The following is a 72089-nucleotide window of genomic DNA, read 5'->3' as shown; positions in this document are numbered from 1 at the left end:
ATTTTTTCATTTTGGATTTTTAGTTGAAAATCTCATCTGATTTTTTAAGTGAATGTTTTCTAAGGATATAATTAGTGGATTTTTGAGTAATTTAATCATGGAAAATGGATGCCATAAAACTAGATGATCATATAGTCATTAATATATCAATGTCAAGCATATGATTTATCACCAGGATCAGTACAGCTTTCTTTTTTTAAAGAAAGAATCTACTTTACAATGAATTATGCTATAAGGTGTCTGCACTATATCCTTATTTATCTAAGGAGTCATCTAAAAACACATTTTATTACTGAGTTTCTGACTAAGGAATCATAGAACTGAAAGAGCACTAAATGCTAGTTTGCAGGTAAACTGTAGGTCTTACTTAGTATTGTTAGGTCTCAGTACTTTTAGGTTTGGATAGATATGTTTGGAGGGAGACCACTCTAAGTAAGAACTCCGTGAGAGAATTCAAGGAGCATGCAGGAAGTGTGATGCGGTACCAGGGAGTAGAAGGCATGGGTCTGTGTTCTCAAGGCCTGTGTTGAGGATTAGGTTCACTGAGTAGAAATTCACTCAAAGAAATCTCAGATATTGGGCAGCAGAGAGAATGAATGCAGGTTCACTAGCAGGGCAATCTCACAATGAAAGTCATATTTAGAATGAGTGTGTTGGTAAGTTTACAAGAATCTGCAAGGTAGGCACTGTACTTTGAATGCATCAATAAAATGGGAGCCAAAAATCAATGGATTATTGCAGAAATTTAAGTGGGTAACAATAAAGATTTGGATTTTGGTATTAATACTTGAATTATTTGGACTTTAAGGAAAATATAAAACCATTTTTAAAAGATTTTATCATTTCAAAGTATTACTGGATGTCTTAAAATATGTCATAGTTGCTTACCCTTTAAATATATATCAAATAGAAAAGGAATTTTATCTTTACTAAAATCTGAAAAGCAAACAAGTATCAGTGATATTGGCGCAACTCTATCAGTTGGTATCATGTCTCGTAGCATTTCCCCTGTACTATTATAGTGGCTATTATAAAACTAACGTGGAATATTTAGAGGCCCTTGCATATTTTATGTTCATCGTTGAATAAATTAACCCTAAAGAACAGATTTCTAAAATATGTCTAAGTGCACTGTAGCTGGGTGTGGGATTGAAAGTGAAATTAGCTTGATCAGATGTCCCACACAGAGATTGAAAAGATGTTCAGTTCAATAGGTTAGCCAATATAAAAAAACAAACATAATCTTAACTTTCACTGAGGTAACCTTTTTTAAAAGTGTCGTATATGTGTGAGTCAAGTGATAAAGTTGATAAAATTATATTTATATTATTCCAAATGTGCTTCCAAGTGACAAACAACTAAATGTCTAGTAAACATCATATTTCTTAGGTGATTTTGAATATCCTGGGAGGAAAAATAAACATTGCTTCAGCTTTTTTTTGTGTGTGTGTTTTGCTGACTTAATCTCTTATCTTTGGGAATAAGCTTCACAAATGCCCTGGCTTGTCGTGGAAATTAGTTGTTTTCATGTAAGATCCTCATTTGTAACTAAAAAGAAGAGATGCATCATCGAATAAGCATAAAGTGTTAAAAACAGAAGATCTTTAATTCTAGTTAACTTCATTCACTTAGAGCATCTGGAAGGCTTGCTCAGTGGGAGTCACAGTGTAGATTCTGACAGGATAGAAGAGTTCTTAGTCAGATCCTTCACTATGATGTCAATCTGTGTCAGAATCACATGCACTGCTACCAGAAGCATTAGGAATCCTGAAGTCTCCACTATATCTCTAAGTAACACATATGTTTAACAAAAAAAAATGGCTGTGCAGATCTTTGGTGCATCATAGGAATCCAAGAGTTAAAGAGAGAGAAAGAAGATACTTTACCCATACCTCTTTACTCACTAATTTACCTAAAATGAAATATTTTATTAAATCTTTGGTCTTCAAAGAGCACTTAATCAGAAAAAATATAATTTTTAAAGGAAATCTGATGAAAGAAAGCTGCATTAAATACATAGTCCTCATAGCCCTAGATAACACCAAATTGTCCAATTAGCAATGAGGGATGTTTGTAAACAACCTAACATTGTCATTTTTCTATTCCTAAGAAACATATACTTATGACCATGAAATTACTCAAATATTCAAAAATGTATCTTCATTTCTTGTTTCTTATAAAAGTTAAAATTTAAAATGATCATCGAGATATTTATTCATATTTTCAGTTTTTATGCATGCCATTATGATCGCTCCTATTTTATAAAAACCTCTCCTCCATGGATAACACATATTTTGAACCAATGTTATGAAGAATCAAATCTAGATTACAGGACAGGTACTAAGGAAACACTGAAAATGTGTCAAAAGCCAAGGAGCTGGACAGAGAAACATTTCATCTGCTTTTACTATTGTTATGCCATGGAATTGCATTATCTGGAAACCTTACTCAATGTAGCAAAAAAGCTGAGATCTTTTCATTGGCATCTATTCCATGCCACATGTTTTATAGGTTTTATTTTAATTTTCTACTATTAGAACCACAAATAGCTAAACATACATTGACAAATTGATAAAAATAGGACTTAAGGAATACATTCACTTGTGCCATAAAAATACCTCTAAGAATATTTTTAAAGAACAAAAGCTTATCTGTAATGCTACTTGTTAGAAAAACAAAGAATTCCTTAATTATTATTCTCTTCTCTTTTTATTTACAGTGTTTGCCAGTCTTCTTTTCAAAATGTTTTTCCTGATTTCGGTGTTGTATAACTCAGTTGTTACTGTTCTAGTCTGAGCTCTTTTTCAATGAGCTTCCTCACTGTCCTTGCCTATGACAATCGTGCTTCTCCACTTGCTACATATGCAACTGAGTACTTGAGTCCATGTTACTAGTGCTTCCAGATTTATTTTCATGTAACTACTTAAAAGTCACAATCTGTATTATCTTCTCTCATAGAAATACTACCTAACAAACAAACATAGAGATTATTAACTTAGAGACCTCAGCCAGAAATCTGCCCAGCTGTGCAAGTATGCAGGCCCTGGCCAGGGCTCCTGCCCACACATCAGAGGCTTGGGCTCACAGGCCCCGGCCAGGGGCCTACCCAGAAGCCATTCGTAAGCGTGTGCAGATCCCAGCCAGAAGCCCATCGGGATGGCAGCAGTGCATTGTCAGGCCCCAGCCAGGGCCCCACAAAGACACCAGCAGCTTGGATGCACAGGTCCCAGCCAGAAGCCCGCCCAGATACACCATTGGTAAGTACACACAGATCCCAGGCAGTGTCCACCTAGACACCAGCAGCTGGACAGAGCAGACCCCAGCCAAAGGCCTGCCTGGAAAACAGCAGCAAAGGCATGTATCCCAGACAGAGGTCCACCAGGATACCATCAGAATTGGAACGATGGTGAGCAGCAGAGAGAAGGCCTCTCTGAGGCTTGTTGAAAATTGAAGCCCACTGGGAGAACAGAGTTACCTCAGTAACGGTGCAGCAGACTACACTGGTTGAAATGAGAAGATACCTAAAAAAGTCTCAAAACCAGACTTCCAGATCACCAAAGGCAATCCCAATGGCCAACAAGATGAAGTAATCTGAAACTTAATCAGCTGGTATTCCTAAACTGGCAATGAAAGAGGATCTGGAAAAAATAAAACCAGAAATATTTTAAGAGTTAACAACAGAGATTGTGTCCATATGAAAAACATAATTAATAACTCTAGAGAAGACACAGATTAAAAAAATGAGAAGCTGAGGGACATGATAGAATCCCAGAATAGGAAACTAATGAAATCCATAAAACAGATGCAAATAGATACCCAGGAGATTAAAAACTCAATTGAAAATTTGTACAGAACTACTGTTTAAACTCTTCAAAGAAATGCAGTCACTGTAGAAATCAGTATAGAGATACTTCAAAACACTAGGATTAGAGATCCTATTTGACCCAGCTATTCCCCTTTTGGGTATCTTCCCTAAGGAATTAAAAGAATTATACCACAGTGATATATGCTCACTCATGTTTGTAGCACGCATTTTCGAATAGCTAAAACTTAGAAACAGCCCAATTGCCCATCACCTGGAGACTGGATAAAAAAGTTTTTTATTTTTTTAAATAAAAATGAAGTACTACTCAGCCATAAAGAATGAGAAACATTTATAGCTAAATGGATGCACATTGAGGCCATAGTCTTAAGTTCAATAAATAGGACACACATGTGTAAATAATGAATAGTTTATCTAGTGTGAGAAACTGAAAGTGTAAATAAGGATGAAAATGTATAATAGATAATGTGAAATAGAAGAAAATATCTAAGGTGAAGGGGAAGTGGGAGGCATAGGGGAAAGGAAAGAAGGGAAAGGAAAAAAATATGAGAAAAGGAAAAAGCAGAACCAAAGTCTTTGTGTACAGGAAGGGGTAGAGGAGTTGAAGGGAGGGCAGGGGAATGGGGGAAAAATAAGAACCAAGAGGGGCAAGGGACTTAGCTCAGTGGTTCTGCCACCTGCCTCTCCAGGGCCCAAGTTCCATCCCCAGTACCAAAAAATAAGAACCAAGATATATAATGTAAAGGTACAAATTCCCAATGATGAATGTCATCATATTGCATACCTAAAATGTACCAATAAACTCAATGAATACCGAATTATTAATTTAGATATTAAGTATCTTTTTTTGTTCATCATTTATGGGTTAAGAAGTAGATTTTTTTTCCAGGCTGGACTAGACTAGACCAATCTTGCTTGGGGACAGTGATGGATCCATAGACTAATGGATTCCTAGTGAAGAGCTATCAAAAGTGGCCTTATTTCTGATGGATTTCCTTCACATGATCTCTCATCTTCCAGCGTGTTAGGACATCAAACTACTGTTTTGTTAAGTTGAAGACATTCTATTGGTCAAAGCAAGTCATAGGCCAGAAGATATCCAGGGAAAAGTCTATTTCCTCATTGCCAGGAAATGCACATTCTAATGTGTGTGATTATAGGAAGGAGTGAAAAATTATGATAATGTTTGGTTTCTACTATTATCTCTGTCAACTTCTTGCTCAAATCCTTGTATTTATTATTGTAAACAAGTATTAACTCTATTTACATGATTCTAAATCCAAAAACTGCTTGCATGTCGTTTCACCTTTTTATGTGTGATCAAAACTACTTTTCCTCGGTGTGATTCCTCTTCCTCAGCCAGATTACCTGCTCATTCTGACAAGAATATGCTTCACATTTTTATTCATTTGTGCTTATGCCATTACCCCTATCTTCTACCTTATGTGCTTTTTTCTTTTTCATGCTTATTCAAATTATATTTTTATTAACTTTGGTTATACTCTTGTTTTTGTCTCTGATGTTTTCTGATCATTTCAGTGCACTTTGCTATTTTTATTTTGAACCCCTATAGTATAAACATAAGCTCTACAAAGTTCCTATCCTAAATTGCATAGATTTTTTTATCATATACTGTCTTTAATGAATGTGAGTTTGGTCTACCCAACTAGAGTAAAAATGAGTAACCCTTATAGCCTGTTAAATTATTTCACAAGTATACGATAGGTTAAATTCCAGGTGTGACTTCATTTGGAGAGAGAGCCCTTGCAGAGAGGCCATCAAATTGATTTATTTGTTTATTTGTTTGTTCATGTATATATTTATTTATTTTAGGCCATCAAATTCAATGATGACATAATAATGGATCCTGACCAAATATAATTGAAGTCATAAAAGTGAAAGTTTAAATGAAGTGACCAACGCATAGAGTAGACAAAGTGATGATGTACAGAATGAAGACAGGAATCCATAAGCTGAAAAGAGCGGTAAAAAGCAAGTCTCACCTTGTTCTCAAAAGCAACCAACCCTGTGAAAATCTCCTTGCTGAACTTCAGACCTCTAGAAGTACGAGATTGTCGTTTCTGTCGTTTAAGTCCCTCAGCTTGTGTTTCATACTTAAAGCAGCCCCAGCAAATAAACATGGGGTATTAAATAAATATTTATTATTATTTGATTTGCTGACGGGATGAAAGAATCATTATTATTAATCAGAAAGTATATTTTTAGAGAAATAAATTTCACTGAATTGCTAGAAATTTACAATTCAAGGATTATTTCAAATTCTTGGTATGTAAAATAAGAAGCATTTTTCCAGTGTTGACCACGCCAAGTGGCAACAGTGACGAGTAAACAAATTGTATTCCTGATTTCATACGTTTTCTATGAGGAAGGCGGTGAAATGACTGCTGCAGGAAAGAGGAAAGGTGATTTGGAAAGACAGTAAGTACTGAACTTGGACAGCAAAACGAGCTATTTTTCTCTGTGACGCTATAACACAGTGTTTGGCAGAAAGGTACTGAGTGCAAATGAACTATATAAAATTAAAAATCCAATGTGAATAAGGGTATATGCCATTGAAAGAGGTTCAGGTGAGACAGACATGCGTTCGTTTCTTCTTCTGAGCATACAGTGCTGCAGGAGGAAACCATAATATCTTATTTCTGAAACTTTAAATAGAGATGAGATATTAACAAAACAAAATAAAAGCACAAAAAAGATAGCGTCATTAACAGTGATAATGGAGAAGAATAATGAATCGTATTGTGAGCAATATATAAAGACCTGAGATCATCCATAACAAGTGTCGTAACCTTAATTAGAAATGCAATAAAGCATCTGTAAGTAAGTGTTATGTAGTCTGAGGCACAAAACTGTGTAGGGATGTTCCATCTCAATGGGGGTGGGAGTACAGAGAACGAAAGAAAGAGAAAATAATAATTATTTCATGACTCTGAGAGAAAAAAATCTTGGCAGATAAAGAGACTGAGTGGTATTTTCTTTCTTTGTAACTATGGCCAAAAAGGCATCTTGTGAACCTTTCTTTCTCTTCTCACACCAGAAAGTTCTCTGGCATTGTTTTGAAATTTTCTGTGAAACAGGTGGAAATTTGTGCAAGCTGCTTCCCATCCTGGACTGACACGTTAGAAACAAGGAATGAAAGAGGAAACCATGCCTCGGAGACTTGCTTAAACTTCTGCACTGAAGAGAAACACAGGTCTGACTGCTGAAATTCAAAGTCCAAAGTGGTACTTCACAGATAAAAAAGATACCAGAAATAGAATCAACCAATCATCAAGAGAACAATTTAAGGCACCTGCTGATGATGTAGGCTCACAATCCAACTCAGGCAGAAGAAAATTCAATATTGTCCAATGGAGTAAATATAGTATTGAGGGAAATAAAATCCCAGTGCCCAAGATAACAATAATATGGATGTCTGCAGATCCTGCATGACGGATGCACTCAGCTGCCACTGCAGAGGCAGCTGCACAGCAATATACCAGCTTGTGGCATAATAAACAGCTCAATATAGACAGACGCATCCTGAGGACGGTAATATTGGGGCAGATATCCTGCATCCTTCTTCTTGGTGGAGTTTGCCCTACGGCCAGCAGTCAGCTGTTCAACGATTCTTTGAGTCAAAGGGAATTGTTTGCCAGATGGAGCTGAAAAAGGCATGAGACATGATTCTCCCATGAGTGGGCCTTCAGTTGGCTTGATCTCCAGAGCCACCCACGGGATATTAATAAGAGGGGAGGACTATTTGTATGATGACCTCTAACACCCCTTGGGGGACTCTTTTAAAATTTATATTTGAAATTCTTAACTGGGGGCCAAAGAACCAAATCTGGCTCTCATATCTATGTTATTTGGCTTGAATTACATTGGCGTTGTATATTCTTTATATGTTGATTTTTAAAATTAGTTGCTAACCTCTACAAAACTAAAATTTCTCTCTTTTTTTAGAAATTGGGAGTTTCTGACAAAATGATGCATGCACTGCCACTTTTAGATGTGGCACTAATCTGCTGTGTCCCCCAGCATTACCTGTGCTTTTGCTTTCATCTGACTTGTGTCATGTTGCTTACCCCTTCCACTTGAGTCCTAAGAAAAGGGCTGAAATCCTGGCCAAAAAAGGAAGAAAGTGCATTGAAGTCAAGAAAGGATTGATTAAAGAGGAAACCAGCTATTCAGAAAAAAAGCAGGAATCTGTGAGAAATAAAAGTTCCATTGAATTTTGGCAGATCAGCCAGTTACTGAGGGAAGGGAGTTAAATCTCCCCAAAGAGGGAAAAGTTAAACAAGGAGATAAAGCAGTTTATATTGTGGGATACCTTGAATTGTTAACAAGAATAGAAAAGTCAGCCAAGAACCCAAAAAGGTCTTACCATAGTAAAAAAAATCTCCATTTATTTAAATTATTTTCTTTCTGGATTGATTCGGGGGACAATAACGTTAAAAACTGTATTTTGCAAATGAAGTGATCATTGACTTGAAGCTGGGTTATCCTTAGTTAGACCAGTTCTACATCAAATGCCTGAGAAAGAAGGGGAGAAGTGTTCGCACTCCAGAGAAAGAGCGACAACACAGAGAATAAAGAAATGACTTAAATGTGTAAAGAGTAATCCGAGGGACTACGTTATGATGGTGTTGAAGAAGTGTTATTTTTTCAGGCTCTGATAAAATCAGTGTAAGTTTTAAAATCATTGATGATTATAAAAAGAACTCAGTAATCTGCAAGGTAGACCTGGAATAAAGGTGAGATATTCACTCTCCTTGTTTCTCTAAAGTTTGGAGTGATCTAGAGACAGCTGCCTAGACTTCGTTCTCTCTGACTTTTCCATCATCTTCACAGGATACCCTTAGAAACAAACTTGCTTGAACGAGGATTATGCCCTGTACTGGAATCCATACTCCATTCTGCTACCTGTATTGAATACATAGAAGTGATGTGATATTTAGGCTACTACATTTTTTATTTTACTATTTATTTTTAATAAGTCTCCTTTATAGGGTTCTGAACATATTGAAAGAGAACTTAAAAGAGAAGACTTCTAAAAATCTTCTTAAAATTAATTTTGCCTAACTTCTGCTACAAGACAGATGGAGTAAATGTACTTTCCCCATTCCTCCCACTTGGTACAACCAAAAAGCCCTGTACTTAATAACAAAATAAAACAACAAAAAACAAACAAATAACATGAAGATTCTAAGTGTAAAAAAAAAAGATGGCATATTCATTGGGTTATAGGGATAAGGGTGAGCTCAACTCTACCACAGCCTCCGCTGATGGGTACTTTCTTTAGAAATGGCTCACTAATCAAAAGTATTCTAGCCTGGCGTAGTTGCGCATGCCTATAATCCCAGCACTCAGGAGGCTGAGGCAGGGGGATTGCTGTGAGTTTGAGACCAACCTGGGCTACATAGTGAGTTCCATTCAGCCTCAATTACATAGTTGAGACCCTGTCTCAACCCCCCTCCAAGTATTCTAGATCCTTCTTGCCTCAAAGAATTGAATGAAACAAACCAGAAATGGTGCCAACAGATTATTTGAAATGTACAGTGTGAATGGATATGGAAGAAACCAGCTCTGCAGAGCAAACTTGGGCTTAAGGAAGAGAAAAACAGGATAAAAGCATAAATAAAAATGTTGCATTTGAGAAATTCAGAGCAGGACATGGTAATAACTCATCATAGCAGCTTCCGGTGGTACCTGTTCTTCCTGTGTGTCCTACACAGCTCATGGGAGCTCACGAGAAAGTCTACATATGGCATCCTAGAATTGCCCTGGGGTCTTGTAACTGACAGTCAAGCTCATTTCCCTAGGCAGCTTTCCAAGCCCTGTCTCTTATATCACAATCACATGGGGTGTGGTGAATTAATTACTGCTGGGCAAGCATGAAATCTTTAACTTCTTACTAGGGCCTCAGACATCACTCCAGTGGAGAGGGGTGGGTGTCATACTACTCCCCAGCAAATGAGAGTAGGAGCTGAAGTTCCTCATTGGTTTCCATGATACTAATCCTTCTCAGATCATACACCAACAGAGACACTGGTCCTATGATTATGCTTCATGGGGTAGAAGTTTATGTTCCTCACTGACTTTCCAGTGTTTGGTGGGGTCAGTGAAGTAAGGAAGTAAGGGCATTCATTTTCAGTTGGAGAACATTAGGTATTGTCTAAGAGTTTTCTGTTTTGCCAGACTTCTTTTTTCTTGGCTCTTTTGATAAATAGAAGCTGGGGGGGGGTATTTTTTATGATTGTTGGCATTTCTGAATTGTCAGCTTCTTCAATTCCAAGTCTGTGTTTTATGTGGCAGAAAGAAAATTCAGGTTGAATAGTGTATCCTCAGAAATCAAGTTCACTTGGACAACAGAATATATTGTTATTTGAAAATAGTCTTTGTGGAATGTAATTAATTTAAAGTGAGTTCATATGAATTAAGGTTGACCCTAATCCAGTGGAAACACATAGATACAGAGAAGCAGATGTTGAAAAGAAATAAAACTTTACAGACAAGATGATTATAAAAATTACAATGTCATCATCAACATCAACAATAAAAAATCCTTGAACTAATAAGTACCATTAGCAAGATTGAGGAAAACAAAATTAATGCATAGAAAGTACCTCTATTGCTTTATACTAGTAATAAATACATATATATACTAGAAGTAAAAGTACAATACTACTTAAAACTGTTAATATACAAAACAAAATAATTGAACAACATATGCACAGGACTTATAAGATGAAAATAACATAAATGGGTGAAAGAATCCACAGATCTATGAAAATGAAGAAAAATATTTTGTTCATGGATTGGAGTTTGAACACAATAATGCTTTCCAATTTTCTCAGAGATTATTTATAGGTTTAGTTTAATTCATATTAAAATTCAAGCAAAATTTCCTTTACAAATGCACATTATTCCAAAATTGAAACCTAAATATCTAGAGGAGTTAAACAAATTTTAAAAATAATAAAGTTGAAAAGTTGTTCTACTTCATGCCAGGGATTTAGCTTAGTGGCACTGTGCCTGACTCACAAGCACAAGGTCCCAAGTTCGATCTCCAGTACCATAAAAGAAAAAAATAAAGAATTTTTCTATCTGATTACAAGTCTTACTATAGATAATCAACATTGCGTAGTAATAACAGAAGAACAGACAAAAAGATGAATGGAAAAAATGGAGAATTTAAAAATAGACAAAAACATGTTCAATGGATTACTGACAAAGCTGTAAATGTAATCCTTTGGAGGGAAGATCATTTAAAGAAATTCTGAAGCACATGAATGCTCATAGGAAAACAAAAATGATTCTATACAAAATTAGTTCAACATGGATCATTAACTCAAGTATAAATAAAAAGAAAGGATACAGCTAATCTTTGAGATCCAGGGCTATATATCAGGTTCTTCAACACGATACAAAAAAGCAAGAGGATGTAGAAAACAAGCATACAAAATGGAAAACTGGATCTCATAAATAAAGTGCTTTGCTTTTTGAAAGACCCTAGGAAGATGAAAAGACAAACTATAAAGTGGAAGAAATAATATTTCAAGCCATATATTTAACAAAGAGCTAGGATCTAGATTATATACAGTGCTTGCAAAAGCCAACAAGTATAAAATAAAAAATTAATTTAAAATTGGACAAGGGCTGGGGATTTAGCTCAGTGGTCCTGCCACCTGCCTCACAAGCTCAAGATACAGATTTCAATCCCCAGTGGCAAATTTTTTTTAAATGGATTTTCATTAGAGAAGGAGGAAGAAAGAACAAGTAACTGAAATCTGTTCAAAATCATAATCTCTTTGGAAGGCTGAGGAAGGAAGATCACGAGTTCAAGACCAGCCTAGACAAATTAGCAAAAACTTGTCTCAAAACTTCAATAAAAAGTACTTGGGATGCCAGGGCTCTGAGTACATTCTCCAGTACTACCCCTAAAAAGGAAGCATATGACAAAGGAGGATTATGAAATAAAGCATAAACGAAAAAGTGCATGGAATTGATTTTTCTTAGACTTAATTGTTCTAAAACAACACCAAAGCCAAAATTAGTGATGTAAAATTTACCTACAATGGATATAAATACAAATAATATACACTTAAAATATGTTAAAATGTGTGACCACAATAGCACGATGGGTGGGAGAAAATAATTAATATGTTTAATTGTGTGAGTAGTTTACTCAACACATCAAAAAGTATACTCTAATTTGTAATTGGATTAAAACTATAATTTTAAACCTTAGGAACACTAGTAAATTTGTACAAATTTATGGACAGTGAATCGGTAGTGGAGATAAATCAGAAATTTTTAGTTTCAATTAACTCAGGAGAGGATATTCATTCTCTATTATTTTTCTTTATCTCCTCTTTTCATGTTACAAGAACAAGTGTTGGCCATCTCATATTTATAAATGCTATTCTCCCTGAATCATAAAATCCATAAGATCTGAGAACTCTTTATACCTGATCGTATCTCAACAGTCTAAACTCTATGATGGGCTCAATGAATATTTGTAGAATAAATAAAATCTCTCTACTTTTGAGACCAATTCTTTCTGTCCTAAGTTCTCTCACTTGCTTTCACTGCCTGGAAATGAGTTCCTGAGCTTCTGAGACACTCTTTACTGTATCTATTATTTCCTTAACTTTCCATTCATACAATACCTTTACACAGTATATTGTTTGTTTGTCTTATGAATACAAGATACCATGCACGGACAGTGATAAAAGCAGAAATTTATTTTCTCACAGCTCTGAGGTTGGAATCAAGGTGTGAGTCTTTTTCTTTTGTTTTATTTTGTGTTTTTCCTGAGCCCTCCTTTCTTGGCTTGCAGATGGTTACCATCTCTCTGTATCCTCACGTACTCTTTCCTCCATTCAAGAGTATCACTGGTATCTCTTATTGGATTTCTTCTTTTAATATGAACAGCAGATAGTTGGGATTAGGTCACACTCACCTCTCTAAATAACTGCCTTTGAAGATATCCACAGTGATTTCCTCGGGATGAAGTCTCCAGTACATGGGTTTTGGGAGAATATGGTTCAATCCAGAGCAATTCTTTCCATCAAAATCTAACAAAGAAGTGGTGAGGAAGGGGTGGTCCAAATATGAGCAAGAAATGATTCCTGACTTAAGGAACACAACCCAGTGTGTTAAGATGATGAATCAGTAATTTGATATTTATAGTGCAACAAAAATTTTGTAAGTAAAGTTAAAGGTGATTTGGAAGACAATTATTTTATTTCACTTTTCAGATGGTTAAGCAATCATAAATAGAAATTCCACTAAGTGGAAGCATATCACTTGATGTTTTCATTTCACTGAGATGTGTTGCTTAGTTTTAGAAAAAATGTGTTAAGTGGCATTTGTAAAATTAAGTTCATAATAAGTTTTTCATGTGCTCATTTGGCGTATTTGTCGTAATTTGTAATTACTGTGTATGGAAGTGTACTACGTAGAAGCAGCTGAGCTTTGGTCTAATTACATATTAGCCATGATTATTATGATAAAATTAGCTACAAAGAGAGTCTTAGAGGTGTAAGACTTTTGCATATAATCATAAACTAAGGACTAAAGCACAGGTATGACATTAACATTATATTACACATTTTGAAACATTTTACAGGGATATTCATTTGAATGTTGGGAAGAATAACACTACACACATCCTTGGATCATTGAGGAAAAAAGATATCTTTCTACTAACCCACTTTAAATTTTCTGGGTCAGGCCTGGAGGTGCACACCTATAATCCCAGCACTTTAGAGGCTGAGACAGGAGTTCTTCTGAGAGTCTGAGGCTAGCCTTGGCTATGTAGTGAATTCAAGGTCAGCCTGGACCACATAGCGAGACCCTCTAAAAATAAAAAAAATGTGTGAGTACTGAAGATAATAGACAGTGATATATGGACTTCTAGATTGGTAATGTGTCTAGAAGAACTAGAAATTCTCTTTACAAGGCCTCTCAAAGAAACACCAAAGAGCGGGGCATGGTGGTGCACGGATGTAATCCTAGAATTTAGGAGGCTGAAGCAGGAAAATCACTGTGAGTTTGAATTCAGTGTGGGCTACATAGTGAGTTCTAGGTCAGTCTCAACTACATAGTGAGACCCTGTCTCAAAACACCCCCCCAAAAAAGAACACCAAGAAAATCAATGTACGCCTCATGTCCGTTTTTTTTTTTTTTTTAATTTCTTTCCCAGACTGATCTCAAACTCTTGGTTTCAAGTGATCCTTTTTTCCTTCTCAGCTTCCTCAGCAGTTGGGACACAGGTATAAGAGATTACATCCAGCAGCTCTGATCTTCAGTTTCTTACTAGCACAAGATGTAGGATTCAGTTACTCCATGTGTTTTCCAATATTCAACTCTACTAACCCATCCCTTGTTGTTTCCTTTAGATTTACTCCTTTCTACCAAGTATATACCTATATTTGCATATGCGTAAAAGGATCCAAAGTATAAAGGATCTTAACCATAAAGAATGTTAAGGTGCTGATTAAATACTTTAACTAAAAAGTAATTATTTACCTGAACATGTTTTTGAGAAAATTAAATAAAATTCTTTCCCTATTAATATTTCAAGACCACTCACTAGCTTGTAAATTCTATCCTGGCCTCAGAAACCATACCCACAAGATGTCAAAGGAAAATACACACACATACAGTAACAACTGCGTTGGAGCTTCAAATGGAGCCATGCTCAAAGGAATTCTTGTTAGGTTTTTTTCACCTGACAGCTAACAAAGATAAACAAAAACAAACTAAAAAACACAGCTAAAAAGGTGTTTCTGAATGTACAGTAGTCTTCCTTTTAAACTTTTTGCAATTTCAGCTATCTCCATTCAACAGTGGTCTAAAACTATTATATAGAAAATTCCAGCAATAAACAATTCCCAGGTGTCGGTAGTACATAGTTCTGAGTAGTGTCATAAAGTTTTGTGTTGTCCTTCCCTGTCCCACCTGAGATGTGGATGTCCCTTTGTTCAGCATATCTGTACTATAGAAGTTGTGGACCTGTTAGTCACTTAGTAGCCATCTTGGTTATCAGATTTACCACATGTTGCAGGGATTTTAGGTAACACTTATATAGTGGCCTAAGAATCTCTCACAATGTTTGTGTAACTTATCATGCTTGACTTCTTCACATAAACATTGTGCAATCTTACATCATCATGAGAAGAATAAGTACAATAAAATATTTTAAGAAAGAGACCATTTTCTCACATTTTATTAGGGTATACTATTACAATTATTCTCTTTTGCTATTAGGTATTATTAATCTCCTACTATATTTATTTTATATATTAAGTTTTACCATGGGTACCTATGTGTAGAAAAAAACAGTAGTGTAGGTTTCAGCAGTGTGTGTGTGCAGTTTCAGACCGTACTGAAGTGGGTCTTTGGACATATTCATTGTAGATAAATAGGAATAACAGTATCAGGAAATTAAAGCTGTTTATTCAACGGAAAAATAAAAATCTTTTCTAGTCAACTATAAATCCAAGAGAATATACCAACAAATTTCAGGTACAGTATTTCAATTTGAATTTGCATTCATTGTTTTAGTTTTGTCTTAATATTTAGAATTCATTAGTGAATAGTTATCTTTTCTGAAATTTTATATTTATTTCCTTTAATAAATCTATTTAGATTTTGATTGTTGTATATGAATTTTGGGTGGATAATTTATTAAGAAAATTTTAATTGAATTTTGAGTCATTTTAGCTTGACTACTTCATAGTATCTTGTTTAAATTAAACAAGTTTTAGGTTAAAAAAACTGATAAGGAGATTTTTAGGGAAAATATGTTATAAAATATAGCAGAAGATTAAATCTAGTGATATTTACAATTGATTATGCATCCTTTTCTAGTGCTGCTTTAATCTTGTCATAATCTGGATATTAGTTTCTTAGATGTGTTCATGTTGTAAAATTCTTTGAGTTTAATAAAAATGACCCCATATGTCTAGATTTGCACTTTTGAAAAAAATTACCACAGGATCTTGATATTTTAATAGTAGGACAGAAAATTGGCATTCTTGATATGTTTTTATAATTGATAGAAAAGCAGCATATTAGTTTTGAAAATAGCCAATGTATTTTGACAAAACCACTGGAAAGATATATGCTAAAGTTGAATAAAATATGGATGTTGAATGATTTATAATCATCCTTTTTTTCATAATCCTTACTTCTCCTGAATAAGTACTAAAAGAAGCAACATCAACATTATGCTATGGGATATACCTTCCAGTAAATTGGTTTAAAAGAAAAAAAATACCATTATTTTCTTCATGGCAGTTCTTTCTATAAGGATTAGATTTGAAATATTTCTTTCAAAATAATAACACTTTAATGCGCATTTAGGATTGAGAAATGGGACTTTGGGTTTACACAAATTAGAAACTCAGAATTGAGATCATCACATCCATTTAGTACCCTCAAATGCTATTCTTTCTGTGCAAAGTGAAATATCAAAACATTTATAACTGGTAAAGAAAAACCACTGGAAAAATAGCTCATTTTTGCCTGGGCTATATAAAAATTCTTCTTTGAAACTTAAATGATGAGCCTTCTTACTGCAATTTATTAATAACATTTTGTTCTAATAATTAGCTTATTTTGGCAGCAACACAAGCAGAAATAAATACAATAATTGTAGTTGTTTTGTAGAACATGTTAGCAACTCAAGGTATGCACTATTCTTACCAGCAAAATCTGCTGCAGTGGACTTGTTTGTGCAAATCAAAAAACTTTCTGAAAGAAATCACAATATGTGAGGGAGAAGTTGTAACAGTTAAGAATGATGTGTCAACTGGATTGGCTTTGGATCTTCCCAGGGCATTGGTGGACCAATTACATATCTGTGCGTGTCTGGGTTTGTCATGGAGATGTGATTCTCAATATGGGATTACTCCCTGGCCCCTTCCTTTCTGGCACTGTTTCTGTACTTTTTCCTGACTGCCGTGAACTTTGCCATGTTTGCTTTTGCTTTGCCATCTCCTTCTGCCGTGATGTTCCTGCCTAGGAATCATGCCTGACCATGGACTGAAGTCCCTGACACCGTGAACAAATTAAACATCTCCTTCTTTAAGTTGTGAGTGTCGGATATTCTGTCTCAGTGATGGAAAAATTTGATACAGAAGTTAAAATTAATAATAGAATTAAGTACTACACAATTAATGATAGGAAATCTATTACAAAGTATGAGAAAATATATTGCTAAAAAGGTTCAAAAATCATTTGATATCACTTCATGAAACACATTCACTGCAAATGAATCCATAATTTAATACTATTTTATAATGTGTGTATTTAAATAGACATTTAGACCTGCTAAATAGATTTGATGAATCAGAAAAATAAGTTTGATATATTACATAATAATAGAGGGGGGAAATGAGAAGTAAAGAAAAATAATACATATTAGGAAAACTAATGAGCTAGCATATATATCTAATAGGAAATTTAGGAGAAAGAAGAAAGGAAAATGAAAAGACAGTGTATAGGGAAATAGGAAAACAATGGGATAATTTGTTATTTCTTTGTAAAAACAATTTGGATTATCTCTTACATTACACATAATACCAACTCTCAATATAGAAAAACTATCATTAGACTTTCGAACATTTAGAAGAGACCATACTAGAGTAGACACAGGAATTCTTTTTGGAAAAGAATTTTTGGTCAAGAAATAAAACCAAATAATCACAAGAAGGAAAATAATTGCCAAAAATCTACAGTATTAAAACTGAAAAATTTCAAGGCTGAGCATGTGGCTCATTGGTAAAGATCTTGCCTGCTGTATGTGTGGTACCAATTCCCTGTGCTACAAACAAAAGCAAAACAAATATAAGCAAAACAAAACTGATATATTCAGCAAGGAGTGCTGTTAAAAATGTGAAAAATGTCATGGCCTAGAAGAATTTTTATGTGAATACATACAATCAATTAAGATGTATATCCAAAACAATTTCTACAAATCAATTTGAAATAAACTGATAAAATGTGAGACAAAAAAAATGGATAGGACATAATATACTAAGAAACTGATGCCACAGAAATATGAGATAAAGTGGCAGTCAATTTAAAAACTATGAACTATTTCACTCTAGATTTATTTAATTATTTTATGTAATTCATTGTTATTTTGTTTCTTTTTCTCTGATATATGCAGGCTATTCTCCTTACAGTACACACAATTGTGTAATGCAAATTTAAAGGATATATGCAGTTTAACATCCTCTGTTGACTTCTTTTATTCATTCACCAAGACACTCAGTGAATGATGTAATGTTTTAGTTCTTCAAAAATACTACAAAATATGTAATTCATAAATAATACAAGATTTGACAAGATTAGCAGTAAATGTGGCAGAAATCCTTAAAAATTACTGAATAACTATCTTATCCTTGAAACTGATAATAATGAATTTTAGAAACATTAAAATTAATAAAGATATGTAAAAAAAGAAAGAAGCTTAATGTATGGCTAGAATTTTACTGTTGTCAAATCCTGAACAAAGAAACCAGTTCAATTATGTCAAAAGGTATAAATGTAAATAGTATTCCCATCTGTTTTTTACAACTATTTAGCATTGTCTGCTTATTTTAACAGTTGTATTCATAATGCAATCTATGCTGTGATAGACAGTAACCAATGTAAACCAACAAAATGTTTCACTCTTATTTTCCAACCTTTGCCTCCGGGCGATCAAGAAAACTATGAACATCTGCCTACTTTCTGATTGCCATGTTCACTGATTCCGTGTACCCAAATAAGGAACAATTAGTCTGTTCAGCAGGTGTCAAGAGATCTGTCATGTTAATTCTAATTAAGATAGAATAAATTGAATCCGGTTGACAACATGTTCATTTGCCCACTAAGTTTAAACAAGCATCAACTGTGCTATCTTTTTATTTACAAGGAAAACAAGACTAGGTTGTTACATAATTCCAGAAATAGCCATCCATCATCATAATTTTACTTGCATCATTGTCTAAATATATTTTGATGGACTAAAACCATTTGCTAGTGGATTTGAATGGAAATCTGTACTGCATTAGGTTAAAGCAATTATTTTTAGGTTCATTTATTTTATTCCCATTAATTAGCCCTTATGTACATAAGTGTGTCTCAAATCTTTAGAATTCCTATGAATTGCACTTTAAAAAGTGGACATTTTTCAAGCCAAATCATGCCATTTATTTCTTTAATTTTTACAAAATATTAGTCCTTACATGGTCAGGTAATAAATTTCATCTCATTATTGGACAGCAATTGGAAGTATCTACCTCTGCATTTTTAAGCTGAATCAGGATATTTGAATATGCACAGAATTATAGATAGTCTTAGAAATCTCATGGGTTTAGCAGGAGACAGAATGATTACCATGGCATTAATTATCTCGGTTCCATTTTCCAATTGACAGAGCTATGCCCCATGTTCCATCTTTATTGCTGTTTGGTTTGAGTCATGCAGAAGGTCAACCAATATGTCATAAACTATTGAATTTCTCAGAAGCAGCTCTGCAGTGCATACCAAGAATTCAAGGGGGAAAAAAGGGAAACTGCATCACTAAGTCCTTAAATGTTTACTTTTAATAAATCATAGTCTCCCATGTTTGATTCTTGATTGAAGAGAGCAAGAGGGTATGGGAATCTGTGGTTCTGACTGAACTTGGAAATAAAGCTAATAAGAGAAGAGAAAAAAACAACAACACAATTTTAGGAAGTTCAAAACAATAGACATAAATTAGCAGCAGTTCAAAGTGACAAATGACATTTGCCAGGTTGCCTGCATGTTTGGGGATCACTGAACATTTGCCTGAATGTTAACCTAGGATAAGCTCATTATAAGGAATTCACCACTACCACACAGAAGCAGCTGGTCTCATGTAGACTTAGAGGCCCTCTCCCCTGCTTTTCATTTAACCACAATATCTGGAAAATACTACGTTGGCAAGGAGCATTGCCTAATGGGCTATTTTATGTATGCATGTACTAATTTACATATCTATGTATCGATATATAGATATATCGATATATAGATATATATGATGATTGTGCATGTCATTTAAATACAGATTTCAGCTGTTATTTTTTTGGGGGGGAAATGACAATAAACAATAATTAACAGAATGTCCAAATGATTAAAATGTGCTGATACTCTGCTAAAAGCCGATACTGGTGGTAACTTTGGATAAGTTACAGTTGCTCTATTCTAGGACAAAAATGCTTGCCTTAAAAGAGGTCTGGGCCATCAAATGAGATTTTTGGTCTGAGTGCTATGGAACAAAAATTTCTTTTGTATAAAATTATCTGATGCTAAGGGATGTGAGTGTGTGTGTGTGTGTGTGTGTGTGTTTAGGTGTGTGCACACACCTAAATACACATTGCTGAGAGTTTATGTGAAGGCTTAAGCACAAAAATATTTAAATCTAGTAACACTGAAATGCATTTATGATCAAAAGTTCTGTACTTATTACCTATTTTTCAAGGCATGTAATTTTTTATTCCTTCTATTTAAAGAAAGCTGTCACAAGTCATGTTTTGTTAAATTATCCATAGTTATGAGGTTAGACCTCTGAGAGAAGAAATATGTAATCCAATCATTTGTAATAAAATTATGTAAATTCGAGCAATTTCAATGTATGACAGATATTAGGTTGGACAAACACAGTGGTAATCAATATGTGGTTTATCTTACTTAGGAATTATTTTTACACCAAGGAGTGAGAGTCAGAAACCAGAAGACGGGTCCACAAATAAATTCCACATGAACAGTTATTTATGAAACTCACTTGAAGATTACATTCACAGATCTTCTCTTTCTATTTATTGAGAAAAAAATTATTACAGATCAGTTATTAAGCTCTACTTGACAGGGAATTGGGCTAGGGAGTTGTACTTTTCTTGCTCATCCCATCATCCCTACTAACAGCTGAGTGCATTCATCAATAATTTCTCCAGAATATCTAGATGTACTAATATTGACATTTTTCTCTTTCAGAAATATCTAGGAATTTTGGAAAAAAATGGTTCCTTGTAGTAAAAAATGGGCTAAAGATTTTTTGGTTTTGTGTTGAAAACCTATGATTACTGCTCCAGCTCATAAGGTAATGGAATGAGTTGGAAGGAGTGAAAATTATATAAACTCTTCCGTACTTAGTACATTACACTGAATATACAGGGCACTGCTTTGTTATCTAAAGTGACAGAATTTCTACAATCAGTAGTCCTATGGGAGCTGAAGAGAGTTCAACTGAAAGCTCTAAATTTGCTAAATGAATAAAATTTCCTCATCTGTAATCAAGGCAGGATTTATGCATCTTTATAGCTATTCCAAGAACTCAGGATGGTCTTATACACATGTTAAAACACATATTTTAAATTAATTTTTAATCATTTAATGTATACAATATAATGGCATTCATTGTTGGAAATTTGTACCTTTACAAAGTGAATCTTGGTTCTTAGTTTTTCCCCATCCCCCTGCATTTTAAATGAGTTGTGTAGGTATTTACTAACTTCCAAATACTTTTCTCCCTCTCTTAGTCATCTTTGAATCTGTGAAAACCTATTTCTTTATTCCTTAGTTCTTATTCTTAATCAAAAGCAATAATTATATCTATTTTTATCATAGCTCTATTGTTTTAATGTTTCAATTTTCTGATTCTAGTAATGTATGTTATCAAAAAATATTAGCATTCTCAATAAAAATTCTCTCAGCAGCTCTGTAATAACCACTTTTTTATACTTGACAGAAAATCATGGTAACAAATCTCGAACAGCTCTGTGTCAAGCTGAAAGATTTCTGTCACAGCAAAAAAAAAAAAAAAAAAAATCCCCTAAATTTACACAAAGCCCCCAAGAACTAACTCTTTATACCTCTGATTTTAGTAATCTGTAACTAAATATTTGTGGTCTCCCTCTGTATCCTACCCACATCAAATCCTAAAACCTTCTCTGTGGAGATATCTGCATTTGGCCTGAGAAATATCACTAATTCTGCTCACTGAAATAGCGCATCTGGGACTGCACCTTCCTTATTTCTTGTCACATTGACGATGCTGTCGGTCCAGGACTTTTCCAACCCACTCCCAAGTCTATCAAAGGAACAAAGCCTAAGAAATACCAATTCTAGTCCTTTGAAATTGTATCATATTTTAAATTCTTAGAGCTAATTTTAGTTCATGAAAATTACACAAGAAGTTCATGAGTTCTTTTCACTCAGATTTACTCAAGGCATCACTCTGGTCTCAGGATTCATTCTTTGTCTCTGTAGATATTGTAGTTTTCATTTAAGAGTAAGTTGTAAATATGTCTACATCTACATACTTCAGAGTAGTTTTGTAAGAAAAGAAGGACATATGCTTTTATAAAGTTGGTATAATTGTAGAAAAATCAGAAAATTAATTGGAATACGTTGTTCTCAAGTAATCTATAGACCTTAATGAAATGCTACCAATTATGCCAGTTTCCAATCTAGAATCACATATTGCTTTATTTTATTATTTTTTTCTCTCTTTCCTCTCATTCAGCATGCCTCTAAACTGGCATACTTCTAAATTTCTTTGTGACTTGACACTTTGAAGAATACAAGCCATTATTTTGTATACTTCCCCATAATTTGAGTTTGTCTGATTCTCTTTGTAATTATATTCAGGCTAGGCACAAACTTGCCAAAAAGATCCCAGAGTGACAGAGGATTCTTTGAAGTAACCTATCAGAAGGTCCCCTGAGTTGATCTGCTTCAATACTGGTAAATTGAAGTGTAATGACTTTGTAAACTTGAAGTCAGCCATCTATCTCCAATGTAAAAATTATCATTTTCCTGTTTAAAATTATTATCTTCTGTTGAGATACTTTAAAAATATGCAAGTATTCTTTTTTTTCCCCAAACCATTTCTTATATTAGCATCTATACATGATTCTTGTCTTCAATATTAATGCTCCAGTTATTTCCAAATAACAATTTTCTATCATATTTTCTATGAGAACATTGCCTATTTCATGCACACTTATTTTATTCTATGGGTTACATTACTATAATTAGTTTTCGTACTCAAATTTGAAAGTGGGATTTTCTTGAAGCTGACCTTTAGGTCCTTTTGCTACGTTCCCATGATTTTTTTAGTGCTTCCTAAATTCCTGACATCACGAATTATTACAAGTCTATTGTGAATTTTTCAAATCATTCATTTCTTCTCTTTTTATTGGAAGGGATATAATATATTTAACCAGGCATTCATATATAAATTTTAAAGACTTATTCTGGTATTTTGCTTTTAAATATTTATAACTCTAACATTAGAATTCCTAGCTTTCATGTTCACAAAGTATTTACTTACATGTGTGTACCTGGAATACATATAAAATACTTTCATGATTTTTAGCCAAGTCCCACAACTGTATTCAGGCTATTCCAGGTGAATTCACATTTAGAAATGTCACCTTTGTAAAAATTAATTTCATCGGTACATTGAAGGTGTACAATATAATGACATTCATCTTTGGAAATTTGCACCTTTACATCATCCATCTTGGTTCTTATTTTTCCCCATTTCCCTGCCCTCCCTTCAACACCACCGTTCCTCCCTATCTATAAAGACTTTGATCCCATTTTCTTGTTTTTTCTCATATTAATTCCATTTCCTTCTTTCTTTTCCTCACCTCTCTTACTTTTCCTTCCCCTTTGCACCTTTTCATCCTATTTCACATTATCTAGTGCATCTTATTTATACTTTCAATTTCTCACACTAGAGAAACTATTTGGTATTGATACATATGTGTCCTATTCAATGTGCATCCATTTAGCTAGAAATGTCTCTACTTTCTCATTCTTTATGGCTAATACTCCACTTATTTAAAATATACATACTATTTATCCAGTCTTCTGTCAATGGGATACTGGGTTGCTTCCAAGTTCTAGCTATCATGAATTGTACTGCTATGAACAGGGGTGAATATATGCCACTGTAGTATGCTTCTCTGGGGAAGATATTCAGCAAACTTCTAATCCTAGTTCTTGAGGTATCTCCACACCGATTTCCACAATGGTTGGACCAGTCTGCACTGCTAACAGCAGTGGACAGAGTTCCTCTTTCCTCACAGCCCCACAAGGACTCATTATTGGTTGATTTCATGATAGCAGCCATTCTTTCTGGGGGTGATGTGGAATCTCACGGTTGTTTTCATTTTCATCACTAGAATGACCAGTGATGTTGAACATTTTGGTTACATGTTTATTTGCTATTTCTACTTCTTTGAGGAATGTCTATTTATTTCAGATGCCCATTTTTAGATGGGGTCTTTAAATTTGGGAGGTTGGATTTTTTTTAAGTTTTTTATATATTCTAGACAGTAGAACTTTGTCTAAGAAAGAGCTGGTGAAAAGTTTTTCCCACATTGTGAGTTGTTTCTTCACACTGTTGGTGGTTTCTCTTGTTTTGAAGAAGCTTTTTAATAAGAAGACATCCCAGTTGTTGATTGTTTGTGCTACTTCCCGTGCTACTGAAGATTTATTCATAAGGTCCTTTCCTACTTCAGTGTCTTCAAGAGCTTTACCTAATTTCTCTTCCAGTCAGTTTAGTGTTTCTGTTTTAATATTTAGATTTTTAATCCATCTCAATTTTAGTTTAGTGAATGGTGAGAGGTATAGGTCTAGTTTTAACCTCTGGCAAGTTGAATCCAGTTTTTCTAGCACCATTTATTAAAGAGGCTATCTTTCCTCTAGCAAGTGTGTTTGGCTCCTTTGTCAAAGATGAGGTGACTGAGTGTGCCTGAAGTTGTTTCTGCATCTTCTAATCTGTTCCACTGGTCCTCTGGTCTGTTTTTTGCCAGTGCCATGCTGTTTTTATCACAGTGGCTTTGTAGTATAGTTTCAGGCTGGGGATTTTGATACCTCCTATTGTATCTATTTTGTCTTTATTGATTATTCAACCTTTTAGTTTCAATCATAGCAAAGTCATTATAAATGAAAGCAGTACATCAATAATTTTACTGTAATTTTCTTTTTCTTTCAAAGTCACATGATATAGTAAATATTTTTGCTAGATTGTAAAAAACTCTTCTCACTCATCTTTTTGGATACCAGCTAAGCAGGAGCCAAATATTTTGCTCTAATTTCCTCCCCTGCAGATGTGATATGTATGTCTAGGTCTTCCTTTTTTTTACTAGATATCCAGGATGAATTCCTTACACCAAAGCAAAGCCTTTCAACTAAAGTCAATTGTGTGTGTGTGTGTGTGTGTGTGTGTGTGTATGTTGTCAGTCAATGTTTGAACTTTTAAGTAGTAAAACTAATTAATACACAACAAACAAAATTTCATTTGATTAATGAGGATAAAGAAGTAGTAGGCAATATTCAAAATAGATATGAGAACTATCTGGCTGATATGTTTTTATAGTACTTTGCTGAGATATTAAATTTGATTCAAAGTACTTAAAATGTGGAGTATCTATGTTTATTTTTACTGACCATATGTTATGAAAATAAAGTAACTAAGTTAATGCCTGGAGATAAAATTATGTTTTATAGACCACTAAGAGATATTGGATTCAGTAAACTCTTAAGAATGTAATTTTAAGGAAAATGATAATAATAATTTGTAATACCTTAAGCAAATATTGAGATGAGTCAGTAATTTCTACCTAATTTGCACTGCAAATAAATTATCCAAATTTTCTCTCTTTTTGGTTTGAAACATTAGGAAAGGCTTTTTATTTGTAGAGTATATGAACAATGCATTTCATGCAGGCAATCTATTTTCACATAAAGCTTCGTTCAAATGCTTTTTTTGAAGATATTGCTTTTAACAAGAATGTGGGTACCTTAGTCTATTGTCAGAAGAATTGAAGGAGAAGCTGCGTAGAGGACGAGGTGAACATGCTCCAACATGTTACCATGGAAATAAAATGCAAATAATAGCTAAAATTTGATAAATTAACATTCAAATGAAAATGAAATATACAGTCTCATACAGAAAGTTTCAGGAAGGTAGCACATAAACCTGATCATGGAAACAAGCCTAATTTTAACAATTTTCTGTCTCCTACTCTGTAATACTGAGTATTGACTACGTTCTGAGTTGGGTTAGGCATTAAGAGAATTGAGAACACTCTTGGCCAAAATAGATGGAACTTGCATGAATTGAAATTATGTACAGAGCTTGCTCTTTTTTAGATATCTGAGAGACTGGCTTTATTATCAGATTGTTTTTAAAAATTGAGTTAGAAAATATCAGCAAACATAATATTGTTGTAACCTCAGAGATAATTTTTGCACTTTCTGTCTTACTCAATAATGCTGACTTTGGTCTTCAATTTAAATTCTATGAAACTATGAATCTTTCCCTTTGTAATGTAATACAAAAAGGCCCTGTCCTTCTTCCTCCATAAAATACATTATTGTACGCCATCTAACATAATTATTTCTACATTATGGTTTTGGTGATATGCCTGAGGCTAGCAAGTTGCAAATCTGGACCAAACACATTTGGGAAGGCGCAGAAAGTAATGAGAAACTCTATTGATATTTTAAGAAATCATCAAGAAAAATTCAGATTAAAAAATACTCATTCTTTGCACCACATGAAACCATAAGAATTTTATCTTTAAAGAAATTGTTTATTTATTGCATTGTAATTATATCATCCATTGTAACCACATTGTACCCATTGTGACTACTCTTTACATTGTTTCAATGAATCAAAATTTGAGTTTGATTTTTAGAAATAAAAGATTTATGCACAATGTGCCTTATGCTATGTAATTTTAAATAATATATGACTTGAGAAGAATACACTACAAGGATTCATATGATCAATGCCATATTCTGTTTGAAAATACCACATCTGAACTCAATATTTCTGTGAATTTAACAGGCACTAATAATAGCAGTCTTTTAAAGCTAACTGGAAATATGATATAGCAAGTACATTATCCTACCCACTTTTTGTCTTTGACCCTTACTAAGCTATAATGTTAAGTCCTAAAAATGTTTCACACCTGAGAAGCCAAAGCAGCAAGTTGCAGAGACACAGCAAGTTTCTTGCCAGACTTTCATCACTTGCAAGTATTTCCCAGTTGTTGCTAAAGTGATTCCCTCTGAGGATATTGCTGAAATGTTGTGTGCACGGCTGCTTGTCAATGCCAAGAAATGATGCAGAGCTGCTCGCATGAGCTCTTCTAATTGTTCTTGTACTAGCAGCTGAGGAATTCTCACAGATGGGTTTATCATAACACTTTGTTAGCGTTTTTGTATAACAACTGCCTTTTCATCATAAGGAAACCCTGGAGGAAAATACAACATTCAGGAAGAGGATTTGAATATTAATTAATTGATGCTTCCAGTTTTCCTTTTTAATATGATGGTTACATACAGTGAAAGTTATTTACAAATTAGATTAAGTTTTCAATATGTACATGGGAATCACGGTATCTAAGAAATTTTAGTTCATTTGCATTTAAATTTTAATTTTAGAATCTTTCATTTTGATATCTGCTAAAACATAAATGATTAAGATTTTTTGCAACTTTTCTAATATCAATAGTTTTTATCAGTGTTTGAGGTGGGTTTTGATTACTTATAGATATTTCAAAGAGCTTCCACCTTCCAGGATGTATATTATTAAATTGGAATACACTGTGTTGGGCCGAGGACTTAACTCAGCAGTGCCACCACCTGCCTTTTAAGCACAAGGTGATGAGTTTGATCTCTGGTACTGGAAAAGAAAGAAAGAAAGAAAAAAAGAATGAAAGAAAGAAAGGGGAATATATTCCATTGAATAAGGCGTGCTTTGATTTTTTACTAAAAACATGGTTATTTTATAGCAATAGATATTCTTTGTATAATTTATATTACAATCTAGTGTAAAAGCCAGTAATATCCTATAAGAATGGTATTGGATTGAGTGTTATCTTTATAATAATGTCTTATAATTTGGGTGCATTCATTATTATAATTCATAAAGCTGAAATATATAGTTAATAATTATTTTATTGGGTACAAGTTTCTGTATTTCAAGTAAGTTTAGGTTTCTTTGGCACAGCAATTCATCATTTGCTTGGCTGTCACTTATTTAATTTTGTTCTTCAAATACGTCAACTTTTGTGAAATTAGAAAACTACTTTTAGTTTGAGGTTTTTTGCATTATTTTTTCTCTTTGTTTTTCTAAGTTATACTAAAATTATTTTCTCCTATGTTTCATATTATTTGGAATGTCAATAAATAAATCTTTAACATGAAAAATCCATCTGTTGTCTTTCTTCCCTCAGTTGATGAGTGGTTCTTAATACATTTTCAAATAACCTTTTAGGTTAACCTCATTATGTTGACATTCTGTGTATTAACAATTCATTTCTATTAATGGTCTACTTTTTATTTGCTTTCTTTAACAGTGATATTATTCTATTTTGTTTACCAATAAAACTGCTTACTGCATAATATTTAAAAGTGGCAAATTCTTCTATTATCAGTCTCTACTTGTGATTTTATATTTCTTTTGTTCTAGGAATAATTACTATGAAAACTGTGTTTTTATTTTCCAGAATTTAAAATAATCATCAATATGGAAATAATTAATGGAAAATATTGCCCTTCTGCTAGAATGCAAAACTGAAAATCAACTATATCCAACACAATTAACAAAAAATAAATGCCAGGCATGGTGGCACAGACCTGTAATCCCAGCACTCAGGAGGCTGAGGCAGGAGTATGGATGTGAGTTCAAGACTAGCCTGGGCTACACAGTGAATTTCAGGTCAGTCTCAACTACTTAGTGAGGCCCTGTCTCAAAAAACCAAAACCAAAACAAATCAACACACACACAAAAGAATGACAACAGGAATGCAATAAACCACAATTTCTAGCTATCATATTACAACGCTTAAACTGCTCCACACCTTTAAAACACTCATAATACAAATATGCTCATTCTAATCCAACATGTCCGACTTCAGTAAGTCCTTTTGCAATGCAGGATTAAGAGTATTTCAAGGAGCAGTGTCAGAGAGAAAATTTCCTTCAGAAACTGGCCAGAAATGGTGAGTGAAATAGCAGCCAGGTGGCAGCTGAACTTTATCAAATTACCAAAAGTTGATACAGAGTCTGCTGGGAGATTTCTTAAGAATTTAAATGGGATTTTTTTCACTTCCTTTAGAACTGATGATGGAAGAAAGTTTCTGCTCAGTATTTATCCTTAAAAATCAAATAAGATTTATCTTAGTGTTTCCTTTTAAAGACCTAGAAAATTTTAAAGACCTCGATTTTTTAAGGGATTATTTATTATATTTCTCATTAGTAAAGAGCTAATTTGAAGGAACACAGAGATTGTTAAATAAGAAAAAACTGTTAATATTCTATTCCAGTTTTGTTTATTTTTCCCTAGGGGCTGCCAAACTCTAAGCAGTCATACAAATGGAACCAATGACAAATGTACTAGACTTCTTTTACTGGGATCCACTAGATTGACCTTGTAAACAGCTCATACCTGCTGAACTACACAATATGCCTTCTGTGTTGGATTCTGAAGTCCTCTGGACCTTCTTCTGGTCTTCTGTGGGAGGCTATTACTAGTTCCTCCCAGTGGAAACCCTTGTTGCCTATATTCATAGTAGTCCTGCGGACCTTAGTATTTTGTCTATTTATTCTTAGCTGTTTTTTTTTAAATTTTGTCTCCTCCAGACTTAAAGCTATACAGCTACCCAAGCTGACAGTGCCCAGCAACCATCAAGGGCCTTTAAGACCCTCTGTACAGTAACTCTGACTGCTGATCACTACTCTGACACTCTCCAGCTGGAAGGAGCCAGAAAGGTCTTTGAACTTTGCCCCCTCACAGCAGTTAGAGGTACTTCTTCAGAGGGGGTAGTATTGCAGATAGGTAAGTTAATTAGATATCTTGTAGGCAGTTAGACAGGGCCAGCCCAAGAAGATCCAGCATAGAGGACAATCAAGGAGCCAATATAGAGGACAATCGAGACACATTGACTGAAGGCCAGAATTGTAAAAGGAGAGAAACTACTACAACCTTGTGCTTCCCCTGGGGATAAAGAGCAGCGATTGATACTCAAAATAGATAGCAATCACCTGGGTGTGTGTGGGGGCAAGGTCTTAACCCATCTTTTCCAGGAAATCTCCCTGATCCCTGCTCTAACTGAAAATCCAAGTAACATCCATAGAGCACAAGGGTCCACAGCAGCTGCATCCCCTGAACATGCCAGACATTGCTGAGCTGTGGAGCTGACAACGTGCCACACTTGGAGGATTCCCTTCACAACAGCTGCTAGAAAAGTCACCTTACAACCCAAGAGCATTTTCTCTCAAAAAGCACAGCAGTGGCCACAAGGACTCTGTATTCATTTATTTCCAGATTAAAAACAGTTTGTGGAAAAAAGAAAAAAAGGAAAATCCTTGTATTGTTGCTAAGTACCTTGCTCTCCCATTTGACCCATTTAATCAATACTACCTGGGTGACTGTACTTGTTATCTTATTGGTCGATCATGGTTTTTCACGACCTCATGCCCACTATGTAATTTTCCATTGGGTCTTATAGCTTTGTCCCACTTTTTACCCACCTCAACACATGGCTTTGCTGTATAAAACATCACTGAGAGTGGGGTGGGCAGGCAACCTGCTTTCCGGTCCCCTTTCTGTCTCTCTTAGAAAGAAGCTTTCTTTCTCTTAATAAATTTTTCAAAAAAAAATTTGATTCCATTTAGTGTCCTTGCAAAGCTCCGTATTTCTATTGAATACTCAGATTTAAAGTAAAATTATTTCTTTAGAGGATTAGATATTTACTATGGCAACTTCTTAAGTTAAATTACATAATCATATTCAATATAATGGAGGAAAATTCCCAGTCTTTTCTTTTATCAGCACAAATTAGAAGACATTAAATAAAACCTTGTCTTCTTTCTCAATATAAATTGAATAAGGACAATTTTTCATTAAAGTATTTTCCTAGGACAAGTATGAATCACAAATTCCAGGGGTAATTTGGTCAATGTTATTTATAAATTTCAGTCTTGATAACATTTTCAAGTCTGTGTGTTCAGTAAAGATAATCACATAATAAACTCTGTGTGAAGAAAATGTACCTAGTCAACTTGAGCAGCTGTTGACTTTTTTAAGTGGAGTTAAATCAAGGATTAGATATCATAAATACAATTACCTGGGCTGCTAGGTATGAATCTCTAGCTTCCTAGACAGACATACCAGAATATCTATTTACCATTGCTTTTGAACTCCAAGGAAAGCGAGCAGACCAGTTATCAGTGAATTTTCTACCTAATATCTCCCTTTCACTTTTCTACAGGCATTCAGAGCAGCCAGAGGAGCCATATGCACATTTTATACTCTTTAAGCGCTATGATCTATACTTCATCTTTCATCTTAATTCCACAAGGGACCAAGCAACATTTTAAAGTTATATTTTAACATTTCAGTTCTGGATCATATTATGTGGATAAGTCTTCAATGCTCAGTTTCTTCTTAAGTGCTCTAAAAGTCTCCTTATCTGGAAAGCAGGAGCTTCATTTCACTGTGTGTCTGAAAACATGACAGATAAGTGCAGCGACATTATTGATGCTAAATCTGCTCACATCCCTTATTACTTCTATAAGCCATTCCCTACATACATCCGTTTGCTTTCTTTTTAGTCTTGTACCTGCAGCTTTCTTCAGTGGAATGTTCTTGCATTACTGAAAGGTAGAAGTGTTTGGGGGTTTGGGAGTTTATACCTGCTGGGTGTCCTTTAATCAGTGTCCAAATGGAGACTGAATTTGGAATAATGTGGTGTAATTTAAACTCCAGAGTTCACTACTGGATCATGTAAAAGCTAGGATTTTGCCTTTTCCTCCTTTTTTCTACTTTCCTTATTTTTTACAAATTTCTTCTGGGAACATCACTTTAAAAAATTGCTTGCATATGTATTCCTGTTACATGATCAGCTTCTGGGGACTCTGACCTGCCCTAAAGAGATTTTCTGTAGATATTCAAAATAGTATCAATGAAAAATTACAATCCTATAAGAGAATGATTTAATATAGATAACCCATGCCCCCTCCTCTGTGTGTGTGTGTTCCTGCAGGGAAATAATGCATTAATTTATTGAAGAGTTCTGGTTTAATAAAAAGGGTACCCTGAGATAATGCAGAAACATGTCTTAACAGAGATATGCACAATAAAAATAACAAACAGAATACATATACAGTTGCACATGAAAGACCAAAGAAAATTCCCACATGTTAGAATGTGCATGGCTGGAGCTGATGTATGGCAGAAAATAGATATTGACTTCATCCATTCCGATTAATTTCACGTGAAAATTTACGACTTCAGAGCACCACTGCGAAAAATCCTGAGAGTAACTTTACAGAATTTAGTGTAACTTCCAAGCACCAAGTGGCAGTTTATAAAACATTAAAAATGATAATATGTGTATTCAGGAACCCAGATTTTTCTATAAAACACATGCATAGTCATTTTTATAGGAACCTAACTCATAATAGCTAAACCTTAAAAGCAATCTGCATACCCATTAATAGATAGATGCAGAAAGAAAAGGGAGTATATATAAACAATAGACTACTACGCAGTCACGAAGAAGGACATATTGAGTCATTGATAAGAAAATGGAGGCGCCTGAGGACTATAACACTAAATGAAATAAGCCAGGGAGAGAGTTTAAATATTATATGCCAAAATATAAATAATTTATGAAAGAAAAAAAGGGAGATAGATTTTGTGAAAATGTGGGTGTGATCTGGGAATGGGCATACGAGAGGGACAGAAAGGGAAGAAAATGGGAAGTGTGCGTACATGTACTGATTCTCCACGATGGATGTATTTATTATGTCTCTCAAATTCATACTAGACAGGGAAAAAATAGACAAATTCATACCAATAAGACAGGGAAAGGGCTGGGGATTTAGTTCAGTGGTTCCAGCACCTGCTTCGCAAGCACAGGGACCCGAGTTCAACCCGCGATACCGAACAACAACAACAAAAAAAGACAGGGAAAAGTGGAAAGTACCTAACCTGTTAAAGAATGTGGTTGTCATTTGGGTTTCTTTATGATGTGGACTCTAGGTAGGAGGTTAGCTACAGTTGGTTTATTAAGACTGCAGCTAATATCAACTCTTGTGGATGGGAGTGAACAGAAGTAGGGTAAAACAGTGGAAAAGTAGATCTGCGACACAGTCTTGAACAAGCCCTCATTGTATGTGGAAATTTGATGCTACAATCACACTTTTAAAATATTCTGGCTTCAGAGAGCAAGCAAAGGATCTTTAGACAACCAATTATTTGATGAGAGAGGCTCCAGGAAGAAACTACTTGAGCCCAGGTAGCTGTCTTCAGCCAAGGTGATCCAGGTTAGAGTTTCACAGGTAATAACTGTCTGCCTGAAAGATGCATCATATCTGGGAAAATTGGCCCTTCATCTCTAAACAGATTTCTATTAATATACAAATAAAAATTCAAGCTAAATGATAGAAATCTCGAAGTATTTATTTCAAATTAAACCACCAGTCAAATATTTTGGCTGTAGCTACTTCTATTAGTTTTATTCTGTCGGCAGAATAAGAAACGTGCATTATAAGAAATAAAGAAGAAAAATAATAGACATTATTCATAAGTCACAAGATAGTTTATATATCTTGTTTTTAATGTTCCAGCTGATCTTCAACCCTCTTCAATCGTTTCTTCTGTAACAAAATGGTTTCTGCTCTTGCTTTTTCCATTGTCTCAACCTAATACACATCTATGGCTTCCTGTGCTAGTAGACTTCCCTGGTATTTTTAAAACTGCCACATACTCCTTTCTAGAATGTTCTGCCTTTTTGCCATGATAACACATCTCTCCTTGTTCTCTTCTGCCCATTATAATTTTCCTTTATGGGCATCTTCTCTTTTGCCCATCTCCACAATGCTGTTTTTTGGCCCACTGTTCTCCCAGCTTTACAGTCTGCTCATGCAGGATCATCCATTCTCATCTGTACGCTAATGACTCTCAAATCTTTCTGATCTTTCTGTCAGTCTTTGTCTTCCATGCTTGCATTAGCACCGTTTAATCAATTGCCTTCTCGTCACCTTCAATATTCTGTAGGGACCTCAAATTCAGAATATGTAATACTAGACTTATCATATTTTAAACCTCTCTGAAACTAATTTTTCTATTTTGTGAAGTTAATTATTGGAATATAAATTGACATTAACTATAAGAGAAAGTATCCACATAATCCCATATAACTTTAATTTGTATCTGACACATAGCTCATATAAAAAACTTAAATGAATAAATGGCTCTCCTATTGCCATTTAGGCTCAAATGAGGTAACATAGTTTGTATAGATAGTTTATTAATAAATTTGGATTGTTTTGTTAACTAGTAATGTCTGGGTCCAATACAAGTAAAAGAGAGCCTTGGGTCTTTATTATTCTTGAATATCACATAAAAAAGGTAAATTTGTTCTTTTTAGACATCACAAATACTTGACTCATTGAATCAGTAGTTATACAAATGGTATTTCAAAGTTAAAGATTTCAACTGACTTCTTTATCATCACAAATTGACTACATTTTCTTGCATATAGAATTGTAAATGGTGAACTAAGGAATACACCCATGCCTAGTAGTTCTATTGAATTTATTTTCTCCTAGTAAATACCTCTGTGTGAGTTGTTACTGGAGGGAAATATGTTGAGTTTCCTGAGTGGCAATCTCAAAACTACATCGACTCAGAACTGCATGAATTTGCAGTGGTTTACACACATAAGATTTTTTTTCTCTTAAATGCATTCTTTAGGGGATATTGCTACTGCAGGAGGCCATGAAATACCTAGGGCTAGCTTCTATCCCCAGGACATATTGATATTCTATTAGGGCTCCCGGTATTTGTACTCAAAAGCTTCAGGTTTCCATTCAGCATTTTTCCTGTGAGCTGTGTAACACTCTCAGTTACATCACTTCATCCAAAACTTAATCGTCTTCAAGTTCAAGTCAAGTTCAATTCCAAAGGTTTTGTTGGCACTGAAATTCTTTTTGAAGTAAAATTTTCTGAAAGATCTGCTTTACAGAGTAAATATTATCCTTGCTTATTTCGAGAAAGTCTCTCCTGATGTCATACTATCCTAAATATAATTCATACAGCTCAGCTCATCCTTAAATGTTAACCAATTTCCTGGCTCTAAGTTATATTTTAAAAACAACACCTCAAAATATTTTATCTAAGTAATCCTTAGATGTGCTAGGCGAAATACCTCTTTAAAGAAAACGCTCCTGGAATTTTAACTAACAAGAAGCAACTACAAGGAAGAAAAGGAATAAAGGTTAAAAAATAGGACTCATTAATGTGTCACAGTTTTAAGAGGTGACTCAATCTTTCCCTAAGTAATCTGCCATGTATTCATGAAATGTGAGAAAAGTAATAAACTACTTACCATATGAAAACAAAGTGGAGAACATGATGCCTTTATTTACAATTAGTTGAAGATAAAATTAAATGATATGAATAGTGAGTTAAAGTTGAAAAAATAATTTTGTTTTATTCCCTTAAATGATGTTTAGCAAAGAGAAGTCATCAAATACTTATTCAAGAAACAATACAAATAGGAAATAACCACAATATTACCTATTAATAATTATTTATAAGTATTAATAAGTACAATTAATATACGTATTAATAATGAACAATTACAAATTAGCAACATAGGGCCAAGAGGCATACCGGGTAAAAAGTCTGAGGTTAGAAATCCTTCCTCTTTCACACATTTGCTTAACATCTATGACACGTCAGTTAGTATTTTAGGTTGTTGGAGTAGAGGATGACCAGGAAAAAGACAGAGGTTCCTTCTTGCACTGCGTCCATGGGTTTCTAGTCTCAGTACCAAAGCTACAGGAAGTCTCTCTCAATTTACTTAGGGTTGAATTACCATATTGGATTCAGATACTCTGTACTTTTTAAACATCTGGAATCCCTAGAATATGAATTCTTAGCAGGAAAACAGGCGTGTTGCTTGCCTCTGGATGGCACCTGTCACTAACTGTAGATGGTGAGTCTTGGATCAATGTAGACATCATTCTAAATTTCTTTGGAACATAGTACTCAGGAATAGTAACGTTCAGCCCAGCAACCTTGGATAATGACACCAAAAGAATCTGAAATCAGCATCTGGGTCAAAAAGGAAGCTGGAATTTGCTTTTAAATGCATCATATATTTTTTTTCCTCATTGTTTATTGGTGCATGTTAGGTATACAGTACAGATACATTCATCATAGGGATCTTGTACCTTTGCATGACAGGTCTTGGTTCTCATTTTTTCCCCATACTTCTGCCCTCCCTTCACCCCCTCCTCCCTTCCTTATTTACAAATACTTTATTTCCATTTTCTCATATTTTTTCTTTTCCCTTATTTCCTTGCCCCTAACCTTCACACTTCCTCTACACCTTTAGCCCCTTTTTTCCTATTTTACATTGTCAATTATACTATTAGGATCTTATGTACTATTATAGTTTTTCACACCAGAGAAATTATTTGGTATTTATACATGTGTGACATTTATTTCACTTAGGAGTATATCCTCAATATGTATCAATTTTCCTATGAATGAGTCTAATTTCTTATTCTTTGTGGCTGAGTAGTATTCCATTTTATAGAAAAACCACATTTTCTTTACCCAGTCTCTAAATGGTGTGCAAATGGGCTGTTTCCAAGGTTTAGCTCTTACAAACTGTGCTGCTATGAACATAGGTGCACATATATCACTGTGATACGATTTGTTAATTCTTTTGGGAAGATACCCAGCAGAGGGATGGCTGGGTCAAATGGAACCTGTAGTCCCAGCTCTTTGAGGTATCTCCATATTGATTTCCATAGTGGTTGCACTAGTCTGCACTCCCACCAACAATGGAGGAAGCTTTCTTTCTCCCCACAACCCCCCCAACATTTGTTATTGTTTGATTTCTTGATAGCAGCCATTCTTTGTGGGGTGAGGCGGAATCTCAGTGTTGTTTTCATCTGCATCTCTCAAATGACCAGTGATGTGGAACATTTTTTCATATATTTACTTGCTGCTTTTATTTCTTTGTCTGAGAAATGTCTGTTCATTTCAGATGCCCATTTTTGAATCTGGTCCTTACATTTGAGGGGGGCTGATTTTTTTTTTGAGTGCTTTATATATTCTAGATAATAGTCCCTTGTCTGAGGAGCAGCTGGTAATTTTTTTCCCACATTGTAGATTGTCTTTTAGTTCTGTTGATGGTTTCTTTTGCAGTGCAGAAGCTTTTTAATAAGATGAGATCCCAGTTATTGATTCTTTCTGGTAGTTCCTGTGCTACAGAGGATTTGTTCATAAATTCTTAAGTCAATTGTCTTTTGCTCTTTTTTATTTAGTCAATACCAACATCTACTTGTCCAGGAGAACAGGGAATGAAAGTGTTTTAAGTGCAACATGGAAGCCTTTCTTGAATCTGCCCATCCCTCTGGTGTGTATTTGATTAACAGACTGCTGAAAAATCTATGAATTTGACTAGGTATCTAGATCTTACTGAGATCTGATTGGGTGCTCTGGGATAAGTATATAATTGATAGTGTGAAATAGGGAGAAAATGTCTAAAGGAGTATAGGAAGTGGGAGGGATAGGGGAAAGAAAAGCAGGGAAAAGAAAAAAATATGAGAAAAGGGAAAACATGGAAACAAAGTCTTTGCAAATAGCAAAGAGTGGAGGGGATAAAGGGAGGGCAGGGAAATGGGAAAAAAATAAGAACTGAGATACATCACGTAAAGGTGCAAGATCCTAATGATGAATGTAACTGTACTGTATACCTAAAATGGACCAATAAACTTGATTGAAACAAAAATTGAAGTTCCAACAGAAAAAAATTTAAAAAAAGCATTTAGCCTAATTCGTTACCATTTGTAAAATATAGACTGATTTCAGAAAAATAAGAGAAGTGGCGATAGTGGGCATCCTTGTCTTGCTCCTGATTTTAACATGAAGGTTTTCAGTTTTTGGCCATTCAATATGATGTTGGCTGATGGTTTTTCATAAATAGCCTTTATTAAATTGAGGTATAGACCATCTATTCCAATTTTTTGCAGGGTTTTTATCATGAATGGGTGTTGAATTTTATCAAATGCTTTTTCTGCATCTATTGAGAGGATCATATGGTTTTTGTCCTTGACTTTGTTAATATAATGTATTACATTCACTGACTTTCGTATGTTGAACCACCCTTGCATCTCTGGAATAAATCCGACTTGGTCATGATGGATGATCTTCTTAATAATCCTCTGTATTCTGTTTGCTAGTATCTTATTAAGGATTTTTGTATCTATATTCATTAAGGAGATTGGTCTGTAGTTCTCCTTTTTGGTTGTATCTTTCTCTGGTTTGGGAATCAGAGTGATACTTGCTTCCAGGAATGAATTTGGAAGACTTGCCATGTAAAGGTACATGATCCCAACAATAAATGTAACTGTACTGTATCCCTAAATGTACCAATAAACTCAATAAAAAAAAAAAAAAAGAAAAATAAGAGACTCGAGAGAAGAAAGCAAACACTAATGCAATGGTATCATATAAGATTATTTTTTATGAGAGTATAATACAAACAGAAAACTACATATAAAAAGAACAATATTCATGATAATTTTGGATTTCACCAAAGTGAAATTTATGAGTGTAAATTTGGAGCAATTATGAACTTCTTTTCACTCCATTTTGCAAAATCCTTTCCTATGATATTACTTTTCATTTTTAAAAAATTGACTTGAAAAAAACCTCAGAAAAAACTTCAAAGTTAATTGAAATATTTTATTTTGCAAGATATAAGGTGATTTTCAAATTTTATTTTTTGAAACAATAAACAATAAGGCAAAAACATGACATAATATGTTGAAAATATACACATAAAACTCTAAATGTTGATTTCGGAAAGGTGGAAGAGACAATCAGCATTTGTGTATTTATTTTCTTCTAAATAATAATTTCTAACAGTTAGTGTAATATTCACACTTAGTATTACATTATTCAGCATTTTTATTGAAAAATGACAGAAATAACATCACATTGAGGTTGTAGTAAATTTATACATTCACAGAACTTATGTTTGTGAGATGGAGAACATAACACATCCTCAGTGCTTTGTGTATGTCACAAATATTCATGAGGAACCTTAGAAATTAAAATTAAATGTACCTTAAACATAAATTACAAATAAAATGTGTCAAAATTTAAGATATGTATCTCTGTGATTTCTAAAATATAAATTGGCCCCCTTAGAAATACATTTTTTTCATTTCTGATTATATATAAAAGTGAAGTGCATTTCTGTATAACTCTCAAATGTTCAAAACTAGAAATTTTCAACCCACCCACACTTATAGTCTTTAAATTTTGATGGTTGCATTAAAATTTTCTTTTATGTTATGTTGGTACAAGGTGATATACATTTATCAGAACCAATACTTTGAATTTTGATCTTTTCCAAGGCCAGTAATATGTGTGTATGTATATGTGTGTGTGTATATATGTGTGTGTGTGTGTGTGTGTGTGACACTGTCTCATGGTGCTGACAAGTGTCAAAAAGCTGGAACTCTCAGCCAGCCACATGATCATGAGGGCATACAATGATCATGAGGGCTCTACAATGTAAAGTGTGATTTAACTACCAAACTTGGAAGGCTAGGTGTATTGAATTCATTTCCACTTTAGAATGTTTTCCACTTATGATGGATTCATCATGATTCAATTTAATTCTAAGTCGAGGAACATCCATGTTTCTGTATTTATATCTATACACTCTGTGTGTGTCGGTCTGTATCATAATGTGTTCTAGATGAAATGCATGACTTAACTTTGCTAAAATGATTATTTACTAGATTTTACTGGAGTATCTAAATTTGTAGTTTGCCAACATTGAACTTTGTTTTCATCATCCTTCCTCATTGTATTCTTTAAATTATAGAATTGCCCGCTAAGTGCAGGTCTCTGTTAATAATTTAATGCAAATGCTACAGTTGATTTTGAGGACATGAGGTACACAGAGATTGTGTATTTTGTCATCATGGCTCAAAGTTAGAGCTAATTAAGAAGAAAGGTAAGAAAATCAGACCCAAGAAGGCATCTAGCCTATCATCTGAAAATTTAAATTTGTTGTATTATGCCCTTTGAGCTTTCCTTCTAGCAGGTAAGAAGCTGGATGTCAGCTCTCAACCTAACATCAAACAGCCAGAGAAAATGAAAGGTCAACACTTCTTAGATCTGACAAAAAAAAAGTTAGAAGGGTAAATTGCTGCCATTCAAATTGGAGAAAGCAAGAGAGAAACCAAATTGCTAATTGTTAGAGCAAAACCTTTTCAACTAAACCCTTTGTGAGTACCAGTGTTGAGGTAAGAAAACCAGGAAAATGAGTGCTTATTTACTAGAGGTTCAATATAGACAAATATGAGAGATAAAAACTATAGCAAAATCCAGCCATTAGGAGGTCCCAAGTTTTGTGAGTATTATCTTGAATTTAAGTCAGTTTCTCAGGGAACATTAGAGATCAACCTTGCTGGTGTTCTGCACAAGGGAGGAGAGAAGCATTTTGAAATATGTCAGAGAATTCTGTTCTTTTTAACAAGAAGAAGCTATTAAATCAGAACCTAACCTTCTAGCATTTTCTGATTGCTCATTTGACATGGGGAGAAAGAAAATACTCAGTTCAAACTGCCTCTAACTTTAAATATTGAAAAATAGAAATATTCAACTCCAGTTCACTGTAGTCAACCTGTCCCAGTGCATAATGAAAATAAATTAAATACAATATATCAGATTCAAAGCATATAATACTGACTCACTAAAAGATTGAGAACCACTCATAGGACTATGGAATGCTTACCTTTGCTCCATGTCTTACCTCCCATTACCAAATCTATGTGAGCAGAATTTTTACCCATTATGTTTGACTGTTAAAAGAAATTATAGAACATATCAGAAGGCAAGAAATACAGTTCTAAGAGACACAGCAAGTACTGTGACTTCAAAGGGATATCTATGCGCAAAAAGTGAACATAGACACAAACCTTATACACTTGGCATAAATTAAATCAAAATGGCCTACAGACCTATTACAAAAAGCAAAACTATAAAACACTTTAATGAAAATATAGAGAGAAATCTCAATAATCTTGGGTTTAGTGATACATTCTCAGTTCCAACGACAAATACATGTAATATAAAAGTGAAAATAAACAAGCTTCACATCATCAAAATTAAAAATTCCTTTTTCACGAAAGACATTGTCAAGAATGTGAACCATTTTTTGTCAAGGACATATTTTGTGACCAAGAGTTACATGAAACATGCAAAAACTCTTCAAAACACCACCATATGTGCACTTGCAGCCTAGCTAGAAAGTGGGCCAAAGCATTTAATAGACACCTCATTAAAGACATACGAGTGTTAGACAGGAGATTATCTAGGGAGACACAAATTAAAGCAATGAGATGCTAGTACACACATATTAAAATGTCCAAAATTTGGGACGTGAATCTCACCAAATTCTGTTTATTTATTTAAAAATTTGTTTTGCTTTGTTTTGTTTTGAGACAAGGTCTCACTATGTAGTTGAGACTGACCTGGAACTCACTATGTAGGCCAGGCTGGTCTTGAACTCACAGCGATCCTCCTGCCTCAGCCTCCCGAATGCTGGGATTACAAGCATGCACCACCACACCAGGCTTTCTCACCAAATTCTGACAAAAATGTTGATCAAAAGGATATCTCATTTGTTGCTGGTAAATGTGAAATACCACTGCCATTTTAGAAGACAGTTTGCTAGTTCTTTACAAAGCTGAACAAAGTCATATGATCCAGTTATTGCACACTTTGGTATTTCTCAAAAAACAAAACAAAACAAAAAAACCCTGAAAACTTATGTTTACACAAACATTTCCCCATAGGTGTATATTGTGGCTTTACTTAAAATTTGCAAAACTGGGAAGAAACTACAATGTCCCTCAAGACGTGAATAAATGAATAAACTGTGGTACTTCAGACAGTGGGATAATATTGATTACTAAAAATGAGTTATAATACAAGAAAATGCAAGGAAGAAGCTTCAATGCCTATCACTAAGTGAATGAAGTCGATTTGAAAAAAGCTATGTACTATATGATTCCCACTAATATCATTCTGGAAAAGACCAATCTAGGAGAACTGTAGCAGGGTTAGTGGTTACCAGTCATTGTGGGGAAGAGAGGAGCTGCAGTAGCACAGAGGATGCTGCAGAGGGAGTGCTGCGACCGAAGTAGTCACGGCGGATGCACGTCACTGCATATCTGTTGGAATCTGGGTAGGTGAAGTAGTAGGACTAAACCTGGATGTTAGCAATGGATTTTGGGTAATGGTGGGTAGGTTTATAAGTCAGAGCAATCAAATCTCCCTGAGTAGGGTTGTTGCTTGTGAGCTAGGCATACTTGTAGGGTAAATGTGTATATGCCTAACAACTTCCACCAACTTTTCTGTGTCCTAAATCTATTCTAAACCATAGGATCATTAAAAATACTGTGCAGACCCTTCCAAAGATTTCCTGAAACTGTAAAGATATATATCCAATTCCATTTTGAATACTTCTTATGTGTTTGGTATGAACACATTCATAAATAGCACAATATTTAAAACATTTCTCCTAGTTTAATTTACATTTTTTTCTCTGTCACTACGGAAGCTAAAGTTTCCTCAAATACAACAGAGCTTCGTTTCCTAGTGTGGCTATTTTTATCTATGTTCTTCGTATTTAACTTTTATAAAGCACATTTTTCCTTGATTTGAAGAAAAATTAAACCTCTATTATCATTTATTAAGTAATTTAAATATAGAGTGTAACTGATTTTTCTTAAACTTTTCTGTTTTACAGTCCAGTGTTTTATTTATCATGATAAGCTGCTATAATTACTAATATATAGAAATAGTTTTGGATATAATGCTAACAAGCTTATAAATTTATCAGTAATGATCATTTTACTTTATTTCTGAATAAAATGCTTTTATTTTCAACCAGTTTTGACATATTCTACATACAGTGAATCATGATAATAGTTGAGAATGAAATTACAAAAAATCCTTACATGGCCTTGCACTGTAGCTGGAAGGCAAACCTCTTTCAATAGTTTAAATGAAATGTTAGCACCTCAAATAGTTGAAAAATTTAAGTGTAAGATATTTAAGCCTATGTAATTTTCTTTCCTTCAAAAATACCTTCATATTTTATTACATCTCTTCAATCATTTCATGGAAATAAAAGCTTCAGAATGAAATAAAGATAAAAATCTAAACATTTCAAAAATGGAAAAATAGCAGGCATTCTTTCTGGAGTGAGGTAGAATCTCAGCACTGTTTTCATTTGTCTCTCTCCAATGACCAGCGGTATTGAACGTTTTTCATATGTTTATTTTGTGTTTCTATTTCTTTGTCTGAGAAATGTCTCTTCATTTCAGATACACATTTTTGGATTGGGTCTTTAAATTTGGGAGGCCTGATTTTGTAAGTTCTTATATATTCTAGAAAACAGACCTTTGAAGAACAGATGGGGAAAATGTTTTCCTAGTTTGGATTGTAGCTTTACTTTGTTGGTGGTTTTTCTTGCTGTGCAGAACCTTTTTAATAAGTTGAGATTCCAGTTGTTATTCTTTGCGCTAGTTCACATGATACTGATGTTTTATTTATGAAGTCCTTTCTTATGCGTGTCTCTTCAAGAGTGCTACCTAACCTCCTTTCCATCAAGCTTAATGTTTCTGTTTTAATATTGAGATCTCTGATACATTTTTAGTTTAGTGCATGGTAAGAGATATGGCTCTAGTTTTAATCTTTGGAAAGGTAAAACCCAGTTTTCCCAGAACCATTTATTAAAGAGGCTATCTTTCCTCCAGTGAGGGTGTTTGGCTCCTTTGTCAAAGATGAGATGGCTGAGTGTGTCTGGAGCTGAGATTCCACATCATTCCAGAAAGAATGGCTGCTATCAAGAAATCAACCAATAACAAATGCTGGTGGGGTTGTGGGGAAAATGGAAACCTTCTCTACTGTTGGTGGAAGTGCAGACTGCGGCAACCACTGTGTAAATCAGTATGGAATTACCTCAAAAAACTAGGGTTAGAGGTTGCATTTGACCCAGCTATTCCCCTGCTGGGTTTCTTCCCCAAAGATTTAAAAGCATCATACCACAGCAATATATGTGCACCCATGTTTATAGAGGCACAGTTTTTAATAGCTAAAATTCAGAAATAGCCCCATTGCCGATCAACTGGAGACTCAATAAAAAGATGTGTTTTTTTTTTTTAATAAAATGGGTTACTACTCAGCCATAAAGAATGAGAAACTAGAGACTTTTAAAGCTAAATGGATGCACACTGAGGCCATATTCTTAAGTGAAATAAATAGTACACACATGTGTAAATACTGAATAGTTTCTCTGGTGCAAAAAACTGAAAGTATAAATGAGGATCAAAATATAAAATATAAATGTGAAATAGGAAGAAAAGGTCCAAAGGGGAATGAGAAGTGTGAGGGGTAGGGGAAAGGAAAGAAGGGAAAGAATAAATATGAGAAACGAAAAACATGTACACAAAGTCTTTGTGAATGGGGAGAGGTGAAAAGGTTGAAGAGAGGGCAGGGGAATGGGGAAAAAATTAGAAACAAGATACATCATATGAAGGTACAAATTCCCACTGATGAATGGCATCATACTACATACATAAAATGTACCAAGGGCCGGGATTTAGCTTAGTGGTTCTGCCGCCTGCCTCACAAGCACAAAGACCTGAGTTTGATCCCCGGTGCCTGAAAAAAACCCAAAAAACATAAAATCTACCAATAAACAGGAATGAAATAAAAAGGAAAAATAAGTAGTTAGCATTCTTCCTATGATTTCTTCTTGAAGATGTTTAGGTGAGATTTATTTAGTAGGGAGTGGATGTCACATTATGCAGTGTAGCTCACCTGAAAGCTAGCTATACCTCAGAGGGGAAGAAAATATTATTTACAAACAGATCATTTCCATATGTATCACTGACAACTGGCATAAACTGACCAATAAAGTGGCAAGAAAAATATAACATGAAAATGAAGTATTTTAAAGAGTATAACAAGTTATGTAATATATTAAGACATTTTTAGAACTAACACCTGCCATATAAAGGTACAAGATCCCAATAACGAATGTAACTGTACTGTATACCTAAAGTATCAATAAACTCAACTGAAAAAAAAAGATATTTTTGTAAGAAACCATAAAGCAGCATAACTAAGTTACGACAGTAGGTCTGAAAGCATCCGCACTACTCCCTTAGTAAGCACTCACTTATTTATGTACATTCTTTTCTCAAAAAAGTTTTAGGAGATGAGTTACAAGGATGAACAGAAACATGATGCAAGTCAAAGAGCATTCCTGCCAAAACAAAAAACTCGAATGTCTTATCAAAGCACTCCAAAAATGGTATAAGAATAAAAATATACTAGTATTTTGTGAAATAAATATTGGATAATTACAATGACTTCTGAATTAAAGTGACAAAAATTTTCATGATTTAAAGGAAGTTTTCAAATATCTGATTAAATTTATCATTCAAATATAGAGTTAATATTGGTAAATAACTACATTTTAATTATTTAGCACGTGAAGTGAAAAAAATCTTTGTTTTTCTGATCTGGGAAATTTTGTTTGTTAAGTTTAATTTATAGTTTTTGATATTCATTTCAGATAAATATTATGGAAAAGACACAACAATGTAATAAGTAAATGACACCTAGTAGGGCATATACATTTCTGAAGAAAAACTGATCCAAGTAGTTTAATTGGATAGGTAGACAATTCAATATATATTTTTTAATTTTACAAAAATAAATTTCTATAGGTGAAGAATTCTTTTGGAGAGAAAATTTATAAATACGTACATTAAAAGTTCCAGAAGCAAATGCCCAATTAAATATTATCATATAAACTCCTTTATAAGTTCTGAGATAGCCTTTTTCTTTCTAATTCAATGTAAGACATCTTAATATTTGCAGGAAACCAGTATTGTAATTTATGTATTATGGTATGTGTACATTCCATTACACTGGAGTTATTGAAATTTTTAGTATTGTGATTATGATATTTGTAATAATTCTAATTATAGACATTTTTGAAATTCATTTGTTAGCAATACAAAATGTAAATCCTGGCCTAAAAAGTATTGCTTGTACTTTCTAATTTCACTAAATCACAGTGAAAATTTTGCTTTGATTTGTTTCTTCAAATAACTTTTCTTGTTTTAAAATTCACTTTTCATTCTAGAGTGTACTGTGCTGGTGAATCTGATGATCATATTGATTATCATCAAAAATCATTCGCTCATAATTTTGCTTTATAACTTTTGTATCTAATTCTTTCTTTTCTCTTTCCTCTATTACTTTCTTTTTGAATTTTCAGTTCATAATCTTAATTATGTATATTCTGATGTCATTTTGTGGCTATGATCGATGATGCTTATTCTTGCTTCTGACAATGTTAAAATATGGAATACCTGTTTTCTCAACGATATTATCAATATATAAAGAAGCACTAAATTTAATGATACTTATATGAAAGGATGAACTCTCCTAGTTAAAAGATAAATTCTTATTTGCATTAATATTGCACTCTCCAGATTCCTTTCAAGTTGATCGGTCAAATTTACTACATTTAGATGCCAAATATGAATGACAGCTCTTCGGTGGAATAACAGCCTTATTGTTTTGCTTTTAATGGCACTTAGAAAAGTACTATATATTGTCAAGCAGTGAACATAAAAGCTTTTTACATTGTGTTGATGAAAACTGCATTGAATGCTTGCCATGATGATGGCAATGAAAATAATCACAAAGGTAAAATCTCCTCTTGAAACATCCTTTTCTTTGGTCAAAAATATCGCTATTTAATGATGGCTAATTGTGAACATATGATGGTCTACCTTCCTTGCAGTCATTGGCCTATTATTTATAGAGCAATTAAAAAAATATCATGTTCTGAGGTATTAATAATTATTCAGACTAAATAGTGTTCACTTATTTTTTCTTCAAGCGGATTTCTTGCAGCAAAGAACTTATAAAAATGAGCCAAAGATAAAAATTATTATCATAAGACTTCACATATTTGACTATTCTAAAATGAGTCAGACTTGGCAGCTACCTATATAACCTGGGCTACAGGTACTATCAGAATTTCTTAGAGGATTACATTTTCCTCTCAAACAGCTTTTTTTCCCCCTCAGTTTATACATCATACGCATTTCAATTTAGAAGGTAACATAATCTATGCCTCTTTGCCCTGAACACAGAAGCTAAAATATCTCTTCAAAAGATAGCCATAATTGGGTAGTTCATGTAACAAATTATTACTCCATGGAAAGACATATTTCTGCTTGTTAAATTAAACTGCATTTGACCTAAGAAAACTGTGTACTCATATACTTGAGTACCTACTTGGCAAGGTGCAACCTTACTAGGCAAACAAAACTTAACTTAGGAATTTGCCATTGTAACAAACATCTGAGTCTCAGTCAGTCACACTGGATGACCTTCAATCAGACCAGGTTCAAGTAAGGCAAGCACAGGCTTTTAATGACTTCAACTTGTTTTGATAATTTTCTTCTGCTTTCAGTTCCTCATATCCTTTTTATCTATCTATAAATACTGTTCCTTTACATGGCATGTATAGAGACTTAGAGAACTTGTATTGGTCCCAAAGGGTGCCTAATTCATGAATAATATTTTCCCAGAGTCTTATAATTTTAATTTATCTATAATTTTTCTTTCTAAATTAGTAGAGTTTATTTCCTGCAGCATCTCTCATTCTGCCAATTTGACCAAATTCTGGATTAGCTATAATGAAATGGCAACATTTTCCATGATCACATTTATTATTTCTCATCATGTTTTCCTGTTTTGGTATTTTGAAAATTTAACTGTAAAACAAAATATAATCCCTTATGTCTTCCTACAAAGACAATGAGACTTTCAAGGAGAATCTGATTATTTTAATTAAAATCCCTTTTCATTGAAAGTTAAAACAAGTTTAGCCTAATATCATCATTGCCTTAAACATATTAACTCAGAGCAAAAATGCAGTAGTAATCTTGAGCCTACCTTACAAATTACATATATAGTGTGTTTCTAATCATTCACAATGGATTCTCTAATTGACTAGTGTCATTAAATACTTGCTATTGCACACATATGTCATTAACCAAATAAAAACCTAATTTTGTTTTATAGGTACATTAACTGTTGCCAAATGTTTTATACCAATCAACCTTGATCCAAAGTTAGAATGTATTGTATGTATCTTGGAAAAATAAAGACATTCAAGTTTCAGATGGGTTAATTTAGATGAATTTAAGGGCTTATCTGTGTACACTGTATCCGAAATCCATTTTTATACTGCGTGAAGATATACTGCTTTATTTTGTTGTTTGTCTTTGTTTTTTGGTACCGGGGATTGAACTCGGGTCCTTGCGCTTCCAAGGCAGGCTGTGGAACCGCTGAGCCAAATCCCTGGCAAGATATACTATTTTTATTAAATTTGAATGTTCTGGATAATCAATCAGCACTCTCACGGCATTCCCTATTGTCTGCTCTGGTTTTATGTAGCTTTGTGTTTTCCAATACACTGCCCTGATGGCATAATTTAATATCTGTTTTTAAGACATAGTTAATGTAGTGAAACAAGTATTGAATAAATTCTAATTTCTTTCCTTTTCTCCTTCCGGCTTATAACTATATAATACAGAAAAACCCACTTACCACTCAACTCTCAATACAACAAGGAACATTCTCTTTCTAATGCTACATGTCCGGGGATTTTATTTTCACATGTCAAGAGATACTTCAGCTGATAACAAACGGGAGCCCTGGAAGCCAGTTCAGTTCGCACAGTATCTATGCAAAGTCGGATTCAGATAGCACAGGTTAAGAGTCCCATCCTAGGAGACGGCCTCAGATGCTGATCAGAATGGTAAGATGTTACCTTTTCTTCTGACTGATCAACTATAAGTCTCCAGGTTCATTTAAGTTTAATGTGTGGTCCATAGAACTTCGGGAACCACTCACGTATGTTTCACAGCTTACTGTATTAATAGAGAATTTGATAAAGGATACAGATGAGTAGAGTGACTAATCAGAAGAAAAAGGTATGTATAATTACGCAAGGTAGTTCATTAGGTAGGCTTACAGGATCAGATAAGAAAGAAAAATGTTTTCATGCTAATGGGTATTCATACGTAGTTTGTGACCAAAGAAATGCCAACTAAGGAGTTTAGTAGTCATACTGAATATGGCTACCAAACCAGAAAATTAATTTGCCAATTTAATATGAATAATTAAGAAGCTTTGGAAGGTTCTAGAGTCTATGGCTTCTGTTTCTGTGGAATTGGTCAGGGACACAACTTCACCAACTCAGAGCTTTCTTAATTCTTTAGTACAGAGTTTTGCTGGTTTTTTTTTTAAACAGATGATTCATAATGTGCTGTAGATCTGTTTGATTATTAATTCAAGTTCAGTCTTTCTCCCTCTAGAAAGGGATGGGAAGAAAGGGAGAGGCTAAAACCTCCCCAGCTTCTCATCATGAGCTGCCCTCTGTGGTGACCAGTCTTTGTCCAGAAACTCATCAAGAGCTGTGAGAGCATCACGGAACAGGGAGAGGAGAAGAGACTCAGAGAATGCGTGACCCTCGAGCCTCCATGCTGGCATGTCTGGCCTGGGCTCTATTTTCTAAGGCTTGGGTGTCGTTTTCCTGACCTAACCAGAGCTTCCCAAACATAGTTGTTGAGAATAAATGGGGCCCTGTCGTAGGGTGAGAAGATTTCTCAGACTAACACTGGCTCAAGAAGAGAAGGGAATGTGGGAAGGGTTTTGGCCAAGGAAGGTCCGCAGCTGGGACGGGCAGCCAGGGAAAGGTCAAGCCAAAGAGGAGCTGGAAAGGTTCAGTGAAAGGTGATCAGTGACTAAGGCCCAAACACCTAAGGGCTAAGTAAACAAAGCCCAAAATATTAGATTGGGGGAATTTTTTGCCCAGAAACAAGATATTCATACCCCTCTAAAGACCAGCTACTTACCCAGGGTCCTATAAGCTCACATCTTCATCTGACTTTCCTGTTTGTAACCTTATCCATTGATCTCAACTTGGCTGAGATATAGTTATTTTTGTATACAAAACCTCTACACAAAAGCATCCCTTTTGTGTCCCTTTCAGGCACCCTTCCGGGTTCATTAGCCTGGAAGTTTTTTGCTTTTTTCTTTAGAATAAATACTACTTTTTGCTTTCCCTGTACAATAAATACTTTTGGTCTGTTCTCTTCTGACTGCCTTGTAATTGTTTATGGGCTGAGGGAAGAACGCACTAGCTGGAAGTTAACATAGAATACTCTTATCACTCAATCAGTTTCAAGATGTTTAAGAGTTTTATGTCCTACCATTCAAAAAACTGGATGGTGTTAGAAATTCTATGTAAGAAAGTGGTAGTCAAAGTTGAATTTTCAGAGAAAAGATTATTTTAGCACCCTTCCTCACAAGCCTTTGTCCTCTCATTGGGAGTTGCCAGTTCTATAAAAAAATTATTACAGTTAACCTCATGATTAGTTAGCCATAAATTATTTATCTCATAAATATTTATGAAACATTCAGTGTATGTCAGGAATGGAGATTGTGTTAGGATTCTCTACAGGAAAAAATCAGAAGAAAAATATATGTATAATTATGCAAGGGGGTTTATTATGTAGGCTTACAGGATCAGACAAGAAAGAAATATCTTTTGATGCTAGTAGGTGTTCTTATGTAATTTGTGATCAAAGAAATGGCAACTAAGGTGTTTAGTAGTCATACTCAATATGAATACCAAACAAGAAAACTAATTTGCCAATTTAATGTGAATAATCATATGCAGTGAAGTGATGAACCAAATATACAAAACCTACATAAGCTATGATAGCTGAAATTTGTTAATAATTTATTACTATAGCTAAATTAATTCTTGTCTTATTTTACATTGTCTGCAACATACTTTTACCAGTCAGTAACTTAATGCTCCTATATATGATGGCTTCCCCACAAAAATGTATTGAGAAAAAATTATTTGTAATCATTTTATCTCTGTATTTCTGTTTAACACGTATTCCCATACCTGTCAAAATGTAATCCATAATTTTTAAGATCATATCCTGAACTCATCAGCTTCAATTTGAAGATTAGATTCTACCCTGGAGGCAACACATAATTTAAAATACAAGTTCTAGATTAGACAAAATCTTGCCTTCTGAGTCAATATTATCTCGCATGCAGTATCTCATATAAACTCACAATTTACTGTTCTTCAGTATTCTTCACCTGAGAATTGCTTTTTTTTGGTTTTCTTACTTGATGTGTTCAGTTCTTTGCTTTAGTGACCACAGCTTCTTTCTTTAATTCAGCTTGTATAATTGGAATACATTGTTTAATCAATCCCTGACATTTCTATGTACTTCATTCTCAATTGTTTATTCATGTTCTGGAAAGCATCTGTCCTCTGATTTTTTTCTTGTTCACATTCCTTTACTAGTCCAGGAGCATCATCCTTTACTACCTGACGCTGTACCCAATCAGAGGGTTGACAAAAATTCTTGGAATGATTCCCAAGCTCTACCCTCGTCAAATTGAAGTGGAATATTTTCAGTGGGTTCATAGTACAGTATAATAAAGTGAAAGTTTACATTTTAAAAATTACCAAATAGGTTCATATATAGTGTAAGAAATTTTATATAGAAGGAATAAACAATTTTAAAATTCATTGGAAAACACAGATTTTTTCCAATACATATATGTTTCTGGAATAATATACAAAATATGGATTTTATGCCATTTGTGATGCATACACATATGTGTGCTTATAAATGCTTCATGAATATTTTACATAGGGTGTATTAAATGTATTTGATAAACATTCATCAGTACCACACCCATTGAGGTGCAGTGGTGCCTCAGTTCAATTCCAAATGAATTGGAAGAGAACTGAATTAAATTTCCTCATAAGATCAACATTGAACATAGCCATTGAATTTGATTTGGTTCTCAACCAATTTGGTTTGTGACCAGAATCCTGGAAAGAATGTTCATGAACCGAAGTACCCCTGTGGTTCTCATAATATCTGAGGAAAGTGGAAAAATCAAATACATGTCATATCATAATAATCTGTTACATAGTTAAGAGCACTGTGAAAATGTATCTAATGACTGTGTAAGCAAATAATAATGCAGTCTGGTGCTTTGGACAAAATATAGGAGTAAGAGTGTTTATATCAAATAAAGTCATATAAGTTGACAAATTTGTTGATTTTGTTCCCTGGGAGATCTAGGTAGGACCCTGCAGCAAACAATATTCAATGAATGTGCTTGATGGCTTTCAAGTTCCACTGTTATTTGTTCATTAGCGTTGTCAAAAGTATATTTCACTTCACAGAATACTTCCTATGAAGTGCAGGATTGCCGTAATCAATCAAAAAGGTGAAAAAAGGGCACAAAGTATGCCACAGAGTAAAGTTCTGATTTTATAGCTAGGCAAATGGAACTGTTTGAGACAAAATTGTTCAATTTTATATCATTTGTGAGGCTTTTGATTGACTAAATAACTATTTCATTTAGAGAAAGTCAAGCAATATCTTCTTGTGTTAAAGGGACTATGAACTGAGAGTGTTAGTGATTAATTTTCAACTCACAAAGTAATTTCTACTGGTTCACTTTTTCTGTGTAATACACGATCTTAAAATCTAGTAGCTTAACATAGCTGCTCATTTTTGCTTATTTTTCAGTTCTGTATTTGAACTGAACTCAAAATGGTGAATGCTTTTGTCAAACTTGCCTGAACTCACTCGTGTGCCTGTGGTTAGAAGGCAGGTTGGCTTAGGGTTGGGAGGTCCGAGAGAAACTATGCTGGGATAACTCATTTTTGCTCTTTGTTGGCTCCCATATCTCAGAAGATTGGCTTAAAAATTTTTACATGATTCCCACTGTGCTGTAAGATTTTTAAAAGCAAAACTTATCCATAAATTTTCTCTAAAATTTGTTTTCATTACACTTAATATCACCCCATTGTTAAATTCAATTTACAAGGTCAAAATAAGAGTCTTTGAAGGCTGTCACACAAAGACATAAAGTAAAGGTATTTGAACACAAGTAGCTGAAAACTTGTAGAACATTTTTTTTTAATTTCATCACTTATTTCATGAAAAGAGCTTATTCTGAAAGAAACATAAAATACTGAGTTATAATGTATGAAGTTTTTTACCAGGTAAGTCTTTAATTAAAATATGGTTCTGATAGATGTTAGTTCAGAAGATTATTCCTTGGTGTATTACCAAGCAGTTGTATGACATTGCACATGTGAATTACATATTCAGAACATCAGATTTCAGTTTATAAAAATGATACTAAAGTTGATGGCCAATATGGATATTGGAAATTCTAATGTTTTATACTATAAAATATTTCATAACTATTCCTCATAAGCAAAGCTGCTTGTATTAAAAAATGGGGATATTTTAGAGAAATATAAAGGTAGCTTAATGATATGAGGAAATGTGATTTAATCATAATAATCATAGCAGCATATTAGAAAGTTCTATCACTATATATACATACATTCAAAAAAAACCTGTCAACCACATATTTATTTGCATTTTACATATGAGAAAAAAATAGAAGAATAAGTAATCTGCTTTAAATAACATATGTATTAAGCTATCTTAGCTAGGATGTGGACCAGAGGTACATAATAACTACATTATACTTTTGCTATACCTATAGTGTAAAACAGAACATATCAATATAGAAGACAGGGCAATATAAGGCCATGTGAACAGTATTTAATGAGTTTCAGAGCTCAGACAAAGAAATACTTGTGAGGAATCAGGCTTAAACAACTACTTAATTTATCTTCTGTGAGGAGAAAGAACATTTTCAACTTAGTAAGATTTTTTTGTTTTAGAAAGTAATGGCATTTTGTCTGGAAAGATTATTTCATTAAAGATTGTATTTTAAATATTAACAGGAGAATTGTGATTTTATTTTTTCCCAAGCTATGATAAGGATACATAGAATCATTTTAAACATAGCAGTTATATCATAATAATTTGGCATGGGTACCTTTGAGGCCTTGGAGGTAATAAGAAAGTCGTTAAAACATTTTAAGAAATTATTTTGCAAATAATGATTTTGTATTTCACAGAGGACTACATCCTAGAAGTTATAAGAACTATTGTTAATTTTGTTTTTATACTCTGTTGAAATAGGACAGGGAAATTTGGAGTAAACATCTCAAAGAGGTTTCCAAATTGGGACACATGTATGATAATGAGAATAATGAACATCTAAAATAGGTTAAGGTATATTGAAGAAATAAAAAAGAGCCCTACCTCTTCAGAGTACTCTTGAAAATGATATAGTTTGATTTTAAGTGATGGAGAATAATGGCAAAGGGAAAAGAAAAGAAATTAAGAATGTTTTTGTCTGTTTATTTTGGTGAAGTAAGGTTATCAAAGCATTATGGGCTGGTTTTGAGAAGAGAAACTAAAATTTAACATTAAAAATCTATCCACAAACTCACATTTGGATGAAGAACAAAATAAAAATAAAAATGTGATTGATTAGACAGGCCAAGAAGAAGAGATAAATTTCATTTGCGGGTGGACTAGGTGGGCTTTCATTTGGTGAATATTATTTTTCTTCTCTCACCTCTATTAGTCAACTTCCTCTCTACTCTTGATCTGTCCTTCCTTGTGAACAGCACCTTCTCTCTTTCTGATTGACTTTCTGTTCCATGGAAGGAGTGAATTATCTTGGGGAATTTATTTGGTTAGAGAACCAGAAAGTGCCTATATGAAATAAAAAGGCAGTGCTCACAAAAAGGAACTTTAGTTTTCAGCACAATATTACAAAATGGTAAACAATCTCTTGTTATGTGCCATATTTAAAATACAATCAAAGCATTAAACCTGATGTTCTCTATTCTAGATTTCTAGGAGTACAATGTTGATATTTGGATTTCCATCAGCATGTCTCTTTTACCTGCCTCTCAGCTGGCTCATACTTTAGAAAAAATAAAACAGGAATTACTCTGAGGTCTTTTGGAAATACCATCACAAATCCAGAGTTCTATACCTCTTCTTAAATTTGTTGAGAGACCATGTGAAGCTGTGTCTTGAAAACTGTACAAATTGATTGGAAAACAAACAATGTGATGTACCATTTGTCAAGTGTTTTCTCTAGTTTAGGATTATAATTAAAATAATTAAAATATGATAATTAATTTAGCATACCTAGCTTTGAGATTAGTTAATTGTGAACTGCGTGGAGTATCAATGAGCTACACAGTTAGAATAACCCTCCAAGACTTCAGTAGACTTGAATGTTAGGGGATAAAAATTAAGGGCAGATTGGCTGGCATTGGTGTATGTAATTTATGTTTTCTTCTCCCCTTAAAATTTCCTTATCTATATTGAGGATTCAAGATAGGAAAATGAGGAAAATTAGATTTGTATATATTTACAATGGGAAGGCGAAATAGAAACTCCTAAGCCACAAAAATCTTCAAAAAAATCTTGATATGTGGGTTTATTTGAACCCATTCATGTAAATATCTACGGTTTCTCTGCTACATTCACCATTCCAAATGTTTCCTTGGTCTATTCAGAAGGTAGAACCAGCTATATATACTTACCTCTGTGTCTCTAGTCATTATTTGTATATATCTTTTCACATTAAAATGTCATAAACATCCTGCAAATTAAGAAAACTAGAAGTTCTACATGATTTTTTTCTCAGCTAGTTTATAACTAAACTGGGACCTTAGCTTATTTTATTATTGTAATTGAAGAGGGTAAATCTTGACTTCCTTACTTTATCTGATTGTTGTCTGAGGTTACAGATCTAACTTACATTAGTTCTCATGCACCAGAAGTAATATGTTTTCTCCTTATTCTATAACAGATTTCCCTTCTGATGGTTGTATTCAGCCCTTCTGCAATTTACACAAAACTTATACTCATTATTCACCTTTAAAAAAATCTTCCTCTTGAGGCTGGTGGCGTAGCTCAGTGTTAGAATACATGTCTGTCATGTAAAAGGCCTTGTTTCAATGCCCAATATCCTAAATAAAGCTCCTTCTTCCTTTTTAAATTAATTAATATTAATTTTAAGTAATATTAATCAAAATAGCATCATTACATTAGTAATAATTTATACTATCAAAATACTCTTGAACTGACACTGGCTATTCACCTGCATTGCCAATAGAGAAGACTCAGGCTAGTATAGAAATAAATCACCTTCCAAAAGCCTGGTGTGGAGGTGTGCGCCTATAATCCCAGCACTTGGGAGGCTGAGGCAGGAGTATTGCTGTGAGTTTGAGACCAACCTGGGCTACATAGTGAGTTCCAGTTCAGTCTCAACTACATAGTGAGACTCTGTGTCAAAAAACAAACAAAAAGAAAGAAAGAAAGAAAGAAAGAAAGAAAGAAAGAAAGAAAGAAAGAAAAAGAAAGAAAGAAAGAAAGAAAGAAAGAAAGAAAGAAAGAAAGAAAGAAAGAAAGAAATCACCTTACAAAAAGTAGGAATAGAGGTATAGCTAACTCTAAAATATATTTTTACAAGCTGAGAAAAATTTATTTTATTCTTATTTTGAAGGTTATGATAAATACATAGAAAAATACTAAGGTATAATGAAAAAATATTTTATTATTCTTTTGTGATCTCTTAAATTGAGAGTACAGAATTCTTACTAAGCATATGTTTTTCATACCAAAACCTGAAAATATGATGTGTGTTTGACACTAATTCTTGCCAGTCAGTATTTGACATGTCTTCAAGTCTCAGGGCTAGCGATAACAGTGTTTGGAAATTTGCTTTATGATTCTAACTCTAAATTGTAGAAAAATAAATGCTAAATGTGGAATTTCACAAACTGTCACATTAATATGTCATTGTCCATCTTTATAATCATTCTTTTCAGCCTGAGAAAAAGCAAACACTACTTAGATGAGGGAACTTGATGAAATCTGACATAAAACTATGAGAATTGGAAGATAAAATGGCTGTGGGCTATGAAATTATATTATACTGGGAAATAAAGTACCTTTCTCAGAATTAATTAACTAAGTAGATTCAGTGAGATAGTGTCCAGAAATCCATCACACATTTTATGATTTTAGGACAAGGATTCACCATGTCTATTTCTCCCAGAAACTGAGACTCCGTATCCCTCTGAGTTTTGCGTAGTAGTCTATCTGAACCTCAGGCAAATTGCTGTGATTCTATCTAATTCCATCTCAAAAAATGATTCCTTTTTTTTTTTTGCATCGATTATATTAATGACAACGGACAAATTGTCACAAAAGATTTTCCTGATGTCTTTCAGTGTATTTAAAGTGGGGACATATGCACTAATCAGTGTGGTAGTTTGAGTTCCCTCCAGCCTCAATTTTAGTATGTTAAGCCCGAGGCTGACCTAATGGCTCAAAAATAGGTGTTTCTACCATCTGGAAGGTCAAGGTCTATCTTTAGCTACATTTTAAAATCTGTTTTGAATTTAAGACTGAAGTATCCAAATGACTTTCAAAAGTGGTAAATCTTTGCTAAGAATACATGTGACTTGTTTACTGAGGAACAAAACAAAGCCAGCCAATGTATCAAAATATATTTTAATGTGATGAACATATCTTAAAAGTAGTAGAATCTTATAATTTGTGGATATGATTGTAGCTGTTTCTACTTTGGAAAAATACAAATTACTAGTCATCAGTTTCTAATTGTAAGGACATCAAAATTAAGGCATTTTCTTGGCAGATAGCAGGCTTTTGCCATTAATGATCTGTTTGGAAAATATAATAAAACCTATATTTAAAAAACTCAGTTTCCTGAAGGAGTTGTCACATTGTAGATGTTTTTACACTTATAATCGTATGTACATAATTTAAAATTCTTAATATATTAAACATAAACATTATTTTCAATATACTTCTTAACCAAAGAAGCAGTGAAAGAAGTAGAAATTGTATTCTCCATCTCAGTTTGTTTGCCTTAAGAATTTAAGACAAGTGATTAATGAAACAAACGTTGGTTTTCTAAAACTTTACATATTCCAGACCTAAAACATAAACCCTAGATCAGCATTTCACCAAATGACCAGCTTCTCCCCAGGTATGAAATCCTTTTACCCGGTATTTCAGACGCTTCTGATCCCTGGCCACCCCAGATGAAAGAAGTCAGTAGTCAGTACGCACAATCAGATCTTCAGTTCAGTATGATTTACATCAAAACTCTACTCTGGATTTCTATACATCAGCAGGTTTTAAATTTCCACTTTGTTTTTTCCATTACTTTTTAAATTTTCTGACAGTCAGTTCTCCTGGTAAGAGACTCAGGCAGGTGCACATTCAGGGGTAGACAATAAACAAGCTGTTCTTACCACACTACTTCCCATGAGAGGTGATTCATGCACATCTACGACTGCCCCCATAGAATCTCAATTTATAATTTGCTGACTTTTCTTTTAGAGAAGCCACACATCACATACTCTTGGCTGTCTTTCTTTTCTCTTCCTTTGTCTTTTCTTGGTTCCTCTCTTGTCTTCTTTCTTTGTTTCCTTCTTTCTGTTTTTTTCTCCTTCATTCCTTTTGGCTTTAGGCTTCCTTCATTTTTAAATATTTAAGGTGCACAAATATATTAATATATATCAAAACTATATAGGGAGTGAGGTAATATAGACATTAGAGAAAATGGTGTGAAGATTCCTGAAAAAAAATTACAAAGAAGACTACCACAGGGCTCAGCATGCTTCTACATACAGAGGAAATGAGATCAGCAATTCGGGGAGATTCTTCCCCCACTTTTACTGCAGCATTATCTACAATAGCCAAGGTACAGAGACAAACTGGTTGTACATGGACAGAGAAATAGATGAAAGACAAAGACATTTTCAGAGCTAAAGAAAGACTGCAAGGCACGCTGACAGACATCTGTAATCCCATCACTCTGGGAGACTAAGGAGGGAGCATCCCCAGTTCAATCCCTGCCTGTGCAGATTAGTGACTTATTCAGATCCTGTCTCAAAATTTAAGAAAAAATTGAAATAAAGGGCAACAGGACAGGTTGTGGCTCTGTGCAAAGGCCCTGGGTTTTGGGGGAGGGAGAGGGAAGGTGAGTGAGAGCTAATTTACTATAATTTGTGACAATAAAGATGGATGTAGAGGTCATTATTTCAAGTGAAATAAGCCAAACAGGGAGAGAAAATGTAGTTTGATCTATCTATGGAATTTTTAAATTATTTTACTTTGTTTTGGCCAGTTGTTATGCCTCTACCATCAAGTTGGCCATATCTATAAGTAGGTCACCTTCTAATACAAAGAAACCTTAAGAATATATTTTGGATTATTTATTTAATACACTGAATAATTAATTATGCTTTCATAGGTAGATGGAAGAATATTCCTTGTCATGGAAACAGATAGGATTTTATTTCAATATTTCCTGTTTATCTTAATCCAGACCAAGATCTATGTGATTCCCTTCAAAAGCACAGCACAGTGAGACTGCAAATCCTTTGTTAAAAGCTTTTTTTTTTTTTTTTTTTACTAAAAACACATGCATGATATTTTACTGTTGCTATTTAATAGAAACAAATGTCTGTCAGCATTACAAGTAAGGTGAAGATCTTAATGATTAGATGATCTAAGTAGGTCAATATCTTAAATTTAAAAACCTTTCCTTATTCACCTAATGCACAAGCGCGCGTGCACACACACACACACACACACACACACACTTACACAGAGACACTGAAGTACACATTACATATAAAAATATCTTTTCATCTGCCAGTGCTTTCAAAGAAATTTTTAGTACTATTGCTGAGACCTAGGCCTGATCAATAAATAAATAATCCAAATATCAGTTGGAAGCCTGAAAAAAATGTTATATTCTACTCAGTTCGCTTTTTAATCATAAAAGACTAGTCAACAAAATATTTTACCTGAAATAAATATTTATTATTTGCAAATTTTCATATACTTTGATCACAAACATGAAATTATAGTCTATCTAAAGTCATGGAAAACAATTTTGGATGTTGTTTAATAAGTATGTATTTTGTTCCAGTATTACAAAAATGAGCAAAGAAGAAAAAAATGGAAATGGGGGTTTTGAAAAGGGGTAGGGGAAGAGGGATTGAAGGGAGGGGAGGGGAATGGAAAAATGAGGATTCAAGATATATCATGTACAGGTACAAATTTCCTATGATGAATGTGATCATTAATTGTACCAATAAAATATTTAAAAATTTACAGAAAATCATAAAAATTACAACTAAAAATGTAATGAATCAGCACTAAATGAATAATCTTGTTAACCTCCAATTGGGACAATAAAAGATTATGAAAATAACCCCCCAAATCACTTCTACGAGCTTTCCTAATCACTACTCTCCCCTTCATGAAAGGTGACTCTACCCTACTTTCTAATAAAACAAATATATTCTGCCTGTTTTTGAAATTTACATAATAGGATTATATGGAACATAGTACTTTGTGTCATTATTATTTTGCTTAAGATCATATTTGAAAGATTTACCCACATTTTCTCATGCAGCACAAAACTGCACATTTTTATTGCTCTAGAATATGTCATTAAATACATAAAAAATACCTAATGTAAATCAAGAATTTGTCATTCTCTCTAACAAATAAATTGAGGTCTTGAGCAGCAGGGACCCAGATCTAATTTAGGAAGAAGTAATAATTTTAAAATACTAACCATTTCTATTTTTTTCAGCTTTAATTACCATTTCTATTTTTAAATGTGATGTAGCTCTCAGTTAATTTAGGTATTATTTGATCCTCTTTGTACTATTTACCTGTATTTGCAGATTTATTGAAATGGAAAGAGTGACTAAAATAATAATAAATGGAAGTATGAAAATGATCTTGCATTATGTCCTTATGACAGATGAAGTGGCCAACTTATGTAGATTAACCATGATTTTTAAAAATCTTACCTACTTATTTATTTATTTATTATTTTCTTATAGCATCTGACTAAATTGCCCAGGCTGATCTTGTACTTGAGATCTTCCTGCCTCAGCCTCCAGAATTGCTGGAATTACACTACTGTGTCTTGTTATTACGAAATGTCTTCTATCCAAATAAGAAAAGTGTTTAATTTTCTCAATTCTTGACTTTTTATGATATGATTAATAATGATAATAGTATGATATGATAGCTAAGTTTATCAAATATTTTCCTGCGACACTTAGAAAAATAGCACTTCTCCTTTATTCTTATGATACACTCTTATTCAAAGTATTTTCCCAATAATACTTACTGTACTTCTTTTAAATTATAGTCATTTCTTTTATCCTAGCATAAAAATATAACATTTCTTTTTAGCTAGATTTTTTTTTGAAGAAAAATCAGAGATTTTATTTATTTTTCTCATTGAGTTTATTGGTGCATTTTAGGTATACAGTACAGTTACATTCATTATTGGGATCTTGTACCTTTAAATGACAGGTCTTGGTTCTCATTTTTCCCCTTGTCCCTGCCCTCCCTTAGCCCCCTCCTCCCCTCCTCATTTAAAAACACATTATTTTCATTTTTAAATTTTCTGATATTTTTTATTTTCCCTTATTTCATTTCCCCTACCCTTCCCACTTTCCCTTCTAACAAATGCTGGTGGGGTTGTGAGGAGAAAGGAACCCTTCTCCATTGTTGGTGGGAGTACAGATTGGTGCAACCACTATGGGAATCAATATGGAGATACCTAAAAAAGCTGGGACTAGAGGTTCCATTTGACGCAGCCATCCCTCTGCTGGGTATCTTCCTAAAAGAACTAAAAGAATCATACCAGAGTGATATATGCACACCCATGTTTACAGTGGCACAGTTTGTAACAGCTAAAACTTGGAAACAACCCACTTGACCATCAGTTGGAGATTGAATAAAGAAGATGTGTTTTTTCTATACAATGGAATACTACTCAGCCATAAAGAATGAGAAATTAGACTCATTCATAGGAAAATAGATACATATTGAGGATATACTACTAAGTGAAATAAATAACTCCCACATGTGTAAATACCGAATAGTTTCTCTGGTGTGAAAAACTATAATAGTACATAAGATCTTAATGGTATAATTGACAATGTGAAATAGCAAGAAAAGGGCTAACGGTTAGCTAGATTTTTGAAACTTAGATTGATCCTGTTTTTTAATAGCTTTGCTTTTATCAGCATCTGGTTCCATATTTTTGTACAACTTATATGTCCTTAGTATGAATCTCTTGACCTGCAAATATCCTATCAAAACAGTCTTAATCCATTAAATAAATATTACTGAATACCCATAATAATAATAATATTAACTTACCCATTGGCTAGAGATTACTGAGGGTGATAATTCCTTACTCCAGTTATTGCACTCAAAATATTTTTGGCATGATATGCATGTGAAATTAGTATCTCATGTTAATTTTCATTTCAAAATAGACATTTATGCTTTTGTTTTAGTTGAGACAGAGTCTCACTGTATAAAGACTGGCCTTGAACTGACTATGCAGTCCAGGCTGTCCTCAAACTCATGGCTATCCTCCTGCCTCAGACTCTCAAGTTCTGGGACGACAGGCAGATGCCTCCATGCCTGGCAAAAGAGACTTTTATTTGAAAAAAGAAATAAAACAGCACTACCATATATAGTCGTACAATTTCACAATTGATTTGTGAAACAGATGTTTTCATTAAAATAGGAAAAAGAACAGCTTAATGCCTTAGCCTAGAGCAGTAGCTCTAGGTATAAAGCAGATAGATAATGGAGCATCTATACAGATGAGCTCATTATAATAAAAGTTATGGAGCATCAAATATTTTCAGTATAGTAACAAATCAAAATTTTTTTGTTTCAAAAGTTGTCTTATCTATGAATTATGTGAGCAATCGCTTTCCCTCTTAACTAATCTGCACATGGAGTTACATTGAAACCTACATTTGATAGCTAGTATGTGAGCCTTTAAACTCCCAAATAACTGAGATAGTCGCCTACTTGTCATAGAGGCTGTTAGGATATTAAGCATTTCTATTGAAAGACCTATGAGTGATACATCCTGTACATTTTGGCTACATATATTATTCATCATAGTCATTCTTTTCTATGTACTATGAAATGCTTCAAATTAGTCTATTTTGGAGCATTCACTTCTCAATTTTCTGGTCAGTTTTTGCCATTTCCTCATAGATGACTCACAACTGAAATGCTGAATAAGCAAATGCACCTTCCAATGGCCTCGACCCGAACCTCAGATAGTATCTCTTCATTATTGTGCATGGTTCTAAGTGTGAATTTCTAAAGTGCAATGTGTGGCCTATGTCCAACTTCATCAGGATAAGGAAAGGTGAAGAGCAAAGTGGGTAATTAATAATCTCTTTGGTGTAGAAAATATTAATTCTTTAGGCTAACTAAAGTATTGTAGGATATTCCAAAATGCTAGCTTCACAATTATTTATAATATAATGTCGATTTCCTTCTTTGTATTATGGAAGGGTAAGTAAGCTGAGATTGGTTTTGATATTTTATTTAACAGATCTTTTACAAGAAGGGAATGAGAGCTTTCAGTTGTTATGCCAAAAGAGAGAAACTTTTCCTACTTTTATGTACTTGGTTCTGAGTTTTTTTCCCCTTCTATGAGATGCAAGACCTTGGCTACATGATCGCATTCTTAATGCATTATATTAATAAAGGTAAAGCAATAAAAGTTTAGGAAATGAAATACAGAGTTTTTTCCTCACATAAAAGAAATGAAGGTCATTGTGGAGAGTAGTCATTTCCTAATTAAAATTATGCCATCTTGCCTGGAATTTTCTCTAGTTGCATGGGGAGTGTTGCTAATTTAATCCAGGTTGGTGAATTTGTCAAAACTGAGTTACAATCTGCATATTGTTTTAAGCAATAGTTTATATTCTAGTCTAAATTTGTATCCTCTATTATCAGTTGATTTGTTTGCAATTTTCTGATGTTTAGGCGCATTTGATAGGCGGTTTTGCAGAAAATGTAGCAAATCACAGAGTCTGTGCTTTGCCTTTTCGTCTTCTTAATAATACATTTAAATTAATAGAACTTCACAGTTTTCATGCTATCTAATTTATCAATATGTGTTACTGTTTGTGTTATTGGATGATGTTGAAGAACTATCTACATATATATTTTCTTATGCTGTCTTATATAACCTCTTTGTGTTAATTTTTGTTAGATCGTGAATAATATTGCATTATTTTTTGCATAGTGAGATAATAATCAAGATAACTATTACTGTATATATAATTCCATTGAGCTAGGGATAATTTTCCAAGTGAAAAGCACTTGTTTATCTAGTAGTAAGGTGATCTTACATATGTGAATCTTTTTTATTCTGAATTCTTTAAGAACAGTCTACCCATTGTAGTATGAATAGCACACTATTTAGATACTGTAGATTAGTAATTATAAATATTTGTGTGTGAAAGTCTTCCAGTGTTGTTCTTCATTGCCTTCAGAATTTTTGAAATTTGCTTCTGTAAATTTCCCATTTTCTTATAAACTTTAGAACAATCTCGTCAATGTCTCTACACCATTACCACAAACACTCAGAAAAACATAATTAAAAAAACCAACTTTCTGGAAATTGATAGTACATAAACTGAATCTTATAATAAGTTTCAAATCTTACAGTATAATAATTTTAAATTATACAACCTCATGATTTCATTTTTAAATATTCCTTAATTTATTTCCTGGCAAATGTATCGCTATAAGTACTAATCAGTATTTGATTTTTTATTATTATGTGATTTTTAAACTCATCTTTTTAAGTATAATCAAGACAACATAATTCACATTTTAGGTGTATAGTTTGATAGATTTGGACAAATGTATTGAGCTGTTTATATAACTATGCCAATCAAGATAAAAATATAAATGTTTCCATCACATCAAGTCATTTTCTGGTGTCACTTTATAGACATATCTCTCTTCTAATCCCAATCTATCTTAGCCAGTGAGTAATTTTCATTTCTATTGTTTTGCTTTTTCCAAAATGTTATATAAGTGATTCACAAAGCACACAGTCTTGTTTCTGGTTTGTTTTACTAAGCATGATGAATGCATCAAAAAGTTATTTATTTATATTGCTTCATGGCATTATATTTTACACAAGCATAGCGATTTTCTCTTTTACCAGTAAATTAAATGGATATTTGAAATGTTTCAAGTTTTCAGGCTTTGTATGGAAAACTGTCAAATTGTTTTCCTTAACCCTATAATACTTAGATCATGTGACAAAAATGTTTGAATTTTCAGCAAAAACTACCAAGAAGCTTTTGAAATGACTGTGTCAGCGTTCTCATCAGAATAAGTTAGTATTTCATTTGCTCTGCTTCCTTGTCAGAATTTCATAATGTTGTTGTTCTGTTTTTAAATTTAAATCATTTTTATAGAAGAGCACTGATACCTAGCTGTAACATTAATTTGTTCTACCCTAAAGGCTAATGAGGTTGAACATATTTCCTTTTGCTTTTTTGTCATCTATTATCTTCGCTTTTATGAAGAGCTTCATCAAAAACACTTTGGGTTTTATGCGGCTGTATGTATTCTTGTTATAGTGCTTTAACAGTTGTCTAAGTATTCAGGCTATGAGTTCTTTGACAGATATGTTTTCTAACTAACTAACTCAGTGCTCTCTAATTGAATGCAGGGTTGATTTTAACCATTGTTTACTCCCGTTAGTCATTTGCAATTGTTCAGTGAACAGCTGTAAAAGATATCCAGTGACAAATGAATATTTCTAGAAACATAAACCTTGCAAAGTTTATTATGTTGTAAATAATCGACTTTATTTTAGAATGCATTTGAGTAACGCTTTTATTTTTGTTTCATCTTTGTTGCTCTTGAACAGATAAAGTTTTGTGGAGTTATAAGACAAAGGTGACATGAAAATATACATAGTACCAAGACCAAAGATGACAGAAAAAAAGGCAAACTAACAGGAAATTTTGGTTATATGAATGTGATTTATAAAGGACATTTTAAATAATTAAAACTATAACTGTAAGGGACATATGTAATTGGGATTTTTTCCCCATTCATCATACATAAAAATGTGTATATTATTATATATGCATTGTGTGTTTGTAGTAGAACAAAAATTAATTTTATTAGTCATTTTATTTATATTTAAGATGAAACTGTAAGATTTTGCCTCACAATTTTTAAATTAAGAGTTTGCAAATGATGCAATAGATGTGTAAGCATGACAGGTACATTGAAATCATGTCAACCTGATACCAGCATATAATTATAGTTTTGTATGTATTTGCATACTGTATACTATATTAATAACAGTATATTAAAATGAAGTACTTGTATAAATATAAACAGGTGCCCATATGTACGGATAAGAATATTTAAACCCCAAGTATTCGTGTGAAGTAGGATGCTAGAGGGATAGTGTGGATTTAAAACAAGTACTTAATCTCATTTAGTTTAGAATCAGGTATTTGTCTGTTTATACATTTTAATATCTATGTATTTATATCTATCGACATATGTGTATACCATAAATTAGTATAAATATAACTTATGTAATGACCTCTAGATGCCCTGGCCTCAAGCTATTCCTTAAGCACCACAGCACGTTTACTTTAAAGCCATATCATTTTCTATGTCTTCTTCTTCAAGGATCCACACTCTTCATTCTCCCCTTCCGGTCTGTGCTACTTCTCTTCAGTATGAGACCTGTTCTGATCACTCTGTTAAAGTTTGCAAGCCCATCTCATGTTCTATTGTACTATTTTTCCCTCTATGGCATCTATAAATTATCCTTATCTCACAACTATTTTTTTTGTGTTTACTATTTCCCTTGCGAGAATGTAGTGTCCATGGAGCAGCATTTTATTTCTTTGTCCATACCTTTCTCCCAAATAGTAAGAAGAGTGTTCAGTATGTACTAGTCTTTCATCAGCATTTATTAATTGAAGAAACGAATGAATGATTGCACAAATACACATCAAAATATTTAGATGTATAAATAGCACATTTTCTTTGTCCATTCATCCGTTGGTGGACATATAGGCTACTTTCAGTATTTACACCCAAATATTTACACTTACGTTTTCTGCATAAAAAAGATAAACTTGAGCCACTTGCAGAAAATGGATGCACTTTGACCCCATAATGCTGTCTAATAAATCAGATACACAATTTAAATATTGCATTTTTCTCATATGAGCAACCCAAAGAATAAATAAAGCACAAAATACAAGATATATAATAATACATGGGGAGATAGATTTTTTTCTCACATGGAAGAAGTGGAAGAAGAGGGGAGAGGTGAGAAAAGGAGATAAAGAAAGGAACTCTGATGTGTTAAGTCCACACCAGGAATGTAAACGTGCTGTAAACATGTCCTTAAAAAAGCATTTAGCAAATCTCTAAGGTAAAATAATGACTAGCTTCATGTGTATTTTATTGTGATTCCATTGTTTTTATGTTTGAGATCAGATCACAACTGTTTTTCCATTGTTTTCAATATATATATAAATGTTGTGATAACCTGGGCACATTCTCTAATATATGTGCTGTTGAAGTGCTGGCCACCTATTTTACATGTTATTTCTTAAATACTAGCACCAAACCATCTACTTAAGCAATTTATCCAATGTGCTGTTTTATCTTTATTCATTATTACACATCCCTTTCTTTGAACCTAGAATTTTCAGCATCTTCACTGAATTTTGCAGTGTCTGTTTCATAGGAGAAATAAATATATCAGCATTAGTACTGTGCCTGTTTTAACTGCTTATAGTTCACATAACGTTAAGAATGTGCAAATGTCACATGGTGTAAGAGATCAGATTCTTCACTGCACTTGTTATAAATGCTCAGAGGCAAATATGTCATATCTTGGAAATAGATTAACATGTTAAACTCACCTTTTAATTCTTAAATGAAATTCTCATTTTTTCTTGACTTTTTTAATCCTGAAGATGTAAGCACATGCTCTTAAGCTATTTTAAGGGTTTTCTGGAAAAAAATATTCCGAACAACAAGCATGTGATTGAGTGAAGAATATCATTTCATGAGGCACTTTCCCTGGCGGCTACTGCACATTCCAAGTATACAGAAGATCTCAAAGTGTGGGGATGAGTCATGACAGGGATTGTTGCAACATAATTATTACATTGTTTAATAACATGAGAATACCACAAGTGTAATAATTTACATAATTCCAACATATTGTTTCCTTATGTTACTGCCATTCCAAGATTAAAAGAACCCTCTATCTCCTCATGAACGAAAAATTTACGATACTGCACTAGTAACTTTCCGGTTGCTGGAACAAAATACCTGCCTGATGCCTTCAACTTGAAGGAAGACAGATTTTTTTAAAGCTCAGTTTCAATAGGCTCAGTGAGTAGCTAGCAGGCTCCAACCCAGAAATGGCAGAGCAGAGGAAAGCTGTTCACCTCACAGAAACTCTAAAGCAGGCTGCAAGGGAAGGAGTCAGGGATAAGAATATTTGCTTCGGGGTCAGCCACACTGGCCCCTATCTTCTGAACAGACCTTACCTCCCCAAAGCACAAAGCGCTATGAACTAGTCAAGCCATTAATCCACTGATGAATAGAGCTGCCCCACGATCTACTTACCATCTAAACACATGAGGCTTTGGAAAACATTTTAGATTCAAACCATACAAATTTCAAAACACAAATCGTATTTTGAGATTTAATTGACAAGCCAAAAGTATTTTAACTTTTAGAAAACACATTGAATGAAGGGACTAAAATGTTATACTTTGACGTACATTCCTTAAAATTTTGTGTGCATTCAAATATTGATAAAAAAATAAATATATAACAGACTGAGGCAGAAAAATCCCTACACTGGCAATTTAAACTTAGTGAGACCCTGTCACAAAATAATAAAAATAAAAACAAAAAAGTCCCAGGGTTGCAGTTCAGTGTTTAGTCCCCATTATTTCTCCTGTCACGAACACCAAATGAGTATATACTTAGTAAATATACTTAGTAATATTTAGTAAAGATACCAAACCAGAGGTGAAGTTGCTAAATGATTTTGTACTCAAACTACTGCATATTGTATCTACAGGTTTTGATTCTGAGAAATTTCAGCTCTATTCTTTTTTTCTTACTCATTATATAACACATCAAAAATCTAGTCTGGGTATCAGAGACTGTTAGACCATCTGGAGCAAATGGTTATTTCTGAATTGCCTTCCCACCTGAACAAGACTCTCCCCATACTATCTATAGACAAAATATTTCCAACAGTGTCAGAATGTGCACCTTACGGTAACATTTTATCAAGGGTCTTAAGATACATCTAAGTCCTAAAGGCCCACTGTTTCATTATTCTCAATGTCTACCATAATTGTTTTACACTTTTCCCACTTCAAATGTGAAAGCTACTCTAAATCCCTTCACTGGCTCTTCTTCAGTGCTCCAATGCTGGGTATTCCAGGACTCATGACACTGTATTTTTGATTAAATAAATCCTTATTCAATAATATGAAGCACATCTGTGAGTTGCTTAAATAAGGATAAATAAACAAAGTTATTAGCACTGAGATATTCACAGTACTGTAAGATAATTTTTATATTTATTACATCATTGAATTCTAATTTCATTATAGGCATATATCATTATTTACTGTATTTGTTTTCATACTTTTAACATAAGATGGCTGCCAGAAACACAGGTTACAGATGTCATTAAAGAATAAAGATATGTGTGTTTTAAAATGAGGAAAGGAGTTTAGCTGAAAACATTTTGCAGAAGTTAAAATTACTGCAGATAGCTTTACATCTGAGGGTGTTTGAAAAAATCAATACATAGGAACAAGGGTCTAATGTTTACTCTGCAGCATAGGAAACTATAACACTGCACAGATAAGCACATATGTTCAAAATTGCTTCTCAAGAAAAAAGAAGCCTAGTTTTGTATTATGAAACACGTCTTACCACTCATAGCTAAGCAATTTACTTTCTTCTCCTGAAGACCTGATATAAAATGCATAGCTGTCATTCCTGTTGTATTGCCACTGGGCATGTCTCTGCAACTCTCAAAAGCATCAGACCCCAGGTAACCTAGAAATACTCTCATATAGAATTGCTTAAATAGTCAAGATTCTCATTGATAAACGTGTGGGACGTAATTCTATAAAGGAATTTTGAGGGTGGATTTCTCGTTTGGGTTGTTGCTAGTTGATTTTTCCAATCAATATTTTGGTGCCAGAGTCATCAAAAGCCAAGAGTTCTATACTTGGGCAAACCGTTGCACAGTTTCTTACTGGATGAGATACAGATGATATGGAACATATTCTGAAAAGGAGAGAAAGAAGTGTCATATTGAGGATTGCTCTCCATTAGTTATAATGGCCAATTTATTGTGTACCCTCATTAATAAAGTACCATTTACAAGCAAATGAGCCCTTGCCACGTGAACTGAGTAATGGGTATGATGCCTAGAATATAGATATATACAACGCTACATCAATCTGTAAAATGACTTTGCTGAGTCATGCCTAGTTCCCCGCCTCTCTGTTATTCTTATTGGCCCCCAAAAGTGTCTTTTGAATTTGATTTAATGAAATGTTTAACTCTATCGCTAAAAAGTGAAGATAAAATATAATCAAAATATTTGTTTGCAAACACAGAAATGGACACTGTTCAGAATTGCAAATGTAATTAAAAATGAGGACATAGACGAAAGCAACTGATATATCTGCATATATTTCCCTCATGTAGTGCTTACCAGAGACCGATTTACAACAAATCGTAATAAAAATAAAGCGTTTATAATTATAATTATAAATTTATAATTATAAAATTTTGCTACACATACTAGCTACTTTAGAACTATTTTAAATTTCAATCTTGTAAGTTTTGGTTGAGGCAAAAGATGGAAACTATCATTCAGGCCTCTTGTTACCCAAGTATGACTTCATAGATGCTTAATCAGAAGACAAACAGAAGTAAAGCCTGGATAAATGAACTCGATAGTATATAATATCTAAAAATATCATACATATCTAGATACGTAGACTCCACACGGAGAATTTTACAACAGTTTTTGTGTTTGAATCTTTAGCACAGTCAATATAACGTATCTATTTATATCTGTGTTAAAAAATAAAAAGGATCTTATTAGTGGACATTTTATTTCAGGGAAATATATCTTTTTATTTATTTATTTTGATTGAGTAAAGGGAATATTTGATTTTCACTTAAAAATTATTTATTCCAAGAAAAAAAGTAAAAATCTGTCAAATCACAGTTGATATCAGTTTTACAAATGAAGCCCTCACAAGTAATAGGATAGTTTCATTGAAATGCAGCTGAAGCTTAGAAATACATCATTTAGAATTAGGTCATTCTAACACGCTTATACTGAGTGTTAATATCCCAAACAAGTGATTGCATAAAACAAAAACTTTCAAGATAATGCTACATTATGATTACATTGAATGTTTCATCTGTAGGTAATAAGAATAAATTTTTATTATTTTATAATCACTTCTTACCAATAGGTGTCACTATTGGTGAGTTCGTCACACTTCAAATTATTCAATATTTAGTCATGTAGCTAATATTAAAAATGAGATTTAAGGGGGATACAGAATGACAGTTTTCCAGGAATAAAAGTAATCTACTGATTTAAAGGAGAGAAAAGCGATTTATACTACAGAATTTTAACTAACAGCATTAAGAATAAACAGATAATTATGAGTATGAATATTATTGCTCCTATGATACATTATGCCCCTGTTTAATGAAATTTAATTTCTCCTTGGATATCTGTGAAATAAGAAAAATAATGAGCTTTTTAATCCTTTAAAATCTTCATCCTCTGGAATAAAGCAATCACTGGATGAAATAGGATTTTTTAAATTCCTGTGCCTTTAGGTTCAAAATGCACATGTGAGCAGTTTGCAAGCATGTGATCAAATGTGCGCTCACATCTGTGTGTGTGCTTACTATTGTGTCATATGTTACAGTTCATCTTAATTTCTAATTGTTTCTAAAGTTAAATAGGTTCTCCTCCCACACCTTTTCATATTGTGAGCACTAAAGCTCTGGTATCCTGGACATCTGTATCTTTGCCTCAATCAATGCTGTGGAATATTTCCTAAAA

The sequence above is a fragment of the Fukomys damarensis genome, unplaced genomic scaffold (genome assembly GCF_012274545.1).
Source record: "Fukomys damarensis isolate Sample0158 unplaced genomic scaffold, DMR_v1.0_HiC HiC_scaffold_33, whole genome shotgun sequence".
Taxonomy (NCBI): domain Eukaryota; kingdom Metazoa; phylum Chordata; class Mammalia; order Rodentia; family Bathyergidae; genus Fukomys; species Fukomys damarensis.
The sequence above is the reverse complement of the archived record's forward strand: the minus strand, read 5'-3'. Positions refer to the sequence as shown.